The sequence below is a fragment of the Vanacampus margaritifer genome, chromosome 7, assembly GCF_051991255.1.
Source record: "Vanacampus margaritifer isolate UIUO_Vmar chromosome 7, RoL_Vmar_1.0, whole genome shotgun sequence".
NCBI classification, from domain to species: Eukaryota; Metazoa; Chordata; class Actinopteri; order Syngnathiformes; family Syngnathidae; genus Vanacampus; species Vanacampus margaritifer.
In genome coordinates, this window is record NC_135438.1 from 18,960,221 (window position 1) to 19,032,309 (window position 72,089).

Sequence of the window (72,089 nt, forward strand, 5' to 3'; positions counted from 1 at the left end):
TTCATAATATTAAAATTTTGAGTGAGTTGATTTTTGTGAAAATATGTAATATGAATTATTGCACTTAATTTTGGCCTGGTATTCAGATGTTTTTGTGATGTTTTTGAATGGTATTTTTTATGTAGAGAGCCGCTTGCACTAAAAAACAAAATACATCACTGTTTGAACCTTTTATCGTTGAAGTCTGGTTCTTTTATACATGCATTGAGCATTAATTATATGAAGATACAGTGATGTACATTCATTCAATTAAAAAAAAAAACAGACATGCAAACATATTTTGTCCATTTTTAAAATGCGGTTGTTGTCATATATCTGGTTAAGGCATGTGTGGTCCTCAATGGCCCCCCAGCAGCGCTGATATATATATATAAACATATATATATATAAACAAATTTAAAAAACAGTTAGGTAATAAATTAAAAAGTCAATGAGTTCTCATCGTTGTGGGGTAGCCAGTGGTCCTCGAATAGATCATCCGCCCCTGAGCTGAGCTGCAGCAAAATCACATCTCACCATTTAGAATCATAACAGCATTTGGTACTAAACTGACTTTAGGTCAGGTCTTAGTGAATGATGTGTCATTGGTAGAAAACAAGTGAGAGATTACAACAAACTTCTCTTCTCCTGCCTTGCCACCCAGTGTAGAAAGTAGGCACTGTACAATATAAACAATGGTGTGTGCCAAATGTTCATTTTAGTCTATGCTGCTGCTAAAAGTGAATGACCATACATTTAAACCATGCAAACTTTTTTTTTTACCCTGCCCCCAAAAATAATTTGAATTGCTAATCATTTGGAACTGGAATTGACACGAGTAGTTTGCTCAACGTGGATTCTGAAATATTATACATGTGAACAAAATGCCAGAAAAATATGCAAAATTTTCTGTCTTGGAAATTAAGTGAAAGGTTTTTGAATAGTCAAGGAAAACTATTAACTAAAAAAGTGGACAAAGTCTGGGGCTTCTTGCCAAAAGACAGTTAGGATAGGCTTGGGCACACTCGTGACACTGTTTGGGAGGATAAGATGTACTGAGAATAGATGGTTAGGTAGACCATACGGTATAAATGCATTTTTGATTAATCACCCAGTAAAGCAAAAAACAAGACATGCTTCATGACACTGTCACTTTCAACATTTCCCCATATAAAAAAAAAACATGTCATGTATTATTATTTATTTATTTCACTACAGCAAACTCCCCCAAAATGTCACCCTGTGCAGCTGCATGTATTGCACATACCAGAAATTTCAACTGGATTTTAGAATGGAATATAAAATAACATGCAACAAATCAATTTTGCTAGAAAATAAAGTGGACACATTTAAGTTGCCTTAGTGAGCCACCAAAAAATTATATAGATATAGATAGATAGATAGATAGATAGATAGATAGATAGATAGATAGATAGATCTTTAGATAGATAGATAGATAGATAGATAGATAGATAGATAGATAGATAGATAGATAGATAGATAGATAGATAGATAGATAGATAGATAGATAGATAGATAGATAGATAGATAGATGAAACTCCAATAATAGTGGAACAAGGAATTCAGGTTCTCGCTCATGCAATATGTGGGCAATGGGCTCCACCTGCTGGCTCTTCATCTTTTTTACAAGCTCGTCACAAAAGCTAATTACACCATCAGCTCAGTAAACATGCTCGAGTTGTATTTCCTTGACATAGACAGATGCGACGCCATTAGTTGGTGTGTCATATTTTCTTCTCCGCACACACACAATAATCTGCAAAGACGTAGTGTGTGCGTCCAGTCTGTTTCTTCCTCTCTTCCTTCCTGATCTATAAATACTCTCTCATCAGCAGAGGCTGGCTGTGCGAGGCATTGACCCCCGTCCTCTCTCCGTCCAGCTCAAACAGTGATTGATGACAGCCTCTGCTGCTGGCGCTAACCTTGCACTTGGGCCCTGGCAGTATAAATGATGGCAGGTCAGTGGCAGCAAACGTGGATGGAGGCCGGAAACTAACACGCTCTCTCTCTCTCTCTCTCTCTCTCTCTCTCTCTCTCTCTCTCTCTCTCTCTCTCTCTCTCATGATGCAGACATCATCATCATCTCCACAGAGTATAAATAATAGTGGATCAGGTGACAGCGCCTGCTCTGGCAACTTTAATTTCATGCCTAATTTCTCCAGGCACAGAAAGGATCAATGCCGCCCTGCTCATGCTCTTCATTCCTTTTGCTGCATAGAAAAGCGAATGCTAATTTATGGACCCTCGCGTAGACATTTAGCTTACCTGTAAACACGTACGCTACAGCGCTTTGTTTGGCATTCGTCACAGGGTACAAGAATTGCACGAAGGGACGCGTCCCAGCACCCAGGATTGCCGAAACGATCGATACAGCTGGAACAGATAGCTTTGGAAATAAGAGCAACAAGCAAAATATGAGCACACAGCTCTCCACCTGTGTGTTAAAGTGTGTTAAGCATCGCCATGGTGATAAATATCAAGCCTCGGTCCCTGCTTGCAGCCCCGTCGGGAGACGTTCAACGCCAGCCCCTCCGTAATGACTTTGTCTACCTATCGATCCGGCTATGATCCATGTACTGTAATTCTTATACCATCAGGCCGAGCCCCAGCAATAACTCCAAGTCATGTTTCGGCCCGCCCATCCGCATGACACCTTATTAGTTTGAGTTTGGAATTTTACCTTGCTTCCTTTTCTCATGCTCCTTCCCTGCAGCCTTGTATTTTTTTTTCTCTCTCTCCTTGTTCTTCCAAACTAATATCATCAGCAGTGGGCTCTTCTCTCTGAAGACGTCTCACTCCGAGCCACATATCTTCCTCTCCTCACTGCGTAGCTCGCAGTATGATGCGGGTTAGTGTCTGCAACGGCGCCTCATCTGTCTTTGATTTGGAGCACAGCCCCTGCGGGCTCCCGAGGAGACTCCACCATCCTTTTTAGACTCTGTCCTTTTCCCCCCTTTGAGCCACAACTATATTTCACTTCATTTCAAGCCTTTCTTTTTTAGCCTGGATGTAATAGCCGCAGATATATGGCTTTCCTTCTGTAGCCTTTTGAGCTTCCTTTGCCTTTTATAAAACATTGTCAGAGTGACAAAACAGCCGCCGTTGGGCGTCCTGGAACAGGTGCACCTTCATCCTACGGCTGTTTCTCAAAATCCCAAGCGGATCCTTTTAGAAAGCGATAACATGTGGGTGCTTGGACAGGAATTCCAACAGGCTGGACAGAATCGTAGCTCATCTCTTTTTTGGCCTGTCTGCCATGAGCCAACGATTGTCTGTCACCTCGTTTTTTTTTTTTACGAGCGCTGATTTAAAGAGCAGCACTTGCGATCGGAGTTAAACGTGTTCTTTTTGCTGACACGGCTAATAAATGCTAATCAAGGAGCTGGAGATGAGCAGTTGAACCTGTCTGGCGAGTGAAGTATTTCACCGTGTGAGGGTAAAGGCATAGAGGTGTGGGGGTTTGTTCATTACTGTCGCTGTTTGAGAGACTCTAATGATGTTCCTCCTGGCCACTGAGACACATAACAACCTACTACCTCTGAGGCATGACTGTGATTGAGATGTGAGTAAAAGCGGGGAAAGAAAGGAGGGAGCAGATGGGCCCTGCAGAAAATTAAAGCTGCGTGTTCGCTACCTCCACTTTATCTCAACCCTGCGGCCCGGTTCTTCCTAACGTGCAAGCGTTTCTTAAACGATTGGAAAGGTTCACTCAGTCTCATTACTGCTACCAAAGAATTGACTTTTGAATGAATGCCTATTTATTTGTTTTGGTTAAGTACAACTTCATGTCATGGTTCAATCTTTTGTGATTTAAACAGATTTCTGGTGTATATGCAAGGTGAGCAGTTCCAAGCACATCAGATCCAGATGGAGACGCCACATGACAAGATGTTTATCACTTTAAAAGATCGTCACATGTTCTGACACTGTTTAATCATAATGGATTTGAACCAATCCATATGTACACTATGTTGACTTAGATGTTATAACATCAAACCAGGTTCCAAATTTTGATTGAACTTGTCCAACCACAGATTTGATCCGGATCAAAATTCAAATACAGTTAAATGCTCATAACTCAAAAAAAGTTAGATCATTGTTCCCAGTTGAAATGAATGGTCGTTGCCATTAATCATTTCCAGCATCCCCTCAAAAACAAAAATGTTTTGTATTGGATTTTTTAAAAATAAAATAAAAATAGACCTCTGTAATAATATACCAAACACAAAACACACAACAATAATTCGAGGTGTGCCAAAAAAATCGATTCACATACGAATCCTGATTCTCGTTTACTACGATTCAGAATCAATATAAAATGTTCCAAAATTTATTTTATTTATTTATTTTATACTTTATTACCCTTGTTTGTGCCTTTACGCGATTTGGCCACTTAAGGGCAGTGTGGTTTTGCGTGTTCAGATACACTCTTGTAGCCTGTAGCCACATTAAAGAGTAGAAGAAGAAAAGTTACGATCAAGTTATGTCATTACAAGTTGTTGGTTATTTTTGCAACGTAGAAAGTGCACATGCCTGTGAGTAATGTTAAGATGCTTCTCTGTATACTTTATATTCCTGCAGCTTGTTGACTGAAAATGACATTGCGTGCTCGGGTAAAGACCAATCATGGCTCAGCTTGCGAACATCACATGACCAATTTTTTTTTTTTTTTTTACTCACACAAACATGCACACAGACAAACATGGTCTCCCAGGCGGGGAAGCGAACCCACACCAAACTGCATCAAAAGTAAGTGACGGTTCCACTCCGCCACCTGGAACCCAACTGCGAAAACAGGTGAGCCGTGACTGGTCGTTACAGGTGATGTCATCTTCAGTCGACGGCAAGTGGAAAATCTGTTTTTAAAAGTATTAATTGTACATGAAAAATAAATTTACAGTAGTTATCAAATTAATTATAGACAAAATATTAACTTTTTATTGCTAAAATTGCTAGATGAGTCAAGTATCCCTTTAAAATGTGAAAGACGCACACAAAGTGTAGTCTTACTGCTCTTAATATGTAATGTGGTGGAGATAACCAACGCAAAAAAAAATACACACAATCATATCCCCAGCAAAACCAGATATTGGTCATATGCAGTACCAAGACTCACCTGTGACAGGCAGCATGTTGCTACAGGACATTAAGACTACTGGAGAATACAAAGAATAAAGAGTACTAGTTGAAGACCAAATAGAAGATTCAGGCTGTTTCTTAATATGAAGAACACAGAGTACAGTCTTGTGAACTCTATAAGAACATCCACAAAAAAGTTCACACCAGGCCGTTCGTCTACACGATGGCGCCGTTTCGGAGCTTGAAACCGCTCACTTTTGAAACCGGAGTGGAAAGATTTCAAAACGCGCCCCGTACGTGTCCGTCTGGACACCATATGCAGGATGCTCCTTCAGCGATGACGTAATGGCCGCAGCTCGATGACGACGCATTGTCGCACATTGATGATATATGCGCCAATTCTCGCGTGAATGCGCGCGAACCGTCAGTCTGTCAACAACAATGGCGGATAGCCGTATCATAGTCGTTTTGCGCCGCCTCCTTAGCTTGCTTATGCTTTTGCAGCAAAATATTTTGCTTCTTTATTCGCACGTTCAACAAGCGGTGTTGTACTTGAATCACCACCATTGTCACTTTTCTGTGTTCGTCTTTTTCATGTTGGTTTGATACATGCAGCCATATTTGTTCTGTAGATTGCAATAAAGTTTTTTTTAAAAAGTGCTTGTCTTGTTTGCTGATTCTTCTTCTACGCTTTCCGTTAACTCCCTGTGGCTGCGCTACAGCGCCACTCCAGACTTGACATATCTATTACAGCTGTTAAACGTCCTCAGCGTCTTCTTTTGGACACACGCAAGTCTTGAAATGCTTCTGTGTGTACAAGATTTGTTTGAGGAACAAAGCCCGCTTTGCAGCCGTCTGGAGCGGGCCTTAATACTGTACACCAACATTAATGAGACACACCTGGGGAACACAGTCTGAGGGCACCGATTGGTCAGACACACTGGGAAGGGAAGAAACACAGGTGGACATGATCAGACATAACGAGACAAGGGGAGAAAGCAGGAACACATGACAACCACAAACCACAGACAAAAACAACAAACACACCCATAATAAACAAAACCTAACCCCTAAAAAAACGAAACATAACCTTCAGCGCATAAAAGAGTACAGATAGGACTGATGTGTTGTAGATTCGGAGTTTTGTTGCGAGAGATATTGAGCGGTGGCTTCAGAGTGGTTTCCAGAGGGACTTTATCAAAGTGGCGGCGAGTCCACGGTGCCGGTCGATCTTGCGCTTGACGTTGACGGTGGAGCACAGGTAGACAAACGAATGGCCAAATTTGGCGTTATCTGAGCCGATGGAGATGGGCTGTGGGTCCGGGCTGTCGCCGACATGCATGAGCTTGGTCTTAGGGCAGCTCACCTTAAGACCAAGCTTGGCTGCGTCTAATGAAAATTATCATAGATTTTGGTGTAGACCTTCAAACAACTACTACTTTAACGCATACGAAGCAACAAGAACGCATACAAGCAGAGGGTTTACTCAGATGCGCGTGCTTACAGTAGTTGGGGCCCTTCTCTGGCTCTTCTTCTTGCTCTTAATTATGATGCATCTCATCCAGCGGAGCTCAGTGCTGCTGCGCAACCTGGCACTACACTAAATGTTCTATACCGTAGAAACCCATAGAATTATTGCTTCAAAATCCGCAATATAGTAACACTACGCTACTTTAGCCTTGGCGGAGGCATGTGTTGCGTTTTTCCCATGCCTCATGTTTCTCCATCTTGTCCATCCTGAGCCACTCTCATCCACAAGACACACAGTCTATCTCCTCTCTCGACACCCCCCAGCCTTAATTGGGAGTCAGGGAGAGCAGTGGAAATCGCATTAACGCGAGCCCTGTCTGGGCGTGCCATCCATCTTCTTTTTTATTACACCGCGCTGGGGCTGCCTGGGCGCTGCCGTTCGATTTGTCACCGGCCTCGTTCGCTGATAACAGGCATTTGTCATCGCCTTGCCTCCCTGTTAATGTCATCATCTCCTCCCTGACAGCAGCGGCCCTCCGCTGGGGAGCGCCGGCGACAAAGCACATCCGTCACGCGAATATTTCCACGGCTAAGGGGACCGCGCACCGCAATAAGCCACATTAAGGCACTTATGAAGGCTGCAGAGCGGGCCTGCGCACGCGCGTGCGCTTCCGTCCGACGCGCACGTGAGGAGTGTGCTCGTTAGTGCAGCATGAGGGGTGGAGGTGGGGGCAGACAGGGAGAGGAAGAGGTAATTTGTTGCAATTAATTACACAGTGAGTGTGGCTTTGTTGTGTGGGAGAGCATTTTATCTGTTGGACTTCTTCCTGCGCCAGCCTGTGATGCTATTTGGCTGATTTATCGACTGGGCCTGCCAGAGGGCTGTGCACGTCACGTGTTTCATAATGCGCTAATGTCATCCACATACTCAGACGGCGTGTAGCTTGAGTGACAAGGAGCACTTTGTCGGGCAGGACGTTTCTTTTATGTACAGCTGCACTTTGTGGTCATCTCTCATGGACTGAACCACTTTGTCATTCAGCAGCAATCCGGCAACTCCGAAGGTTGGCCCCCCTCCTTTTCTTTTCTTTTTGGCTTGCCCTCCTTTTTCATTTGTTCTTTATGTGACAGCGGACTGTAGCAGAAACTGCTCAGATAAACACAGTTATTGGACCGTATGGCCAAACGGATAAAATTAGCTGATGTTTATAGCACTAGCGTATGAAGGGCCATCAGGGACAGGATTGAGGGTGACCTCTGACACATGACTGAAACACTAACATGCACACATACTGAAATGCTCTCACATGCATTCCATTCCTGCACACTACTAAAATGCTCTCTCCCCGGTAAAGGTTCAAGACGTGGCAGGATATGAGACGATGTGACAAAGGACAGGGGTAGACGTATATGATGTATGATGGATTCACAATGCCACCTAGTCAAAGTGAAACCAATGACGGCCATCTTGTGCTGCCACTCGTTAAGTGCGCCAAACTCAAAAACACTCATTTCTCTTCAGCATTTTTACGTTATTTTCTGTCTACACGGCAAAAATGACACCATTTGAAATGCTAGTTTGTGAGAGCATTTCAGTTATACGTGCGATATTTGTGACTTATGTTGTTGACGACCCCCCCCTCCACGTCTTACTTTCAGTCCTGGACACGCAACCATGTGACAATATTTGTCGAACTCGTTTGTGTTAGTTCTGCAGGGGAACTGACAGATGGAAGGAAAGCGATCCTTCAGCATCCTGTATGACTACCAACGTCATATGACACATGGTGCGTTTGTTATCCAGGCTGCAGACGAGCACTTTTATGATAATGGCAGCTTTTACACACTGGGCGAGAGCAAGGTTGTGCAACACAATGTGAAGCAGGAGTGGACATTACGTTTTAATGTCTCATTTCCATGCTGATGATGGAATAAGATGGTTAAGTCTCATACATGTAGACCACATGCTGTCTTTTGCATGTCTGAATTTATTACATCAAATGTAACACTGCGTTAAAATTCAAATCTGTGGTAGGTTGTGGGGCTTATTGGAAATGTTTTTAACATATGGCCGTAATACTTTCAGGAATTTTTATAAATGATTTTTCTGGGTGCTTCAGGGATTATTTTTTATGGTCTGTTTTTGAGATAGCGAACGAACAGAGTAGTTAAGTCCACAGCTGATGAATAAATAAATGCGTTCTGACCAACCACTTGTAGTATTTCTTGGAATGAGATTTTAGAAGCAATAAAACCTTAAAGCTGTAGAAATGGAGCATTATTAAGCAATGATGCTGCCCCATAGGCAAGTGACACAAAGAGGAGAATGCCCAAAAAAGTTATAAAACATTTGAAACATTAATGGTTTATAAATTCTTAATTTTATTGAATAAGTATTTTAAAACATCAACAAGAGGGCTGATAAATAACTCAAGACATAAAATGACTACTACAGTAGCCACAGTATCCATCTCTCTTAAATAAAGAGACAAACATCCCATTTGGTGCATGAGAAAAGAAGAACAAAAATATTGTTTTTTTTTGTCAAGACACTCAAAGTGCGCACTGACACTACAGTGGCCACGTCCCCGCTGAGGTGTCATATTTATATACATACAATATGTTGTGAACGCTCACGAATGGTCATGGGATGCGTTCAGATATGTGCAGAAAGGGCTGGGGAACAAATATCCTGGACAAATGGCGATTAAAATGCTTGGACACTTGATTAGAGGCGCATTGCCATGTGACCTTGGAGTCACACGCTGTAAAGAAGATTCTCTTGAACCCTTGTTGCTTGTAAAACACAAGGACAGTCACATGAGTTGAGCCCATACTGCCTTCGCCTTAACAATAGCCTTCTTTTTTTTAACACCTTCTTTACCTCTGTCATAGTTACATCAGACAAACGTGATCAGGTCCACCTCTTACTTTGCATCCTAAAGGCCCAGGGTCCCATAGCCGTTCATGAGAGGCATTTTCAGGTGCCCATTAGATGTCAGCTCCTCTTCAAGGACGTTGTTCTTGGAGGCAAACATCTGACTGATTTCCATAAAGGTTTTGTTCCTGGTCTCCGGAATGATGAAGATGGTGTAGATGGCCACTCCCAGGCAGATCACACAGAAGATCAGGTAGCAGTAAGGACCAGTTGCCAGCTGTAGAGGACATATAGGAAGGGAAAAAAACTAGGGGTGTCAAAATGAGTGTGTTAATTTAAAAATTCCTTTAACCCCACTCATTTTTTAACGCGCGATTAATGACCGCCCCTTACTTGGAAAGCCTGTACTGGGGGAATTTCAGTCGCAACACAGCAGACACATCCACGCCAAAATTTAGCAGTAACATATTTAACTCATTCACTGCCATTGACGGCTATAGACGTCAAAAATGCATTTTAACTTTCTATTAGTTTTATACTTTTGTTAATAAGAGTATGAAAACCTTAAAAAAATGCTGTACATTTAGAACAGATATCAAATTTCTGATTAATCGTGAGTTAATTATTGAAGTCGTGATTAATTAGATTTTTTTTTTAAATAATCGGATGACTTTACTAGTTAACTCATGATTAATCACAATTGTTATATCTTTTCTAAATGTACAGTAAAAAATTCAAGGTTTTCACACTTGTTAACAGAAGTGGGAAAAAAAAGTTAAACTAATAGAAATAGTCCAAATGAATTTTTGACGTCTATAGCCGTCAATGGCAGTGAATGAGTTAATTATAATGCATATATTTGAGGACAGTGGGGTTAAGTTGTATTTCACAATTTTAAAAATGTGCAGAATTTCTCAAGTTACTTCATGTTAAAGATTAGATCGCTCTTAATTTGAAAAGAAAAATGCACTGAGCTGTCACCAACGTCTTACAAATGCAATTATGCCATCTAGTGGCAAAAAAATGACCTCAACACAAATCAATATCACACTAGTTTTTTTTAAAGTACTGTACATCTTTTTAATTTTAACTCAATTTTATGAGTTATTATGAAATTACTGTATCAATGACTAAGAGAAGCAGCCATATTTCTATTAGTTTACCATTTTATTTGTTTTACTTTTAACAATTTTTTAACATTAATCGTGAGTTAACAATTGAAGTCATGCAAAAATGTTAATCGCCTGGCACCCCTAAAAAAAACATCTCTTGAAGTGTGATCATGCTGTTCTGCTGGTATAACGTGAACTGTATCCAATGGATGGTTAGTGTTTGCATGCATCACTGTTTTTGATTGTCGTCATCACAGAAGATAGCTGAACACACGAGACCTCGATGATCGATATGATTACGCAAGTGTTCTGCGTTTTCTGTGAATGTTTTTGCAATACTCATTCCCAAAAGAAGGAGGCACCTTAACAAATGGTGTTATACGAAGAAAGTCAGTTAGATTAGGGTTTGTGAAGAAAGTTAACCTGGTGATCGTCACAAAAACTATTGTCACACTTGCCTTGTCCGAATATAAACAATTAATAATATTAGCTGTTTATATTCCTTCTGTAATCATCCAACGAAAACAGAAAGATGCAGACGGTAGCTTGTTTTCTTTTTGGTCGGGATTGTCCCCTGCCACCATGGGGACCCCGGTTCAAAGACCATCCACCCACAACGTCCTCAGTACTTACGGCTGTAGCATTGAGCAAGACACCGACACCCTGGATTGCTCCCCGGGCGCTTCAGTTGCCCCCTGCTCCGGTGTGTGCCACGAAAAGTGTGATGGGTCAAATGCAGAGGTCCAATTTCGTATGTGAACATGACAAATAAAGATTTGTCTTCCACTTCATTGTTCACAAAAAGTAAAAGGGTGAATGTTCATAACAACAGCATATACAGACTGCTGTCTTTATGTGTGGATTTGTCTCCCTCTCTTTCTTTCTTGGGTTAGGGTTAAAATTATTGCGTCCGAATGATCACTGAAATATGTTTTGTCTCTTGTCAAAGAATAATTCTTGTGCTGGAGCCTACACAGCGAATTCTATTGAAGACTGGAGAAGAGTGGGCGATCATGCTGACCAAGGAACACATTTGCACGCCATGTCCGCGTCATCAAGCCGCAGTTTGAATATCTTAGCTTCAGAGATCTGTCAGGAACACCCAAATGGATTTCCAAGACAGGAAGATGAAAATGAGTAGAGCAGTGTTTCCCAACCTTTATTGAGCCAAGGCATATATTTCACACTGGGAGAAAATAAAATCCCACGGCATACCACCATACATACAAAAAGTGGCTGCATGTTGAATCTTTGAATGTCTTACGATTCATTTTGATTCCGATTTTTGGGTCTGCGATTCGATTCAGAATCTATTTTCGATTAAGAATGCTTTTTGATTCAAAATGATTTGACTGACAATGATTTTTGCTTCAATCTATAGATGTGCAAGGAATTGTAATGATCTACTCCAGTTTGACTCGCTAATGCTAATTAGCGCGTTACCCGCGGCACTTTTATCACTCAAAAGAACGGCTCTACACTGCAAAAAAACAACTTTTATTAGAATAACTTGACTTGACGTGACTTTTTCCTTCTACTCTCTAATGTGGCTACAACTTAACAGTGTATGAGACCGCGTGGAATCACACTGCCCCCAAGTGGCCAAATCGGGTACAACATGAACAGCGCTCCAAATAAAGGCACACACAGACAAAGGCAAGACAGTATAAAATAATTTGAATAAAATCGATTTTGGGACATTTAAAATTTATTCTGGATCGTAACTTAATACAATTGAGTTATTTCGTGATTAAAACCTTGTTTGAAAAAAGGTAAAATTTACAACTATATAATAATAAACAACTAATAAAAATGTATGTAATGTAATATTTTATGATTTGTGTATATGTTTCATAATTTATTTTACTTTTTAATTTGTAATTTTATCTTAGCCCTGTAATTGACATTGTAAATGATAATTTGTTCTCAGTTTCCGACCTGGTTTAAATAAATTAATAACAGTTTACGTTAGATTATAAACATACAGTATGCTCATAGCAGACGGCATGGTGGCCAACTGGTTAACATGTCTGCCTCCTAGTCCAGAGGTTGCGAGATCGAATCTGGCCTTCCTGGCTGGAGGTTGCATGTTCTCTACGTTCCTGCGTGGATTTTTTCCGGGTACGCCAGTTTCCTCCCACATTCCGAAAAATATGCATGGTATGTTAATTGAACACTGAAAGTGTACCCCGCCTACTTCCGGATGACAGCTGGGATAGGCTCCAGCATTCCTGCAACCCTCGTGAGAATACCGTGTACTTATGGTTTGGACTTCTGTTAACTCAATCCAGTGGTTTTATAACATTTATAAGTTAGTAACTGAGAATACTGTAATTGAGTCGCTGTAACAGAAAGCTTCTAATTTGTTGAGCTCCCGCTTTTTATGACTCATTAAGAGTGTAAACATGAATGTGTTCTGACCTCAAGGAAGGGAAAGACGAAGCCAATGGTGAAGTTGGACAACCAGTTGAGACAACCTCCCATCGTGTAAGCTGCTGGTCTGTGCGACTGTTTGAACAGCTCCGCAGTGATCAGGAAGGGCACGCCGGCTACAAGAGATTGTGAAAAATAGCTTGAGTATTTATCTGATAACCTTGATATCCATATTAAGACAGATCAGTACAGTAGTAGCACTGCGTGCTGAATTGTCTTACTTGTGAAGACAAAGAGTGTTCTAGTACATGCAGATGGATAATTGCTCAAATGACTTTCAAAAGTATGTTTATAAATAACTGATGTGATTGCAGACACACCTGTGAAATAGTCAACTGCACAGCAGGTGCTGTAAATTTAAGCGGTAACTAGTTTTCCAGAAATCAAAACAGTAATTTTTCTTTATTGAAAATACAGAAGGCATTCTCTTTTTTTTTCTCAATATAAGCTTTATTTTGTGATGTTGGGAAAACACCAAACCATAAGAAGAATACCTTAATCAATACTTGTGCAATTCATTATTTTTTATTTTTTTTTTACTTTTAGATTGTCTGTCGGCTTTAAATACACAATTCTTCATTGTTAAAAGTGAAAGCGATGAAGGAGAAATATGCATTTTTTTCTCTCTCTCTAATGCTCCAACGTTAAGTATTACAAATGCTTTCCTCGTTATCTGCGCATGATAATTGCGCAGATGAAGGTTTAATATTGTCAGGCTAATAACGAGGCCATAATTTGTCAACATCTGTGGTATGTATGGGAGGCGTCATGGCGCGTGCAGGCTTTAGTCTGACGGAAGCTGCATTCATCACGCCGAGCCGATGAACAATGAGCCATTAAAAGTCTAATTGCGGCAACACAAACCCTCGTCTGTGCGCTGAAGTATAGATTTTTGCCTGCTTGACGAATGACGTTACGTATGCCGGATTCTCCCCAATTCATCATCCTCGCAGGTCCACTCAACATGGCTCCCAATGTTGTAAATGATTGCCTCTTAATTCACTTCACTCAACTCTTTCTCTTGTATAAATGACTGTGGGAATGGATGTAGTGTGGCACTTAAGACTTCCTAATTTACAAGACTAATGAAATACAATATCTGTGTGCAGGCGAGATAGAGAGAAAGAAGAAGAAGGAGGAGAGAGGGAGGCTATGGCGCTAGGGTGCATCATCAGCCTGTTTGTCCAGGAGGAGGCAGTGTTACCTTACGCACAGGACAAGACCCCATTGTGGGCCGAAAATTGTGTAGACAAGGTTTGAATCCGGAGTCATTCGACGTTATTGCATGATTGTTGAATAGGTGTTTAAACCACATTATAATGCAGTACAACTGTGGGATTGTCCCACAAAAATAAACAAGTTTACATAATAATTGGTTACTTTATTAATATGCAATTAGAATTATTACAAAAATAAATAACACCTTTTAAAGTAAAATGTATTATTATTATTTTTAACTTTTATTACAAAAATAAATGATACATTTTAAAGTAAAATGTAATTTTTTATTTTTTATTTTTTTAACTTTTAGATTCCATAGTGTGCCGAAAATTGTGTAGACAAGGTTTGAATCCGGAGTCATTCTACGTTATTGCATGATTGTTGAATAGGTGTTTAAACCACATTATAATGCAGTACAACTGTGGGATTGTCCCACAAAAATAAACATGTTTACATAATAATTGGTTACTTTATTAATATGCAATTAGAATTATTACAAAAATAAATAACACCTTTTAAAGTAAAATGTATTATTATTATTTTTTACTTTTATTACAAAAATAAATGACACATTTTAAAGTAAAATGTATTTTTTTATTTTTATTTTTTAAATTTACTTTTAGATTCCATAGTGTGCCGAAAATTGTGTAGAAAAGGTTTGAAACCGGAGTCATTCGACGTTATTGCATGATTGTCGAATAGGTGTTTAAACCACATTATAATGCAGTACAACTGTGGGATTGTCCCACAAAAATAAACATGTTTACATAATAATTGGTTACTTTATTAATATGCAATTAGAATTATTACAAAAATAAATAACACCTTTTGTTGCCAAAGTAAAATGTAATGTAATTTTCAAGGGCTAAAATGTATGTTATTTTGATTTATCTTCAAGAAAAATAACTTCAAAGCGGTACTGTTTGTGTGCGGTGTTTGCATCGACTTTGCTACACAATAAAATTCATTTAAAAACATATAAGTTAGCATTGAACCTGAATTTATTTCAAGCCACTGACCAAAGTGTTAAAAGTAAAGCTCTGCTACATAAATATATGGGGAGCCGGTAAGCAAGAAAATAAAAACAGCAAAAACTGGAAATAAACAACAGTGACTAAATGGTGCTCTAATTGAAGTATTTACCTGGACCAATGCAGAAGCCAGCAATAATTCCAACCACGCAACCCACACTGACGTAGCCCAGGAAGGGCAGCTGGTCCTGTGATTGGCCCCAAAAATTCAAATCAGTCATTTAAATGTTCATTCAATGTAAATGACTATAAAGTACAATAAGGCAGGAAACAAACTTCACATAAACTCATAATAATAATAATAATAATAATAATAATAATAATAGATTCACATAGTGTCCGTCAAGGGACCAAAAGACACTCAACAACAGTCATACAAGTCATTGCATTGTATGTAGTTATTATGGACTCTAAAGAACCATAACCCAAAAAATATATAGTACATAAATCCTCTTAAAGTTAAAAACTTAAGTGGACAAGTAGGATGGCGGTGTACCTGGAAGAGGACAGACACAGTGATCCCAGCACAGCAGAGGCTCATGAAGATGTAACCACCAATCATCAGAGGTCTTCGACCTACACGCTCGATTGTAAAACACTGCAAGGTTGGAAGCAAGGTGCTGTCAGTTCATGTGTCTGCATGTAACTACAGTTGACGTCATATATTCATGAATTCATTTTCTATAACAATCACACTTTTCAATATTACATTTGCCTTTAATTGTCAATTATATGTGGCAGGTTGTGAATCACGCTGACAGTTTTCTTAGCGTGTGTGCACTCACACCCAGCATTCCAGAGATGACCTCAATAGCTCCAGTTCCCACGGTAGTATACTGGATATGGGGCTCTGGAATTCCAGCATTCTTAAATATATCATTTGTGTAGAACCAAATCTGAAATTGAGAATAAGTGAAAATGAAGACCATCAACATGTTAGAACTCATCATCGTCCCATCAAACGTCGCTCGCATTCATTTGAGCTGCAGCGCATTATCTGGACAACATGTGGCAAGGGCTGACTTTGAAATTCATTTGTATATTGTCATTAATCATATTTTGCGGATGCAACATCTATCGCTGAGGCAGTGTGGACAAACTTGTGATGGGTGTGATTAAATGTCCCTGTTTTGATGAGGTAACCAAGTCAAGCGGCCATGCATGCATGTACACACTTAAATGAAATAGAGAATGAAAACAAGGAAGGATTAAATGAAACCGATGATTTAATAATTAATAATTGTCAATAAAATACGATTTTTAGACTCGTCCAATTGTGGCAGCAGGATGAAAAGAGCAGCCAGTGGGCACTACAAACAGCTCCTGGGCCGATGTCATCCCTCAAGATGCAGTACAAGGGAGGCACCTTGAAGGCTCTTGCCTGCAACCACTCAACTGAATCTTCTAAACTTAAAACCCAACTGTCCTCTAAGCTCCACTTGGAACCTGTTAATAATATTTCTGTCAGGGAAAAGGTGAGCTGAGTGCTGCTGTGAATATCATGAAACTGAAGGTCATAATCCAGAGTTTAACATCCAAAGTGAAGGGTATATACACATTTTATTTATTTTATTATTTTATTTTTATACACATATGTCCTGCTTTGGTTGGTAACACGTCCAATTAAACGGCAAAGTGGTCTGTAAAATGGCAGATGGAGTCTCATATAAGGAGCTCCACTTTGCTGACAGCAAAATGTTTCTGGGATCAACATGGTCTGGTCGTTTTTGTGTTTTGTGTCTTTGGAATGGTTCTGAGGTCCATTTCACAGCATGTTTTTGAAGTTCTGTAGCGCTTATGTGAGTTACACTGGACTGGTCATCAGCCATTCACAAAATGTGAAATACTTCTCGAAGATGACTAAATAGTAGGGCTTATCGGGCGGGCCAATTATTACTATTATTATTATTATTATTATTTTACGAACCTGAAGGCCGATAAAGCTGGTATTTCACTGAGTGGTGAATGCTTGCGAAAGTAGCGAATTTGGGGTTTTCACCAGGATTTATAAGATGTTCATAGACAGTTTTGACTTTTCACTTCAATTTTTCACTGTCTGCAAAGATCTTTTGAAAATGTTTACGAACCCTGACGAAAACCCCAAATTAGCTACATCCATATGTTTTTGTCGCTCAGTAAGATATACAGGGTACTTCTCATTTATTATTATTTATTATATATTTCCGTTATAATTTTTAAACAAAACTGTCTTTATATGTTTAAAATAAAAAAATAAAAAACTTTTTTTTTTTCATGCTAATATTTTCTCTTTTACTGCAAATGAATATCGGTTTGAAATATTGGTTATAGGCTCCTACTAATAATCGGTATTGGCCCTGAAAAAAACATATCGGTCTATCACTACTAAATACATACAGTATATACATTCTTCTCATTCCGCTGATTTTTCTGCTCTGTTTTTTCCTTTTGTGCCATCAGATACCCAGCTGATGTAATAAGATGGTCAAAGAAGGAGATAAAAGTCAGTGACATCAAGACAAGGAAATTCCTCACTATGAATGTCAGGTGTGATCCTGTCCTGCATCCTCAAACTGTACACTAAGCAGAAGGGGGACGTCTTGATGACATGTATCAAGAAGATGGTCCCCATTGATGAGCTGCAAAGTGAATGCCTCAGGAAAGAGAAACCCCACGACGACAATACAATGAACAGGAACCATTGTGGCGGGGAAAGCCCTGCACTGCATGTACCACTGACAGTTAAAAGAAAAGGCTGATACGGAGATATAGATATGTTCAGGTTCTGCCTTTCAAGTAAGCTGTTATGGCCTTTAACTCATTCATTGCCATAAATTCATAAAAGAAAACAACAATTACTAAAAATTAGGGGTGACAGGTAATTCCATTTTTTAATTGTAATTAATCGCATGACTTCACTAGTTAACTCACGGTTAATCACAAATTTTATATCTGTTCAAATGTACAATAAATAAAAAATCTAGGTTTTCATACTCTTGTTAACAAAAGTGGAGTTTTTTTTTAACTAATAGAAATAATTCAAATTATTTTTTGACGTTTATAGCCGTCAATGGCAGTGAATGAATAAAAAAATAAAAAAAGATTATTAAAAATTTGAGGCGACAGGCAAAGAGAGTTAATTATTGAAGTCATGTGATTAATTAGAATTTTTTTTTTAAATAATCGCATGACTTCACTAGTTAACTCACGATTAATCACAAATTTTATATCTGTTCTAAATGTACAATAAAAAAATCTAGGTTTTCATACTCTTGTTAACAAAAGTGGGGAAAAAATGTTAAACTAGTAGAAATACAGGGTGTCCATAAAGTCTCTTTACCATTTAAAACATTTATTAAAAATGCAATTGATTAGATATTTTATTCAGATTTGTTCTATTGTATTCAGTGTTTAAAAAAACACAGTGTTTATCATTACTGACCTTAAGCAAAGGATTACTGATGCCATTGCCACAATTGATGAGGCTATGCTACAGCGAACATGGCAAGAAATCGAGTACCGTCTTGATGTGCTTCATGCAACTAATGGTGCCCATGTAGAAGTGTATTAAAAGAGGTAAACAAAAACTTTAATAAACGCTGAATACAATAGAACAAATCGAAATAAAATATCTAATCAATTGCATTTTTAATAAATTTTTGAAATGGTAAAGAGACTTTATGGACACCCTGTAGTTTAGATGAGTTTTTGACGTTTATAGCCGTCAATGGCAGTGAATGAGTTCAACATGATTAGTTGTCGAGACAATAAACGGGTAGAAGTCACATGTGTTCATTGTGAATGCTTGAAAATGTAGAACACACTCTATATGTTCACGTTCCGCTGCTGCAGTCAGCAACATCTGGGACTGGCAGACCCAGCGGGGTGCACCCCTGCTGGGATTTTCTTCTCGCACGTGAACCAGCATGCCAGCAGATTCCACTGGCACATTGCAGTGAGTACCGGAGTGTGTTGCCTGTATGTAGATGGGTCAACCCTCCAATGGGCTGCGAGAGGAGACCTGAAGATAATGAGGCGTGGTTGTTTGCCCCCCTGCTTAGTGGGACTGTGATGTATGGACAGGAAGGTGTACAGATGGTGATGCGGGGGGGGGGGGGGGCACAGCGGGGTGCTGCCATAACAATTGCACAGCCTTTGCACAAACATGAGCGAGTCAATCCAAGTTTCCCCGACTCACCGCATCAATGCCAGACAGCTGCATGCCGATGTTGACCACAACAATGGTGATGACTTGCCAGCGAACGCATCGGTCCATGAGGAGCCCGCACACGGATACAGTCTGGATGGAGGACAAAGAGCGCTGTTCCTCCTGCATCTCCTCCACCTCCAACTGGATGTTGCCTTTCGCTCGGAACCACTTGAGAGCTGGAGGACAGAAGATATGGCATTTTCAATCTGGTGGTTGAAGGAACAATGCCATTAAGAATATACTGCAATTTCAAACCTGCAATGGTGGCATGAACATTTCCCTTTTCTATCAACAGGTACCGTGGACTCTCAGGAAACCATGGCAACAGCATCAGCTGGACCAAAGTTGGAAATACTATCAGGGACATGAGCAGAGGCCAGTGCTCTTCCTGGAAAGAAAACATACAGCTCAAACTTGACTGCCCGCATGCTTTATACTCCAGTTGAACACCACAATGTCAATACCTTTCCCATGAGCTCTTGGAGGCCCAGAACCTGAGCAATGAAGACCCCGAGGCAAATGTGGATGCTTGGAATAAGAGTCAGGAAGCCTCGAAGATTCTTGGGGGCAATCTCACCAAGGTACATTGGCACCACACTGAGAGAGATACCTATACCCAAGACAGAGAAAAAATACGGTACACGGGCTTTTTATTTTATTTTATTTTTTTTACTTTTTAACAAGCAAAACATGATCAACCAATTTACTGAATGAACTATTTGAATGATTTTGACTACTTTTTTTGGACATTTAGGCCTACCAGAGTGTACTCCAACAATGAAGCGCCCGATGACGACCATGGAAGGCTCCCTCCATGCTCTGCTGAGCCCCATAAGACCTCCCCCAATAAACACGAGCAAAGTTGTTCTCACCAATGTCCCCTTCCTATTTAGACACACATTTTCACTCAATTAAAAAAAAAAAAGAAGGCGTTTTTACCCATCAATACAGCCTGTAGCCATTGAATATGACACAAAAACACTAACCTTCCATACTTGGTTACAAGTCTCCCCACTAGCAGGGCTCCAATCATTCCACCGATTGCAAAGATGGACACAGTGAGGGAATACAAGATTGTGAGGTGCTTCTCATCTGGAATCCAGCCATACGTTTCTTGAAGGGACTCATTGTAGAAATTTTTGATGTACTAATGGAGGGAAAGAAGTGAATGCTATTACTGTAGTCAACACACCAAGCATTAAAGGTTTTATGGATGGAATTCAGTTAGTAAATGCACCAAGTTCAACTTTTAAACTCATCTGAACTATTTTTCAACAACATGTTGTTGAAAACCTGCAAACATACATACATGAATAATTTAATTGTATTGAATACAGAAAAATCATACTGAATTGTTGTGCATACTATATATCTCCAGCGTCAGGCCAAAAAGCTTGTACTTCCAAAATCGTCACTTTTACTTTGCATCATCAAAGAGAGCAAACTATTTTCAACACTTTTGATTGGTCAATAATTCACAACACCAAAAGTGACCAAAAGTATAGATTTTTGAAAAAATATTAAATTTGCCAAATTGTGGCTTATGAGGTTTTGGGCCGACGCCAGCGATATGCTCTTACTACATCTCAAAATGTGAGATGACAGACTGCATATATTCGTGCTCCCGAAATGAAATAAAATAACCACACCACACATAACAGTATTTCATAAAATAAAACCAGTAGTTTGAAAACTAACATTTATAAATTAGTAACTGAGAATAATTGAGGTGCTGTAACAAAAAGCTTCTGTATCAAAAAAAAATTATAATTCGGGTGGCATCAAACCATTCGTTCTGTAAAATTATAACGTGAGTTAATCAACTCGAAAAAGTGAGGCAACAACTCAAAGAAGTTGAGGTAACATTTTATCTCACTTTTTTTTTTTTTAGTTCCGCTAACTTATTCGAGTTAACAAAACAGTGTGTAATTGGCTAACCAACTAACAAACCCTCCCTGCACTTGAGCCTAATCAGTCACACTATGACAAAATCATTTTTGTTTGCCATCTATTGTCTGCTGTATGATTGTGATGCTCTGTTGATAATTTGTTGACCTTTGACTTTTTATTTTATTTTTTACAAATATTCTGTCATTTTGAATTTGATGCCTAACACATTCCCACCAAAAAAAGGGGCTCCAGGTGGCGGAGTGGTACCGTCACATGCCTACGATGCAGGTTGGCGTGAGTTCGCTTCCCCGCCATCGGAGACCATGTTGTATGTGTGAGGGAGTGAGATTAAAAAAATAATAAATAAATAAATAAATAAAAAATAAATAAAAGGTGTTACAGGCAACAAAAGACTAGAAAAGTTGAGAATACTAAAATAAAATACCTGTTTTGTATTGTATTTTTAATTACATTTGATTTTAAACACATCCCAACTAAATTGGAATTAGGGTTTGTAAGTAGGATAGTTTTCAGTCTTAAACATTGTCAGAGTTAACAAGAAAGTTGTCTCACATCTTGTGGAAGACGGTTCCAGATTGTAGCAGGATAAAACTGAAACGCATCCTCACTGTGTTTGCAGCCGAATCCTGACTCTGGATTGAACAGTGTGTATTTGCACCGTTTGTTGTAACATGGCCCTTTGACACAAATGTTTGGCTCACAAAGGACTACCGGTAAACTATATTTGATGCAATATCCTCAGTGAAATGACTTTATACACCCGATATAACATCTTAGTTTATGCATGAAGACACACAATCCATTCATTCTCACAAAGAAACATTAGCAAACCGGAATAATGATTCACTTTAACGCCATCTTCCGCAACAAAACTGCTTGTTCATTATTCGTCCAAAAGCAAATGGGCAAATCCGCATTATGGACTTAATCGATCTGAATGGGGCAATTAGACATGAAGGACGTGGACCCGCTGTATGTTTGTGAAAAAGAGAAGGGCCTCAACCTTGACTTGCATGATGACATCTGAACAGGAAGCATGGGTTGAGTTCCCATTCAGTGATGGTGTCTGTCTCTATACCTGCTGATTGGCGACCAGTCAATTAGCAAAATCAGCTGGGAAAGGTTTCAGCTCCCCAAAAGCCTGAACAGTATATCAAAAACTCATGAATGGATGGATGAAGATTTATTTTCTCTTGTCTGTCACTCAACCAAATTTATTTAAACCTTTGGAGATGTCTTTTTTTTTTTTTAAGTAGAAAAAATATATATATATACATAAATAAATACATTTGTATTTAATTTTTGAGTTATATTTTTCAGTTATCTGTTTTTATTTTCACTTGTAGTCATTTATGTATTTAGTTATTTATTTATTTAGAATTTTGGCAGGACAAAATGTTATTCAAATGAGGGGGCGGTCCTAAGCGTGTCTCGGGTTGTACTCTGTTGTTGCAAACTGCCTTTCATTTTCATTTCATCACCTCGACTTGTTGTCGAGCAACTCAAGTCGCAAGTTGTGGTGACGGTGGACAAGATAGTCGTCCATTGTTGGAGTTCTCCAAAGCAAGCCGGCGAGACTTCCTTTCTCGCCAACCCGCTCACTCGACCATTGAAAGGCAGTTTGCAACGACTGAGTCCAACCCAAGACACACATAGGACCGCCCCCTCATTTGAATAACATTTCGACCTGGCCGTATGGACCAAAAGTGCCAGGGACCTTGGACATTTCTCAGAAATTAAAAAAATCTACATTCATTCGTCCTGTAGACATAATGAATGGAGGTCAATGGGGCATGCCTGTGTGGACTTAGCCTGATATTTTGAAGTAGTGATGGAAATTAGACACATGATTGGTCACCCTGCTCACCAAGTCAAGGCAAATCCATTTCAGAATAATGAATTGATGCAGAGTGAGTAGCTAGTAAACACAATTCGATAGGCTGAGTGGTGCTATTGAGCTCAATAGGTGCGTTACCATTAGACTCAGATTTACGCTCTCATGAGGTGCTTTTTGAGACGTGTTGAAATATAAGTCACTTTTTTCGCATTTTCTGTAGTCATGTGACCCCGTCCGGTAAAAGGAAGAAAAGGAAGGTGGAAGTACATGGCCACTCACTTATTGTCTTATTGAGCCAAGGCTGCCGCGGCTCCATACACGAATACTATTTATTCTCGTGACGTTCACGAGGAGCCGTTAGCGTGACGTGACCGACACAAGAACAAGAACTGCAAGATTTCGTGATAGTCGAGGCGGGACAGTACGAGAACTACGCCTCAGAACCAAATCACTCTTCAATGAAAACACCCACAAGTCAAACTGTACTTTAGCGAATTAGTAGAAATATCGCTTTTATTTTGATATTGGTTTTGCACATTAACAAGCCTCGATCACTCTATATCAGCAAAAACAATCCATCACCGTAGCCGCCATGTTTCAGGCGGAAGCAGTCGTTTAGACAAGATTTGAGTGAATCAGCCCCGCCCACTAATTTGACGGGTGAGTTTGACAGATAAAATAAATTCATGAAACGCTACAACACAGGAACATGAAATAAATACATACAGAAATACTGTAATTATATATATATATATATATATATATATATATATATATATATATATATGTGTGTGTGTGTGTGTGTGTGTGTGTGTGTGTATATGTAGGTAATTTAATTAATGACACATTTATTTAATAATTAGTTTATTTAATTCCATATTTAATTAATTGATGACACATTTAATTATTTCATGACACATTTATTTAATTATTTAATGGTGTATTCATTTATTTAATTTGGGCACTTTTGGTCCTCCATAGGCCGTAGCCGACGCCGGAAAAATAGAATACAACCCACGAGAGGCTAGCAACAAAGTCAAGATTGACATTTGTATTTTAAAAAATTTTGACGCCAATATTTCCCCCCCTCCTTTTTACTGAAAATGAATATCGGCTTCAAATATCGGTTATCAGCCTCCTTGGCTACTAATAATCGGCATCTGTATCGGCCCTTAACATATCGGTTTATCTCCATAATGGCTGCGGTAACAAGTGTCTAAACAATAAGTAAAATACTGTAAATTATAGTACAATATAATAAAGTGTTACATTTAGCACTGCACACTAACCATGAAGCGCACATGCTTGGGGTGAAACGGATTGTTTCTCTCCTCTCTCCGGTTGAGCACTGTTTCAAATCCAGCATTGAAGGCTTGATCAAGGCACATGATGGAAGCACTCTTCAATTTAACATGCAAAGCCACATGACCCCCACATGATAATCAGATACATCACCTCGACACGTTTGCTTCAGATGACAACATGCAGCTTTGGTTCATAACAGAGACATTTGAAATGTTCCCAGAGATTTTTAAACAAATGTAAACATCTGTAACAGTGAAACAAACCTGCGCAGGCGAGTTGACCACAGCAAGATTGAATCCATACAGCATGGAGCTGCCAAACGACGCCAGAAATGCCACTGCCAGCAGTGACTTTGTCAGGTTCTGAGAAGAGGACAGACAGACATATAGACAGATAGATTCTTTATTTGCACACTTGTTTGTAGAGGAACCTTGAAGTGTGTGTGCTGAAGCACGAAGTGTCTTAAAAACCCATGTAGTCAAGTTGCCAACGTAAAAGCTTTGTCATGCAAAGTATTGCAAACACGTTTTGTTTACATAAAAGCAGAGCCAGTAATCAACAACAGTGGGAAAACAAGTACTTCATTTTAGGTTACAAATGATTAAAAGGTGGTAAACTAATTTTCCACTTTATTTCCACGAAAATAAACAAATGTTAGTTTCACACATTTTAATCATGCGAAACCCATGTACAACGTTGTTCCCAGTATAAGCGTTATGTACATTCATTATGTACTTAAAACTAATTTTTTACTTAAAAGTACTTCTAAAAAAGTTTTGCGTGTGTGTGAGCACTTTTGCAACCTCTGGTGTTGTGTGCAAATTGTGAATTGGGCACAACATACTGTACAAGAAATTTTACCAGGTTTGCGAAGAGAAGTGTGTACAGCATTTTGTCACTTATGGACCAAAAATGCCCCCCAAAAAATAAAAATAAATTAAATTAAAAAGTGAAAATAAAAACGGATATAAAAAAATATAATCAAAATGTAAATACAAAATAAATAAATATACATGGAAATAAAAACAACTATATATATATATATAAATAAAATACCAAAAATAAAAAACGAGATTCAAAAAATAAATGTGAAAATACAAAAATAAATATATAAATAGAATAAAATGTCAATCAATGAATAAAAAGGCTTTGCTCTCATATTTAGTTATTTCATGCAGATGCTGTCAGCATGAAATCCGTCATGAAATGTCAAATGAGGGAGCGGTCCCATGTGTGTCTTGGGTTGAACTATTCGCCTATTGGTTGATCCACATGTCAGTCCATGTCGGACTCTGGCCATTCCAGAGCAAAGGGAGAATTCACACACCAAAGAAACAATGGACCTTGTTGTTTACAGAAACTTGTGTGAAGTTGTCAAGCAGCTCAAATTGTGGTGATGCTGGAGCTCTCTGTGCAAGCTGGTGAGACTTCCAAGCTGCTTTCCCAGTAGGGTTACTATTTTGGCTGACATGCTGAAGTCCAGCACCAATTGGGAAGTCAAATTCCCCTATTGATATCATTATACGGTTAGGCTTGAACGTTTACATACCCTCGGGGTATGTATGAAAACAACTGCAAATGTACAACAACGCTAAATGCCACTTGATGACGTAAAAATGCTATTTTTCGTTCTCTATTAAGTAAACTTCAACCTTGAAAATATCAAAACAATTGCCCAAGTATTTAGCATTTTTTGGGCATTCAGCTTTTGGGTCACCATACAGTACCCTTATAAGTACATACCCCCAAGGTATGTAAACTTTCAAGCACAACTGTAAAAATTGAAGCTATATTTTCATCAGGCTCCGTGTGTACTAATAAGTTGGTTCTCAGATAAATAGATGTGGAACAGACAAAAAGCTGAGAGCATCTGTTCATACAATACATGCATAGACACTTAAACAAACTTGCGTGCCGGAGCATCACAACACGTAAAAATAGCGGCTAGGGGACAATGCTGCCCAGTCAACATTTAATTTAGCCTCATTACCAACAAGATGAGTAAAGTACATTTTATTTCTAGAGGCCAGACATCCACGGTGAACTATACATATGTTGGTTACTGTTTTCAGTCTTTGATCTATGGGGAGAGATATTTCCGATTTTCACCTGTTTTTGAAATCCACAAACACATTCGTAATTTTCACATTTGTCTTTGTTTGTGGAAAACAAAATCTAAAAATGACGTGAAAATAACAAATATATTTGTGGATCTGAAAATCATGACGTACGTATTTGTGGTTCTCAAAAACAGGTGAAATCACAAATTTATTGGTGTGAATAATTTTGAGACAAATGTGTTTGCCCATTTGGGTTTGTTTCTAAAAAGGTAATATTCTTCTGAGCACAAATAAAGCCATGTTCTATGTTGACAAAAGTAATTCGTTCAAAAACTGTGATGTTAAAGTTGTAAATAGAATCAGTTTAGTGATATTTCAGTACTCACAGAGTTGAATTTAGCCTCGTTCAACACCAACAGCTCCTCCACCATTTCGACAGTTAAAAGAAAGTCTCCCCGTAAGAAATGAGGAGAATGCTCATGTGTAAATCTTTATAAACTTAGTTAGTACACGCTCATTTGTACTTTCCCCGCCGCTGTGACTCAGCTGGGGGCGTGTTGAGGGCGGAAGCTTGTTCTACTAATCGACTCCAAACTGCCCGGCACACGCTCATGTCACGTGACACAACAGGATGTCACTGGCATAGACAGATGACAAAATATATATTATTAAATGAATGATTTTTTGTAGACCAGTTAAGTGAAATTTAACAATTTCCTGTGGCACGGTGGCTGGCTGGGAATCACTGGACTTAAGATCATCAAAATTGAGCACCAGAAAATTATTGCAGTACATTGCAAGGCTCATTGTATGAACAATCTTCTCAGTTGTTCGCTGCTGGCCTCACTATTATCAGATCAGCACTGACGTACAATTGCTTTTACTTATATTTGTTCCATGAAATTATTTTCACAAAAGTCTCTTCTCATTTCTTATCATCTCTTTTGGCTGCACTGCTCGGGGTGGCGCTACATGGTGGCTCTCTGAACTCCCACCACTCCACGTCAAGGAGAAAATTCCTGCTATTTTCACATGGATGCAGTCGTAATGCCCTTGAGATTTTGTCACTAGCAATTCCATTACAGTGGTACTTTGGAGTTTGAACATAATTCAAAAGTGTTCAAAGTCCGAATCATTTTTCCCCATAGGAAATAATGTAAATGCAATTAATCCGTTCCCAAGCTCCAAAAACAGAAAATTCAGATTTTAATTTCTACTGATGTTTTTTTTACATTTACATCCAAACAATAAAAAATACCTTACCTTTTTTGTTGTGGTGTGAGGGCATCAGTAGATGATAAATGCTATGTTAATGCTTGCTTTAGTTCAGTGCTGAGTTTGTGTATTTTACATTGGGCATATTGTTAGACTACTAAGCGGTCCTTGCGTGCGTTGTTTAACGTCAGGCACATTGTTGAACAGCTAAGGGGGGGTCCTCGTGCCAGTATTTACAAAAGTAGTCACAGTAGTTACAACGGCGCGATAATCTCCTTCCTAATTCCACTATGGTTCGTAGTTTGTACGAGTTCCGAGACGTTCAAACTCCGAGGTTGTACTGTATATTAACTGGAGGCATATTTAAAAATATACATATTTAAAAAAAAATCACAAATTGTCAGAATGGGAAGTGAATAGCTGATCATTAGATCCAGCTGTCCTGCAGGAGGGAAACATGGAAAACAGGCTGGATAGGGGCTCTTGAGGACCGAACTTGAGCACCCCTGATGTAAACACTCTCTGTACTTATGTATGTGGCGCGTCTTTGTTGTTTGTTACTGCAATACTAGTGTAGCTCATATTACCAAAGACAAATTCCTTGTGTATTTATGCACCAATACAGATTACTATAGATTTCTGATTCTCTTTTGGGTTTTTTTGTCGTTGTGCTTTTTAAGATATGATTTGAAGGAACGGGCCATGAATCGGGGAAAGCAAAAATGGCCCATCTGAAAAAAGCCTATAATATTTATATATGACAAGCATCATATATTCCTTACATGAAGTGAGTAGAATTATCCTTATAAGGACTGTATATGTCATATAAGATATATGTGCAATTATGGCCACTTTCATACCAAAAAGAAGCCATAAATCATATTTGGGATTTTCAAACTCGTATGTGAATATTATAAGTTCTACCTACAGTATGTTTTATATATGCAATCTAAAATGTTTTATATATGATACAAGTAAATAACAAAATGTATGTATGAATTTTAGAATGCATTTTTTAATTTATGTATTAAACTTTATATCAAATTCTAGTAAATTATTTCTAAGTATATTAGGCAATTTATATCTGTTTTTAATATCTTAGTAACACTCTTAAAAGTTGACTCTCATAAAATATGATTACCTTGACAGGGATTCGATCCAGAGTACCTTGATTTGAAGTGTGAGAACCTAACCACATGTGGTGTGACTGTTGTAAAGAGAAGGACCGTCTGCTCGATCCTTTCATTTTGTCCAGGCTAATAATAACTGAAATGTTTACCCAAACTTTAGCAGTCCAGTTTTTGCAGGGAAGTCTCTTCTGTGAGTGAAAAGGACTTCATGTGCCCAAATTACTTTGTTTTCAAATGTCAATGTTTCCTGTGACGTGCGAGGAGAAAGAAAATGTCGCCTGGAGAAGTGCCCGTGCTAAGGCGGAGCTTAATTACATCTCTGCAGTGTTAATCTATAACTGTGAAATAACACCAACATTGGACACCATTTAACACTGAAAATATTAAAATTACACTTCAGGAGTTAAAATCAACTCCCAAAAATTTAACTCTTCTGTGTAACTGCTTCAAATTCTTTGCAAGGATTAAATACTATTACTCATATGCATATTATATTATATTATTACTGTATTTGACCTTTTATCCACATTATGTGCATTATACAAAGAATATGTCGTCGCTGTCCTGTCTTTTTTTTTTTTTTGCCCTCCAAACATCTGCCAAAACAATCAGCCGATTATTTTCCCCCTAAAACGTTATCATAGAAGAAAAGTGACATTTCCGACGCTGTGAAAGTACGCTGAATACACAATTTTGCTTACGTAGCATTAGCAACTAGCAAGTGTGCAGCGTATGTTATTCTGGTTATTCTGGTTATTCTGTTGTCCCCCAAGTGTCCTTTAAGCTGTTTAATGACATCTCAGTTGGAGTTAACTGTAAAACTAAACACACAACAACAAGAATAACATCCACTGTATGTTTAAATACAAAAAATGCTTTGTTTTTGCGACATCGCTAGCCTAGCGCTAATGTTAAAAGCGAAGGGAGGATCCCATTCTAACGCTAACAGGAAGTTAGCATCGACTTCGGAAGTGTTTTTCCTTTACATAACGAATATTCACACACAAACTCAGTGGGAACACATTCACACAGGTAAGATAACACTAAGGCAAAAGCACAAGCTCTTCCCAATGTGTGAAAAAATGAGCTATTTTAATAGAACAATACTGCCCCCAAGAGGCCAAAACGCACATGAACAGCCAGTATTTGTTTTTACCGTTTTTCCAGTTGCTATTATTTGATTATATTCTGTTCTTAGTTCACGTTCTTATTTTTATTTTGTCATTGTCCTTTCAAGTTGATATTTCAAGGATTCAAAGAATTTCTTTTCTCAGAATTCAAGGATGCAAACATCCAAGGATTTTGTTTGTTTTAACACACATTTCCACATTATATTTTTCCAACCCAATTATGTACTCTAAACATATACAGTATAGCAGTTGTAAACAAGTAAGAAGGGTTTTATTATTGACACATAAATCTATACAATAACCTTGTATACTTCATGAAATTTGTTGATACGGTCATACTATGGACTTGTCATTTGAAGCACAGTGAATCTTAATAGCAAAAGTTAGGAATGGAACGGGGGGATAATTTTATGTATTATATATAAAAAAAGAAGAAGAAATAATCGGCTGATTAATCGGTGATCTGTATTTTTTTCTGCCAAAAATCGGTATTGGCATCGGCCTAAAAAAATGCATATCGGTCGGGCCCTAATAAATACATAACATTTTAGAATGGCCTGAGCAAAACTTGTAACAGGCAACATGGAGAAATAAAACACGTCCGTAGAATTTTGCACACGAGACATAAATACATTGTACGATAGAATGATGTATCTTATTTTAATGCTTCCTGTTTTTGTCATGTTATTATATAAGCACTGATTGATGACAACTGCTCGTTCATTACTTTCTTCTTTTAAGTAAACATTCAACCAATTATTGATGACAGATCTCGAATAATAAGTAATCGGGCTGCATCAAGCTCTCATGGACCCCAAAGCACCAGCAATTATATAGACTTATAAACTCACATTTGTTTTATGCACATGACTGTCTTGCGTGAGGTGGCATGTGGAGACCTCCCAATGGCCTCCTTTAGTTCTGCTCACAACTTACCATATGACTCGCACTCTGCAATCGATTTCAGTCAGATTCAGTCTTGTGCCTTTAGAAAGTTCTGTTTTTATATACAAAATACCTCTGCAGGAGAAAGTATGCTTGCAGTGACATTGTTTATCAGTTTCAAGAAGCCTGCTGTGTGTTTTTTCCGTTATTCTACAAGGAGAAATGTAACATAGTTGCTGTAGGAATCCATCTTTAACATTGCAACTATAGGCCCCAAGTGATGGATGTATAAGTCTGAGGTAGTCCCAGGTGCTCACACAATCTTCGGAATTTCTTGTCATCCATCAGACTTTGTAGCCCCAGCCCGCCATCTTGAGCCTTCCACGTTTGTAAAAATGCTTTGTGTCTTCTAACGCGCCTCATTGTGAAATGTTTGCCGTGTCATGCTGCTTTGGAGTGCAAAATCGCGTTTGCTACAAGCTCACAGGACAATCAACAAAGAGCTGTCAAGGTGTGCGGGTGATAGTGGAGCCAAACCCAGGAAGGCAGAGTGAGGCTTTAACAGAATTTTATTTAAAGAAAAACAAAAAAACAAACAACGTTCAAAACAAGATACAAAGTACAAACCAAAACTGGGGACAAAACTCACTAGTATCAAACTAAAACAGGCAGGACACACAAAGACAATAACTCGACAAGGACTGAATGAAAGCAGGGAACTAACTACACACAGTAACGAGACAACGAGAGACACCTGGACAAGACACACATGCCTGGGGGCACTAATTGACTGACACAAGAGGGAGAGTAGACAAGCACAAGAGGACATGATAAAACTTGACAAGACATTGCTGGCTCTGATAGTGACACATTTTGTCTACTTTGATGATACAGGAGAAATATTCAGCATCACTTTGACATGCGTGAATAAAAAAAAAAAAAAACATATGGATTTTACTGTAGTTAGTAAGAGATGTAAAAGACAATCCCCCCCACTCCATTATTTATAACGATTTGGCTTGGACCTTGTCATTTACATCATTTTAATCAAAACCAATTTTCCGATTCAAGTATTTTTTTAAATTTCACCCTTGTTGTTCCCTATGTTGAGTGCATCATCAAAATGTGTTTATGTCACTCAAAGAGCAACCTCAAACTGAAATAGGTCTAATTGCTAAAAATAAATCAAATGACTTAAACACATCGTTAGTGCCTTCAGTGTGTAGAGATTAAATTCTTCATATCAATAATTCATGAGTGACCTTTTGAAAAAAAAATGCCTTCCTTCAGAAGATCATGTTAAGCAATGTGAAAATGTTGACTCAAGCATACTGTAATTTTGGTTGCATCAAACAGGAGTTTAAAGCCCCATCCAGACGGAAGCAAAGTCGGCTTCGTTCCTCAAACAAATCTCGTACACACAGAAGCCTTTCAAGACTTGCGTGTGTCCAAAAGAAGACGCCGAGGACGTTTAACGGCTGTGATGTATATGCCAAGTCTGGAGTGGCGCTGTAGCGCAGCCACAGGGAGTTAACGGAAAGCGTAGAAGAAGAATCAGCAAAGAAGACGGAGACTTTTTAAAAAAAACTTTATTGCAGTCTACAGAACAAACATGGCTTTGCATGTATCAAAACAACATGAAAAAGACGAACACAGGAAAAGTGACAATGGCGGGTGATTCAAGTTCAACACCGCTTGTTGAAAGTGGGAATAAAGAAGTAAAATATTTTGCTGCAAAAGCATAAGCAAGCTAAGGAGGCTGCGCAAAACGACTACGATACAGCTATCCGCCATTGTTGTTGACAGACTGACGGTTCGCACGGTCACGCGAGAATTGCCGCATGCGTCATCAATGTGCGACAATGCGTCGTCATCGAGCTGTGACCATTACGTCATCACTGGAGGAGTATCCTGCATCTGGTGTCCAGACGGCTGCGTACGGGGCGCATATTAAAATCTTTCCACTCTGGAGCCCGGTTTCAAACGTGAGCGGTTTCAAGCTCCGAAACCGCGCCATCGTGTGGACGAACAGCCTAAACGGTAAGAAACGTGTGAGGATACATTGAAACTGGCTTTCGTGTGGACGGGGCCTGATGTCTCAAATGCATAAACAGATTTTGAAGTGTCCCTTATAAGCTAATGAATGCCTTTAAATATATTTAATTGTCATTATGAGATCAGCATTCAGCATTACGCTGACAATAAGTAAACTTGACAAGGTGAGAACACACACGCGGAGTTTAAACACCTTCACTTATATTACCGGTAATAAGAAACATTAGGGGCAGCTGTGCTGAGGAATGATGGGGGAAAAAGATGTTTATGTTAATAAAACTGACATCTTCTTTCGCAACCACAATGCACACAAGCATGCTGGAAGTGCACTTTAACAGCCCATTATTTCAATAAACCTCTACTTGAATACCACTGACAGATCATCTGCTCAGGAAAGTAGATATTGAGGCCTTTAATCAGCCAGCCCCCTCCGAGCCTCTGTTGTCTCTTGTGCAGTATTTAAATTCCTCATTTGCTCAGACAGGATGGGCTTGTCCCCCATTGTTCGCTCGAGCAAACTGGGGAGCTGATCGTGTTAAGTGCACCCTTGATTGATGACTGCTGATGAAATCTAATATAGTCACGGCGTGTCATCGTTTAGCAGAAACAGAATTAGAGAGAAAGACTACCACGCTCGCTGATAAAAGTATGCAAATGTACTTAATGTTGCCGAGTTGGATTTGCTACAATATGTGAGGTATGAGCCGTGGAAAGACAGTGGATGCGTGATCGAGCGTGTGACTTCCTTTAGCGGATTTGACACATTTAAAAACCATAAAGTGGAGTGACCTGGCTCCAAAGTTCTCCCAAGGGTAACGGGATCTTATAACCTCAACGCAAAAGACTTGAAGGCTAATGCTATCCATGGCCAACCTGCAATCTTGAATTGATGCTGTGAGAGAAATAGCTCATTGAGTTGATGAATAATTGAAAAGCTCTGCTGAGCTGAAAGCAAATGAGACTATAAAGACGCCATGATTGCTAGATGGCTCTTGTCTTTATGCAACCTGTGACGTGGCAACGTTCCACTCAATCCGCAGAGTAGCAAAAAAAAACTTAAAAAACAAAACATCTATAAGAGCCAACTATACAACACCAGTTTTAACTGATGGGCTTTGAGCTTTAAAATTACAAACCCATTCAAAGAGAACGCCCGAACATGTCTAAACGCCCCAAAACGCAGTACAACTACCCAACCACAATGGCGGACTTGTACTGGATTTATGTAACTCGTGACCTTATCTTTATTACAACACCATTTCCAATCAAGTTAAGATGTTGTGAAAAGGACAAATTAAAACAGAATACAATGATTTACAATACAAATCATTTCCCATCTTTATTAAATTTAATACACTACAAATACAGCATATTTCATATCCAAACTGATAAACGTTCTGATTTTTTTCCAGATATTCACTCATTTTGCATTTGTTCCCTACAGTAGGGTTGGGGCAACCAAAGACTGGGAAAGTTGAGGAATACACACCCACAAAAAAACACATTCCACGGGTGTACAGGTTAAGTGGAAACAGGTGACTAAACGATTGGGTAGAAAGGCTACGTTTTTCATAAGCAAGGAAAGCGTGACGTTCACTACTATGAACAACTGCGAGAGCAAATATCCCAACAGTTTAAGAGCAATGTTCAATTGCAAGAAAATGAAGGCTTTCTTCAACTATCGTCCATAATATCATCAACGAGATTTGGACAATCTGGAGGAATCTACATTATGTATTTAAGGGACAAAGCTGAAAAGTTACCACAGCTCTTTGCGACATCTACAAATGCAAGTTAAAACTCTTCCATGCAAAGCGAAAGCCATACACCAGCAACATCCAGACTCGCTGCTGGTTTCTCTGGGCCCGACAAGCTCATCTGAGATGAACTGACACAAAGTGGAAAATTGTGCTGTGGTCTGACGAGTCCACATTTCAAAGTGTTTGGAAATCATGGACGTTGTGTTCTCCAGTGTGAAGATGAAATGGACCAACTGTATTATCAGCGCAAAGTTCAAAAGCCAGTATGGTGATGGTATCGGGGTGTGTTAGTGCCTATGGTGAGACGAAAATGACACAGTGCTAAACATGCCCCTGTCCCAGGTTTTTGGAACGTGTTGCAGGCTTCAAATTAAAAATGAGTGAATGTTCGCAAAAAAAAAAGTTATCAGTTCGAACATTAAATCTGGTCTTTGTAGTGTATTCAAGGATTTGCCGGACTTGCCTCCACACACAGCTTGGGTTCTGGTACCAATCCTCTCCAGAGGGGCTGGACACTCTTCCACTCTGGAGTTGCCCACGGTCAGAGGCGCAGAGCAGGTGTGGGCATACTTATTGCCCCCCGGCTAGGCGCCTGTACGTTGGAGTTTACACAGGTGGACGAAAGGGTAGCCTCCCTCCACCTTCGGGTGGGGGGACGGGTCCTGACTGTTGTTTGTGCTGAAGCACCGAACAGCAGCTCAGAGTACCCACCCTTTCTGGAGTCCTTGGAGGGTGTGCTGGAGAGCGCTCCCTCTGGGGCCTTCAATTGCTCACGTGGGCAATGACAGTGAGACCTGGAGGGCGTGATTGGGAGGAACGAAGCAGTGTGGTTTTCGTCCCGGCCATGGAACAGTGTACTAACTCTAGACCCTCGGCAGGATCCTCGAGGGTGCGTGGAAGTTTGCCCAACTTGTCCACATGTGCTTTGCAGACTTAGAGAAGGCGTTTGACTGTGTCCCTTGGGGAGTCCTGTGGGGGGTGCTTTGGGAGTACGGGGTACCGAGCCCCCTGATATTGGCTGTTCGGTCCCTGTACGATCGATGTCAGAGTTTGGTCCACATTGCCAGCAGTTAGTCGAATTTGTTTCCAGTGAGGGTTGGACTCTGCCAAGGTTGCCCTTTGTCACCGATTCTGTTCATAACTTTTATGGACAGGCGTTAAGGGGTTCTGGTTTGGTGGCCTCAACATTGCATCTCTGGCTTTTTGCAGATGATGTGGTGCTGTTGGCTTCTTCAAGCTGTGATCTTCAACTCTCACTGGAGCGGTTCGCAGCCAACTGTGAAGCGGTTGGGTTGAAAATCAGCACCTCCAAATCCGAGACCTTGTTCTTCAGTCAGAAAAGGGTGGAGTGCCCCAAGTGAAGGAGTTCAAGTATCTTGGGGTCTTGTTCACGAGTGAGGGTAGGTTGGAGCGGGAGATCGACAGGCGGATCGGTGCAGCGTCTGCGGTGATGCTGATTCTGTATCGGTCCATTATGGTGAAGAAGGAGCTGAGTCAAAAGGCAAAGCTCTTGATTTACCGATCGATCTACGTTCCCGCCCTCACCTATGGTCACGAGCTGTGGGTCGTGACCGAAAGAACAAGATCCCGGATACAAGCGGCCGAAATGAGTTTCCTCAGCAGGGTGTCCGTTCTCTCCCTTAGATATAGGGTGAGAAGCTCGGTCATCCGGAAGGGACTCCAATTCGAGCCACTACTCCTCCGCGTTGAGAGGAACTAGTTGAGGTGGCACGGGCATCTGGTTCAGATGCCTCCAGGGCGCCTCCCTGGAGAGGTGTTCCGGACATGTCCTACTGCCCCAGGGACGACCCAGGAGACTATGTCTCTCGGCTGGCCAGGGAACGCTTTGGGATCCCGTCGGAGGAGCTGGTTGAAGTGTCTGGGCAGAGGGAAGTCTGAGCTTCCCTGCTAAAGCTGCTGCCCCCGCAACCCGACCCCGAATAAGTGGTAGATGATGGATGAATGGATAGATGCCATGTCTCAGTTAATCTCTGTATAATCAAAGAACCAATCAAATTTTAAATTCGTCCTCACAAGCCCATGATGATGACATCATCAATTTTCTGTCCTCTTATTGGTTGGACAGAGCAAAACTTGTTCTCAACTGTTCCAGACGCTGTAGGCTAAATGGCACAGCTGCATGCTGCTATATTGCATTTCTGTATAATATTGATGTGTTCTATAATTGTGATGTGATTGTGTTTGTATTAAGAGGTGTCTTAAATTGAAGAAGGCCGTAGACCAAGTAAATTTTTCGGAGTAAATTTGACTCTATTTAGAGTGGGACCAAACAGACTCAGTTTTAGAGTAGGCTAATGTTTACACTTGGAAGAGAGTAAAATAATACATTTGAAAAAAATTATAATAATAAAGTCACTCAAGGTTTGAGGAACGAAGTCACAACCTTCAGCATGGGAGATTGACACACTACCACCTGAACTGATGCCCCTATACCGTTTGCTTATCTCCAAGAGGAGACCAAAAACCATCTGTTGGAGTTGGGAAGATTGCAGCTGACACAAGCGATATACTAACACACAAGCAAGAGCTGCGTGGTTCAGGGTGCAGATAAGCAGTCTCCCAAGCTGAAGGTCGTGAGGTTGTTCATCTTTCCTTGAGTGAATTCTTTTACTCTCTAAGATTATTTAGTCGCACTCTAAATAGAGTAAAGTTTACTCTACAAAATCTACTGTGCGGGTACTAACTTCACTGTCCACCACTGATTAAATGGGATTTTTCATGTAGATAAATGTATCACTTTTGGATTGTACATTTGAATGAAGAAAATAGGAAGTTCTCCAGCAAAAACTTTCTAGTGTGTACCAGATTGTTGTGGCGTAGATTTAGAGCCTTGTCAAAGCAGTCATAAGTCTCAGCGACAGTCTGTCATCCTCTCTCGTCCCTTCCCTCCCCTGCACGGGGCTTTATTCACTTCCCAACTACATTAGCAGTTGATTTGGGTGTAATGGATCTCCCTCCTCCCATCCCTGCCCATTCCCATTGGCTGCGACTGGCCCTCAGCCCAGCCCACCTGCTCCGCGGCGCTCTGCTTAATGTGACTGGCCGAGGATGATGGATCACCTCCTGTCACTTCCACCTCCTCCCCCAATCAACAACCACCCATGGAAATTGATTGTTCTAATTTGCTCTCATTATTATTATGATATTAAGCACAATATACAGACACAGCTCACTGTCAGATCTGGGCAGTGGCGTCATTAGTTACGGGGGCTGGAGAATATGCCTCGGCGGGATTTCTCCTTGCAGACGGCGAGATGTAAAGGAATCAGCGAGCACAAGAGAAACACATTGCTTTTCTTAATAAGATTTGCCACGCAGACCCTCGCTGAGGTGATGTAGCATCTAATTAAGTTCAAATACGAGCATCTGGGAAAGAGACTAAGGAAGATATGATTAAGTTCCTCCATGTTAAGTGTCGCGAGCATGTGCTGGATTGCTTGGAGTGGGAGGTGCAAAAAAGAGAGAATTCTTGTTTTAACATCGGCAAATGATGCAAATATGCTGGGGGATTTATATTAGGGACAAGTGGGGCAGTGCCCTACCAGATCCAGCAGATGGTGCTTGGTGATTAAATTGGAAAATGATTGCGTTCAAAAAATGTTCTCTCATAATCTACGTTGTTTTGGAGTGATTTACTGTTCACTTACTGTTTAAATTTGATCATGTTCGTGTTCGATCTCCTCCTCCTTTATTTGCTGTGTGGGGCAGTAAACTAAAATTAGGAGGCGACGCTGGTGTACTTAAGTAGTAGTGCAGATGCTTGTGAAAAAGAGACTGCATACAGTATGTATTACATTCTACTTGATCACCTCTTTAGTTTAAAAAAAAGAGTAAGTTTTTAACATTAATTGACAATAATATATGTGACCTCAGTAGTCTAAACATGATATTCTGATTAATATTACATTTTATTTTGTGGAATATGAGTTATGAAACAAAATCCAGCCGTTTTTAGCCATCTCAGGGGCAGCCATTTTGTCACTTGCTGAAACCTGAACAGTTGCTCAGGCAACGACTCATCACAGCTCACCTGTTTTCTGAAGCTGGGCTGTGATTGGTTGTTACCTGAGACCTGATCAACTGTGATGTCATTGTCACTCGATAGAAATCAATCTAGTTGTCATTTGTGTTTGACTGTTGCCTCTGTAGGTTTTTCATCATCTGTAGAATTAATGAATTCATTAAAATGAATTCATTTAACTTATTCACTGCCATTGACGGCTATAGACGTCAAAAATTCATTTGAAGTATTTCTATTAGTTTCACATTTTTTTCCATTTTTGTTAACAAGAGTATGAAAACCTAGAAAAAAATGTATTGTACATTTAGAACAGATGTAAAATTTTTGATTAATCTTAAGTTAACTAGTAAGTCATGTGATTAATTACAATTTTAAGAAATTAATCGCCTGATGCCCCTAGTAAAAAAAAAGAACAATTCAAAATGGACGATTACATTTTTTAATTGTAATTAATCGATTAATCACAAATTTTATATCTGTTATAAATGTACAATTAAAAAAAAAAAATCTAGGTTTTCATACTCTTGTTAACAAAAGTGGAAAAAAATGTGAAACTAATAGAAATACTTCAAATGAATTTTTGACGTCTGTGGCTGTCAATGGCAGTGAATGAGTTAAAAATAGCATAAATGTTTTGCAAATTTAGGGAGTGGAAAGTACTGATATTTGTTTTCACATGTAGAGCGCAGAATTGGAAAGTTGCTATAAATACTCAATTACCTGAAATACAACAATGTATTTGTACTTGTACTTTGTCCCTCCACACCACTACACGAATGGGAAAATCAAAAAAAGAAAAGAAAAAAAAAGTCACTTTTCATGAGAACCTGGCATATTTGTTCAACCAATAGGATTGCATCATCAAAGAGCGCAAGTCATTTTCAACACTTTAGATTGGTCAGTAATTGACACCAGTAAAAGAGGTCCCGGGTTCATCTTCCCTGAGGCCCCTGTTGTGTTAAGTTTGCGTTGCTCTCCCCATGCTTACATATCAGGTTCTTTTAAGACTTTTACAAGTCCATAGGTCAGTGTGAATTTGTCTACTGTATAGATTTTGACCTGCAACCCTAATGATAACAAGCGGTACAAAAACAATTCATGGTTGTTTTCAGTTTTAGTGTTACGGTGAATCACATAGCACTGTACTATGCCGCTAGAAGAGAAAGTGAAGTGAAAAAAAGCAAGTGGAGAGTAGTTTTCCCTGTATGTGGCCTCCTTAAGTGGATGCTGCCCCATTTTCAATATAAAAATGCCACTGTGCAAATATACAGATATTAAATGCTTAAGTGCAATTAAGCTCCCTCGGGTTACTTCACAGAGGGGGTGACGTTTTAAACATTTTGGATGGTTTGGATTGTGTACAAGAATAACAATACACATTATACAGTACAATGGTGTTAGGCACAACCTGCCCAGATTTGTTCTTTGACTTTGCGCACAACCTTTCTCATTCCTCCTTTAAGATAACATTTGCCTTGGTCATCAGATCTGGTAAGGAACATCCAAGGTCAGCAGTATTATTATTCAGAGTGCAATTCCCCCCACCTTTACCCCCTGCTGAATTCACAAGCCTGGTTTGAGATGGTACAAATGAGACTCCAAAAGGCCAAAGCAAATACCATGGAAATCTGCTGATCCAGATATTACCGCGGCAGCGCCTCCAGCTGTATACTACTTCGATGTTCCATGGACCAAAGTGTATCCCCAGCCATGCTGTTACCAGCCCAGGGTATATTGGATGGTGCTTACATTAACACACAGTGTCTAACAAACCGCTTACGCTCCTTTAATTGGATTACAAGGAGAGCTGCATTCCCATTGGTGAGATTAGGAGGGTCCGGGCACAGAGCCGACACCAGCATCCCCCACCCTCCCCTCGCAAGAGCGAGCCATCTGATTCGTTGTCCTCCTTAACGACCTGCAGATGCCAGATGTTTGATTGGTGGACTGGCTCTGGCCTGGGAGTTTATTGGTCCGTGACGGTGTAATAAGGGGGGATGCCAAGTCAACTGCCAGAGTGTTTAAGTGTCTGCTCTGATCTTGAGTTGATTAATGATGCTATCTATTTATTTACTGGTCTTAACTACACTTACAAATATACTGTACTTGTTTATACTAGATGTGAACAGCAGAAGAACACGTAAACTCTTAGGATATATTTGGGTTCTAAATTAAAGATATGTTAATTTCCTGGTTTGGCCAGTGAATGTAGTGGAATGTTTTTGTTCTGCTACTTTGATTTGGAGCACTCTCATTTAGTAATTGTAAAATATATGTTGTAAATGAATAAATGAGAAAAACTGTTGGCCATCAATACATTCTGTGTTTGGGTAACAAAATCTAAAATATGCAGAACAAAAGTCTAAATGTCGCTTATTTAAAGACATTCCAGAATTCAACATGCATATTAAATCATAATTTGTAAATCACTGTATTTTTTCTTAAATAACTTTGTGCATTTTTTTTTTACTTCAACACTGCAAATTGTGAAATGCCTAACTAACTTTCATTGTTCCTGTGACAGTGATTTCTATTATATTCTATTCTATTCTTAGTGTAAATTGTTTGAAAGAAAAAAGTTCTCAGACAAATATTTTATTTGGTATATTTCCTGATGAAAACTTAATCCAGGAATAATTAGAAGGGGGATGGAAAGATAATACAGTTATTAAAACTATTTTATTTATTTATTTTTAAATGGAACCCGGAAAAAAAAACGGAAATTTCTCTTTACGGCAGTAACACTCTGTGAATAATAATAATAATAATAATAATAATAATAATAATAATAATAATAATAATAATAATAATAATAATAATGTAATTTCAGAATGGAAGAAAGTATATTATTGTTGTATAATTATTTATAATTCTACAATTAAATTAAACTTAACAAAAATAATCTTAAAAGTATTGTATCTTTTAAAAATATTGCTATGGGGATATGATTTTTGAAAAATCAATTGAATGACAGATAATCAAACGGCATACACTTGTAGATAGATTTTTCTACTTTTGTCTTTATTTTATTTATTTTAATTTTTTTGTAGATAGATTTTTCTACATTTGTCTTGAAAAAAAATGCCACAAATAATAACTTAGTAAAGTCACATTTTCAGCCAGTAGTGGTCAGGTTGAAAATGCAGATGTGCGTTTTCATCTTGGAGATGTAACTCTGTTTAGATAAGTGTTTATGTGTATTTATGTGTGTGCACGAGAGAGAAGTTGCACCTTCTGACCTTCCACACTTCGACCTCTCACCTTTGGCCCGCGTTGTAAATCTTCTGTTTTCTCTCCTTTTTCTTTATACATTAGCCAAACCTCTGACCACTAACTTATGTGATGGCCTGGACACAAGCTGCTGAAAAGCTGGCAGCTGCTGGCCTCCTGCGAAGGCAGACCCTCTCCATCATGGCGCTGACACCTTAACTGTCGTGCTCGCTCTCAATGAGGAAGGCCCCCCGCTACCACACACACACGCGCACGCTCTCTCATGTGCTGGTGAAAGGACAAGCACAATGACAAATCCTAGATGTCCTTATTTTACACAGGTGCAACTGTAAAGTCATCGTTGCCCCAAACACGCAATCTGAATCCCGTTTGATGTTAATCTATGCTAAACCCTCAGTCAGGCTGTTCTCACTCATCTATTGAGTCAAAATATGTCGGTGATAGAATGTCACATTGCATGCTTTACACAAGCCACATAAACAGTTCCTCTTTTGATTCGTTTTGCACCCATGAATGAATACACACACACACTGGAACCAGAACAATGTATTTTAACGTACCCCAGATTGTCCCTGCAGGTGACGTGACCTTTACTGTCTTAAGTAAGCCAGATGGCAGCAGAGCCGAATAGACCTGAACAACAGGCTGAGTTAATATGTAGCTTCAACAATTGTGTCCGCTTGCTGACAATGGCGCGAGTTGGGAGGGAGGAGCACTCGCTTTGAGCTGCGGCTGAAGATGGACTCCGTGCGCATTCTTGGTGGAGTTCATAAAAATGAAACTTAAACCCACTTGATTCATCACTGTCTCATTTGGACAGGAAAGCAAATGGACATGTAGTAAAGAAAGGAGGGGTGAGGTGCTATGTGTTCTGAATGAAGACTGCAACAAAGTATCATTGCCAGCGACAATAACACTGTGACTACGTTTACATGCAGGCAATAACCCTTTTAAAACACAAATTCTGTAAGGCCATGTAAACATGCGCTATAACCCCTAATATGCTCTTATTCGGGTTTTTAAAAACCTGAATAAGACCCCTGGGTTACTCCTTTCATAACCGGAATTCTTGCTCATATGAACGCATTCCGAATACCTCGATTGATTGGGGCAATGTTTTTCGCTGTGCGCATGCTCGCTATTTTCTTCTTCATCTTCTTTTCTTCTTCTATACAAAATACAAGTATATAAGTCCTTGCTTCTGGCGTGTAACCTACCGGAAATACTCAAGCCGATGTCAACAAACATGATGCTTGCACCAAAAACACTTCTGGAGCAAGGAGGAAACCGACTACTTTATTTAGCATGGTGAGTGACATAAATATAATGTTAATACGTTAAAAGCGGAACTTATGTTATTTACGTAATTACGTTGTCAGCACGTCGCGGTCCGAACGGGGTATTCGAACGAGAGTAACCCTGTCCGCCACGCATGTAAACGTGTTACCTCCATTGTTTCAGAAACCGGAATTCTGACCTTAAACCGAATATTGATTGCATGTAAACATAGTCTGTGTTACAAATTATTAGGAATGCCTACACTGTATTTGTACATTTTCCTAAAACGTCGATGTCATTTACATTGACATTTTTGAAAAATTGCAATTATTTTAGCTTCTACAATAAAAAGTAATCTGTATTTCATTTAACAAAAACACAATAACAACAATAGTATTTATAAAAAATAAACAGAAAAAGACCTCTTCAAGGTCTGTTGAATTTTTTACATCACAGTTGTTTTTTCCACCAACCATTATCTTTAATGGTTTCTTTCACTCTCACATTTGAGGCCGCAACAATTTTCTCCTTTCAGGTCTGTTTGGTGACCATCCAACCTTATTAACCTATTGAGAACCTTGCTTCACAGGTTCGCAATAAAGTTGAGGTCAGGGCTAAAAGTTGCTACACCAAACATTTTACTTCCTTCATAACATAACAGCTACAGTTAGTTAGTTAGTTAGTTAGTTAGTTAGTTAGTTAGTTAGTTAGTTAGTTAGTTAGTTAGTTCTGAGCCCTCTACAAACATTACTCCCTGTGACCACTGATGATGAGTGGTCGAAAAACAGTTATTATTATTATACATTTGCAGCATTACCAAACTTCTGATTTGATTGACCTCAGACAGATGTTTATTATTGTAATTATACTGAATGTACTGCATCACCCACAAGGCTGCTCCAAATAGTTTTGACCGACTTAATAATAACTACTTTAGGTAACCAAAGTATTTGGAACAGCACTCAGTATTGCAAAATTCATCCACAATAATAATAATAATATTATTATTATTATTATTATTATTATTATTATTATTATTATTATTATTATTATTATTATTGTGGATGTATTTTGCAATGTAATATTATGTTATTATTATCTAGTAATAATAATAATAACTAATTATATTATTATTATTATTATTATTGTGAAATGTTTTGCAATGCAATGTAATATTATGTTATTATTATCTAGTAATAATAATAATAACAAATTATATTATTATTATTATTATTATTATTATTATTATTATATCGTAATAATATTAGAATATTACATTGCATTATTATTATTATTATTGTTGCTATATCGTAACAAATTATATTATGATTATTATTATATCATAAAATTAATATAATATTACATTGCATTATTATTATTATTATTATTGTGGTTGTATTTTGTAATACTGAGTGCTGTTCCAAATACTTTGGTTACTTAAATTAGATATACAAGTAGGTCAAACCTATTTGGAGCAGCCTTGTGGGTGATGCAGTACATTCAGTATAATTACAATAATAGACATCTGTCTGACAGAGTCAATCAAATCTGAAGTTTGGTAATGCTACAATGGGAGAATATTGGCTACAGCTCTTGTACTGGATGACATTAAATGGTGCAAGTCTCCATAACAAAGTGGCTGGTCATTGTATATAGGCAAGTAATCATTTATTGATAAAAGTATTATATGCATTTGGTAATTGTCAAAATGGGCACAATTCAAGTAATTACTCCAGCCCAATTAACAATGTTATGAACATAATGAAAAAATCCCTAAATAAATACAATGATAAGCATATATAGTACCATATACAGTTAATGTACTTTTTTTTATTTTTAATAAAAAAAATAAAAATAAAATAAAAACAGTATTTCAGTGAATGCCCCAAAAAAGTGAATACTTCATAATTTGGTCACTTATTGTGAATGTGTGTACCATATAAATTGTTTTCAAGCGAATCATTTGAATAAATAATTTGTATAATGACATAATAAAGTTCAGTTAAAAGTCTAATAATCTTACAATGTATACTGTAAATCTTTCGTTATCGTTAGAGAGGACCAGTAAAAATAAGTTATTTGCACTTGAGGGTAAATATCATGTAATGTATTTCAATTATTTGATGTGATGACACTCCCGCAGTCACAAAAAGCGGGTCGGAACCGTCTCTTTCATGAATAATACGAGTGACAATATCACTAACATCTCCATTGTGGGCCTCTAGTCCAAAGCACAATCACTTTCCTTGAGATCAGGGTAATTTTCTATGCAAATGGACCCGCCGTCATTGTTCCTGCCTCGTTAATCTGGGCGTGGGCTCCTTTGACAAACCCCTCGGTGATTGATGAAGCCCTGACAGCTCCAATGTGTGCATGCATTTTCACAGATTGACATCATCATTAAGGTGCCGAGCAAGCCGAGCTTGAATCACTGCAGATTTACTCCCCCCGCCGGCTCATGCGCATACGCCACACAGGCACCTCACTTTAACAACTACACACGGCTTGATGCTTGTGTGCATGCGTCTCTCTCTCTCTCTCACTCTCTCACTGTCACACACACACAAAAGATCGAAGCAGTCCAACAGCTGAGCTCTCCCTTCTGTGCCCACAGAGTGGTGCAGGCGGCAGCACTGGCTGCTTGGATCCGTCATGTTGAAGTTAATTGGTGGAGGCTTTAAGCAAATTTCCAGCAGCCTCCCCATCACTGCGCCACTTGATGGGTGAGCCTCTGTCACATGGCACCTATTGATTCACCCAGGGGTGGAGATGACTCCCAAGGTGCTCCCTATGTCAGTGTCACCCTGTCAGGGACCACCAGATAGGTCCTCTCGCAAGAAAATGCTGTACACCTTTTCAGGAAGGGTATGAAAGGTTGCTAAGGATTTTTTTTTAATGTATATTAAATTAGTCAAATGATAAAATTCAGTGTCACAGATTGCCTAATAGTGAAACAGAATTTGTTTTGCTTTTCCCCTATAAATGGTTTTACAATTTCCAACGATTAAGTTGAGTCTTTGTGCTCTTGTGCAGTTGGTTGAACAATGCTAATATCAAGATCACACATATTGAAAATTAATTATAAGTATTGTTTATGCATTTATAATGCTTGAGCACTAATTGCTAATTTCAACTAAAGTTGAAATGGACACCAAACTATACACTATGGGCCCAATTTTCGTGCCTAGCAAAAGGCTTGCGCAAAGCATGGTCTAACTGAGCAAATGGATGGAGTTTACTTTCTTTTGGTATTTTCATAGACTACATTTACATGTAGTCAATTTTCGGGTTACGGTCAGAATTCCGGTTTCTGAAACTTTCAAGATAACCCGTTTGCATTCATGGCGGACATACTGTACGGAGTTACTCCCGTATACATGGTCATTGTGTTCGATTGGAATACCACATTTGTAAGTAAGGACCACGTCATTTACTCTTTTAACTTCTAAAGATATTATATTCATGTCACTCACCACGCTAAATAAAGTAGATGGTTTCCTCCCCCCCTCCCTCCAGAAATGTGGCGTCGTCATATTTGTTTAACCCGGCTAGAGTATTTCCGGTAGGGTTACATGTCAGAAGCATGGACTTATATACTTGTTTTTACTTTATGTGTATATAGGCACAAACTGTGGCGTTTTCGCCATAGAGAAGCAAAATAACATGAAAACGCCGCGGAAAATTTATTGTATTCAAGCAAGGCTTGTGTAGCTGTTCATGTTCATGTACAAAGACCAAAATTCCCTGTGAATACAAAAAAGAAGAAAAATAGAGCATGCGTACAATGCAAATCAATGCCCCGTTGTGTTATATTATCTAATTCTGAAAATAATTTAGAGGGTTTGAGGCATACTTTTGCCTCAAATGAAATACAGTGCAGAATCTGTTACAAAATCACGTTACATTAACTGTGCCACAACTTAGACATGGTTTCACCATGTTTAGAATCTAGTCTGCTTTTCAGGCACAAATTGTTAAGTGCATCATGGGTGGGATGAATAAATTGCAGAAATGCCCAGCATGGAGCAACGTGGTCTGCCAAATTCCCAATCTAGACAAAAATGAAGATAGACCAGTTATTAAAAAATATGAAAATAGGGCCCTGTATTGTAGAAGCATGTGTAGATAGCAGAAAGTAAGGATAATAATGCAACTGTTTGAAATAAATGACTAAGATGGGAATAATAAGCAAATTTGAGCAATTTACAGGAAATAAGTAATTAAAATAAAATGTGCTTTAAAGTATGTTGACGAGAGTCCTTTTATGAAAAATAAAAACAACAATGAAAGGCTTAAATTTCTCCAAATTAATCGCAAAAAGGACAAATGAGCCACAGAGTTGAATATTTCATTCATCTTAAGTCGATCTTTGAGATCATTTAGAAATGGGAAAGTGCTTTTTAGTTCCCCCCCTGGCTAGCATAAGAAACATGGTGCACGCTGGATGAGCAGGAAGGGAAAAAGACAAAACGCTGCCTGAGTGCAGGCAGCTGCAGATGAGCAAATAAAGCATTCAATATTTATGACCGAAATTAAAATCAGATAAAGATGTCACATATTACTGCGTCGCCGCCCTCCTCTCCTCACTCCCAGGCCTCTGGTCCTGACTCTCTGGTAGTCACAACTCTGAACGCGCTCAGTGAAAGAGAAGCATTATTCCTTCCCAGGCCAATGTCTTCAAAGACAGTAATGAATGCAATGCAGTGACCCAGAAAATGGACTTTAGAGAAGGAGAGGGGGGGAAAGCAATCTTGCGTTAGTGGCGGAGCATTATCACTTTTACTCTCCTCCCCTCGTCCTCTCCCCTCCTGGGCTGGTGTGTGCGACTGTGCATGTGTGTACGTGTTTGTGTGTGCACCTGCTATAATGTGTGCGCCTCAAAGGCCTTATGTGCCTGAGTGCATTCATGTGAGTTTGTATGCACACTTGCTTCTGATTTTGTGTGTGCGTGCGAGCAAAGCAGTGGGTGAGCTGAAGTCTCAATCAAGAGAGAATGGGCGCAGCCTGACAGGCAGGCCCATTGTGGGGTTAATTAAACACTTCAGGTTTAACACCCCATCCCTGTCGTTAACCCAAACACTGGCTCATCACTCATCCCTGCCACACTTCAGTTAGAGAGCAGCACGGGAGGCGGGCAAAGGAGGGCCACAATGGAGACGTCACTGTGGATGAACGTGCTGTGGTTGCTGGATGTCAGATGGCAGAAGCAGTTGTGTTTTTTCTCGAGGAAAATTAGGGTTGCAAAATTCCAGGGATCTTCAAAACTGGACACTTTCCGTGGGAATTTTTCAGTTTCCTGAAAAGAATTGAGAAATTAAGTAATGCAGAAAGTAAGCAAGTAATGCCCTCGCATGTGGGCAAGGAGAGCTATGATGCCACCACGGAAGGGTACCAGTGATGGTTTACAGGAGAGCAGGAGCGTGATCATCTAATCTTTCAACTTTGACTGACGCAAGCAATTCATTTAGGGCAACCTGAATTTTTTTTATTTCTTGTCAATTAATTTCATAAAGTGAAGCAAACCAATTATTTAAAGAGGTTGGAAATTGAAATTCTCTAATTAAATTTCCTTTACTACTTAATCCCAAAAATCCTTCCAGATTAACCTGAAAATTTGTACTTAATGCAAACTATTTTTGATTATTGGAACCAGCAAAAAAAAAAAATTATTAGTTTGTTCAGTTGTCTCAAAGATTTAGGTCTCCATTTTCATGGTGTTGACTCAGGCATAATTTAGGCTGCATTAAACAACAGTTTAAGTCTTAAAGGAGTAAATTGAGTTTGAAGTCTACCTACTAAGAAAATGAGTACTTTTAAGGGCTCTGTTATCAAAGCCCATTGCAAGTCTTGCACAAGGAGCAGTCTAAATCTGCACAGGGGCAGGCTAGACTGGGTTTTGATATTGACACAGACACACATGGTGCAGTTAAAAATTGACATTTTATGAATTTATGCCATTCTTGGCATGAACACAACCGACTTCACTGCCAATCGAAGCAGCTCTTCTAATTCTTTTTAAAATTGGCGTGCATGAGGTGCAATCTTTGACATGGCAGAGGCACAAACATTTACACTCCAATTCACACTTTGATAATAATTGAAATTTCTTTAATAAAGCAAGCTAGCATGTCGGTTTGTGGAATGTGGGAGGAAACCGGACAGCCCTGAGTGAATTCCGACAGGCACAAGGGAGAATATTCATAGTCCACAAAGAATGGTTGGAGATTCAAACACACAACCTCTGACTGTGGCCAAGACGTGCTCACAACTATGCTGGATTTGGAAAGATTTGTTTCTAATGAGAAATAATGGAAATACAAATACCATAAACACTATAAAACCTTTATTTTTATCAGAGGAGTGGCAATGTTTTAAGTAACATTTTAATATTCTCGACACTCCTAGAAGTATAAACGTGCGTTTAGCAGTGTCAGAATAAATATGAGAAATTATTCTCAAGATGAACATGAACGAAGTGTGTAGCCGATATTTATATTGTTTAGCAAAGTCAACTAAAGAAGACTACATCCATTTAATATTTTAGCAATATTCAGTTTTCATAATACAAAAACAAAGACACATCTAGATTTTTTTTTTTGTACAACTAAAACCTTCATTGATTTGATAAAAACTGATTATTCAGTGACAAATGTGCAGAGGGAGATCACATCTGAGTCAATTTCCTGTTAACTCATTGCATCATTAATTGTACTCCTTAGAAAAAGCCAGACAAAAAAATGATGACTTGATGGCTGTGATGCGGTTTAGAATAGTGGGGATTCGATTTATTGATCATTGTAAACATCAGAGCATTTTCCCCTCAAAATATTGATAGAATTCTGAATTGTATACTGCATTTAGTCCTCCATTCAGAATATACATATTTTTTAGGGTCTGATTAGCTACAATAGCACTAGAAAGATGTCAGTAGACAGTTCTTATTTACCCTGTCACAATTACAAAGTATTATTATGTTATTTATGTTTATATATTGCTGTTAATATTATGTAATCGTCATTTTCTAATATTAAGTTATTTCACTTCTGGTGGTGACAAAAGTCTTTGATTTATCAGAAAAGGAAGTAACTTTAGAGTAAGTGAATGAGAAATGTTCAAGCACTGGTCATTTGTGGGAGTGCACGTCTGCAGTGTAATGGATCATTGAACCACTAGATAGCAGTAGTTTACACCAATGACATCTTAAGCAGTCCATACTTCCTGGGTGGTTGGTTTGAAACAATTTAAGACGTCTCATTTTGTATCTCTAGATATAGAAATAGAAATAGATACAGCTGGTGCTACATGCATTATACTACAGTATATGTACTATACAGTGCATTATTGTGCTCTTGACCAATTTTGGGGTTTCAATGCCTTGCTCAAGGGATTCTCAACAGTGCTCAGGAAGTAAAACGGGATCTTGCCAAACTTAAGCCCAAACTGCCATATTTATTTTTCATCTGCATCTCGATGTGTGTGCTGAGCTATTGCAAACTCAATAACATGTAGATAAATATAAAATAGTTCTGTTCCTAGCAGTTTTCTATCTGTTTCAAATAAGAGACTTAGCATAATAAAAAGGTTGGCTGTGGATCAGTAAAAGTAGTAACCACAAGCAATTAATATAATCTACAATCAACTTTGGCTTCAGTCTTGTTTTTTTAATCATCATTAGTGTACATCATTTTATGATTGATATAGTTGATTTTTCAATACATTCATTGATGTAATAAACGTTTACTAGAAAGCACCCTATGCCTAAATGCTATAAATCCATTTTGGTTTAATTGTGAGAATTTTTTTAAATTATTTTTCCTGTCAAAAAAAATAGTTGGCTTAGTCTGAACATGTTAAATAAAAGTTAAAATCCTGTACACAATGAATTGCAAATGTATTTTATTTTTTATATTGGTTTGAAATAGGAGCCATTCTTATTGTGTTAACTAAAGTATTATTTGATGTGCATGTATGGATGTCAGTACATAGGTTATTCATTCCTTATTTCCAAAGTGTATGAAAGTGATTGCTTTTAGTCATCAGAAATTTAGTAGAGATGTTAGTCCAAGTTGAATAACGTGCTGTGACTCACACTGTGTTAGACAATATCAAGTCCTAATTAAGCTCGTTCAGAGTAATCAATTGATAGATGTGATATGACCTGACATTTGAATCCAGAAGTCTGAGTGTTCCAGTAAAGGCATTAATATTAATACAAATCATCACAATTTATAAATGAATCTCCTCTCCCGCACTGGACCGGTGTTTTTACAAGGTGTTCTTCCAACTAGAGAACAATTAAATCAGTGAGAGAGTGTAAACAAGAACATAGCTCAAGCGTGCAGGATTACATTGCTTTTGATGGACAAAATTAGCAGTGCAGATGTGAACTAAATTTGGTTATATGTGTGCAGATGAAATGATGACCGGTCAGGTTGTGTTTCTGGGTCGTTGTGTTCCTGTTGTTCTCGTGTGTTATTGGTGAGACGCAGCCATGAAGCAGTCTTTTCATTAGCCATTAGCCCATTAGCCCGTTAGCACTCAGGCTGTTGGAACAGCTTGAATGTGTGATGCTAATGCTTCAGGGATGTAACCCAAAGTGGAGCCTTGGAAAAGGGCCAAATAGGAGCAGCAGTACAACGGCCCACTTCCTCTCCACCCCACTCATATTAGCACCTCGCGCGCTCTCATTGTTTCTGCCTTTACTCTTAATTCCAGTAAGATCTTTAAGATACATGAGTAGATCTGTTCCATCCTGGCGCCATATGTTAGCAAGCAAGACTAATGAACACGTCTTTTCGAATGTAGCTGAGCCATCTTTCTCCTTCAATTCTCTCGCTGTTGCCCACTGCAGTTTATCCCCGGTTTGTTTTCCAAGCATTTCTCATAAAAGTGATTTATCAAAAACACTTAATAGCAAACTACCGATGTTTCATCCTGAATGATTCCAAAGGCTGCCGAAGCTGCTGGTTTTTATGGCTCTCGCTGAAAAGGGTACCTCTCGGGGCCATGTTGTGTTAGCTTCTTGTAAAGTACTAACGCACGCACAAACACACACACTATCCACACTGGTGTCGACCGGGGATGGGCGGCGAGGAAATGTCAGGAGGGATAGAGGTCATTGCCTTCCAAAGGGATAAAAACACTCTCCGCACAGCTCCCGACTGCGTTATCATTTTTCTACCCTATCGGACACGTCTCTGATTGTATTTATATGTATAAACATATTCTTTATTTATATTCTCTGAGGCCACTGCACCGAGGAAATGATATTGATATCTAACATTTGGAGCGCCATCGTGACTGCCAGGATGCAATTTGTGTTCCCTCTCCGTGCAAAAAAGGGGGCCGTGATGCCCAGGGGCGGCCATTTCCTTCCCTGCAGTGACATTTTTAACAGGGTGCCTGCAGGACAGCGGGTCGCAGCCTGAGCCGCACTCCCCCCCCCGTCATGGTAGACGGGGCGAGCGGCGCACCGTGGACGTTGTCTTTGCGTGGCTTCGAACGGCTCGCAGTGTGATCCTGACTCCATTTGCGGGACAAGATTGTGAATGCAGACGAGAATTTTGATAGTTTGAAGGGCGGTCACTTTTGCGCAAAGGTGTTTTGTCGATGTCATGAGTTTGGAAAGGTTGTTTGTTGTAAGATGGTTTGTTTACTCTACAAAAGTTTCACGTACAGACGACAACATTGGGTGGGGGTTCTCATGCACAGCCCACTACATCATGCAACCGAGCGAGTCAATTTGTTTCCATGTCAAACACGGCGCATGCTCTGGACTGTCCTGATTTCAACGCAAATGAAGGAGGCCGCTACGATTGGCCGGGTCTTGGCTATATTCCGTCCTTTAACGCAAAATGACGCAAACGCCTCTTTATAGCTGTGCGCATCTACGAAAATAACAAAAGAAAGAAAACTCCTTCCACAAAACTACAAAAAAGTAAATTTTTGTGTACATGCCCAGATGGAATAATTAATTACCCTTCATTTCAACTTTTACTTCCTCTTATTCAAATGTTTCGGTTTACTGTACTCTAGTTTTACGGTTACGGTTAATTTAATTTAGTTTGAAATTTGATGTAATTAAGTCATATGACACTGCTGGACGCATTGGTTGTGCAGAAAATGTACACTTTGCTAGAGTGTTAAAAGTGCAAATGCTAGAAAAGCCATTTTGGCAACCACATGCATTCGAATGACCTTCATTTTGAACAGCACCTTGTTTGTCATTTCAGATGTAGCTTAAAAGACACTACAGTACAAGTCCCCCAATTAACTGTTAATTAGAGTTACGAGGCTACATTTCACTTTGTGCTATGGCTCATAAATCTCGAGTTACGAGCAAGCTTTAATATGCTGCTGTGTGAGTGAAGTTTTTAAAAAGTAGCAATTAAAATACTGTAATAAGTTGAATTGAGATGCTCACGTTGAACTATAACAGACCACATCAACACCAGCCACTGACGTGGCTCAGCAGGCCTCGCCTTTTAAAGGCACCCATCACCCATCAAATGAATACTACTGTATAGGCCTATGTACATTAAGAAAACTTTGAGAATCAATTAATTTTTTTACATGTTATACAGCTTTTATTTTCTTATACGATACTTTGCTTGTTTTCTTTATCAAAAACAGTTGTGGCGTTTTTGGGGGCGTTGAAACGGAGTAATGGCAAATCAATTTATTTCAATGGGGAAAATGTACTTGATATATGAATGTTATTCACGGAACAAACTCGTAAGTCATCATTGTATCACTTTATTTCAAACAATGAATCCCGCGCCTACCCACAAAAACTTGTTATTGGTAAGTGCAAAACAACAATCTAGTAAAATAAATTAAAAAAGGGAATGTAAAGCTGCTCTACGTAGGAATTTGAATTTTTAATAGCTACTGCCACATGTAAATTAAACTGTGCATTCCCTTCTTCACATGCACACCCATGCGCACCCACTCTACATAATAGCGTTCACATTCCACTAGCATGCTGTAGCTACAATAAGCTATCGTCACAGAGGAAAATAAGGTGACATTTAGCTTGAATGGAATGCCACGGAATGAAATGTCTTCAAAACATCATACTTTTCAATTTTATCCATTCTTGGCGTTCTTTTTATGCTCAATCTCACCGTCCACTTCACTTTCACCCTTGATTACGACGAAAAAGTCGGTAAGCTCGAGGTAACTGCTAATTGAAAATCACACAACTCATTTCTTTCTAAATGCCAATACTGTATCATCACGTCTTACCTTTGGAGTATAAAGAAAGACATTTGTGCATTACTTTCAAGCCCAAGTTAGATCTCTTCTCACTCCTCCGCTCAAATGAGAAACCGATGTTTGACCCAAATTTACCCGGCATCGTCACTATCACTTTTGAATCTTGTTGGTTCTTCTTTGTTTAGCCTTCCGCTGAGTAACTGTGGATGTCAGGGGCGTGCTAGATGGCGATCTCTTTTGAGCAAATGTAAAATCCATAATGGTCGTGGCTCTGTGACACAATCAGCTAACACAAGAACGCGCATGATGTCACATCAGAAGACAGAGGGCGGGAAATTCAAACCTGAATCCAGTCTAAAAACTATTGGCCAGAGGCTTGCAAGGGGTGCCTATTGTGAACAACTAAGGTGTTAATCTACTAATTAGAAAATGTTTGAGTCATAAATAGTCAAATAAAAAGGCTATTGTAAAGATATTTTTGGGCAAAATCCTACATATATATATATATATATATATATATATATATATATATATATATATATATATATATATATATATATATATATATATATATATATATATATATATATATATTAGGGGTGTTAGAAAAAATCGATTCGACAATATATCGCGATATTACAGCAAGCAATTCTCGAATCGATTCGATATGCGGTAGAATCGATTTTAAACATCAATTTTTTTATGGGAATATTCAACAAAACGTCTTACTTAGGGTTAGGATTCACACAGTAAGCATGGAAGAATGTTATATTAATGGAACATTAAGCCTTAATATTTTATTTCAGTGCTGTTCAAACATGAAACAGACTACAATCTGTTTGTTAAATGCAGTGGCTCAGTTATAAGCCTGAATTTTCAGATAAATAAATTTTCTTACAAATCTTACAGTGTACATGTACAAGTTTACTGATTAGTATTTTCTAAATTTGAGTAAAAAAAAATTGCAATGATCAATTTATAGATTTGTATCGGGATTAATCGGTATCCAATCGTGACCTATGAATCGCCAGGTACTAGGCAATTCACACCCCTACCCTGAAATTCAGAGGTGGCCTCTTAAAATGAAGCACGAGACTTTCAAAGCCACAGACACTTCTTTTCATTAACAGTGATATATACAGATTCAGGTGCATTCCCTCTTCCTGCCTGTATTTATCAAAGCAACATTAGTAGTGTATCAACATCAATTTGCCATCATGAAGCATGGCGCTGCATTCCACTCATGTGTGACCATTATACTAATGAGGTTAATGGTTCAGCTGTGCTTACCATAAGATGGATGCCCCCAGTGGAACCTGTCCCTTTTTTTGTGCATGTGTGTCTGACTGTGTGTGTGTGATTTTACTTACTAGCAACATAACAGTATGTAACAAGTTAAACTTGATCATCCCCTACCGTCCATCCATCATTGTGTTTGTGATGGTGTGCTCATTTACAATAAGAAAACAACATCTCCTTGCTATGGTGACCCTCGCTCACGCGCATTGAACGCCTGGCAGCATGAATGAACCAGCTGCTAACATCTGGGCTAACCCAAGGTCAGACAGCCAGAACAACTTCATCAAACCACATGGAAGATCGTATAAAGCCTCATAGCCGCCAAAATGAGTCTGCATATGGATCAATACATGAGCAACATGCATGTTAGGTCATTTGAAGTCTCTAAATTGTCTTTAGATGTGAATGTGAAATGTTGCTTGTTCATCTGTGTCCTGCGACTCACCTTTCACCCGAAGTTAGGTGGGTTAAGCTTCACCTCACGGAAACGTTTTCAGGCCTGCAATTATTTATCTCTGTTATCAATCCATTGTTGTAAGACCGCAGACATGAAGTCACTGGCAAGTTACACAGATTTCTCTCTAGTTACATAGCTATAGAGCGCGTGTTGCTAGCCTACACAATCCCAGTGCAAATGTTAGCACGAAACAAAGCTAGCGCTAAACTAACGTGTAAGCGTTCGACTTTTGTTGCAGGACGGCGTCAGAAGGCGTTGATGCACTACCTTGCTGAGCTTTATTGAATGATTGCTTAACAGTTTAATTTAAAGCTCATTAGCCAGTTAAACACTCCCATACAAATGCAATCACTTCCTGTGACGTATCTACTACATACGTCAGACGCGTGGCCATTCAAACATTCCTGTAATATACGCAACAATGTGACATTTCTAATCTCAACATTTAAGTCATAACACTCCTGGTCTCAAGTGAATTTGCTTAGCCATTCTCGTAAAAGGGATAAATGCATATTTGGCAAGCCACACCCACTTTCTTGAAAGACAGAAAGTGGGTCCGGAAAGGTTGCCATTGACTGCTGTTTGGCCACGTTCAAAACAAATTTGCTGTGACGTATTCTTCGTGAGGAACGTCACTCTTCGGCAGACGATAGTTTGCTCCCTTAGCATAAAACTCAACATAGCCATTAAAAAGCCGAGCAGTTGACGTCACTGGAAGCATTTATTTCAAAAGAAGAATTGTGTCAAGCTCACTCACATACAGTATATGAATGGACTAACAATGCCGCTCTCTCATCGTTGCGAGAAGTAAAGCTACCTGTGGTCATCTAACGTTGACACTGCCGCCTAACTTGAATACTGTACATTGATTTCTCCTCAGCGTTTTAATGTTATTTTCTGTCTTTATAGCAAAAATGCCACAGACAAGACTGGGAGAAGTGCCACATGCACATTTAATCGGTATGAATGCAAATACATGATCCGAGGCAGGCGTGCACAGGAGGTCAGCTAAATTTCTTCACTAAGTACGGCAACCACACTAACATACATTAATAATAAATACATTACATGTTGGCGCGTTCACTCACATTGATTAGCTAATGCATGTCGAGATGTGTCTACTTGCACAAAAAGGGGCCCTACATGGATGATGGGGGGGCCCCTCCACAGTGGCTGGGGCCTTGTTCACATTAAGGTTACCTATTCATTTGTCAAAAATTGTCACATTATCAACATGTAACAATTATTTGGTTATCAAGAAAATGGATGGATGGATGGTTCGCAGTCCTGAGGTTGTGGGCGCTCCAGCTTCCTCCCACATACAATATTGTATAATAAACATTATAAGACATTTTTTTTTTAAAAGAGAGAGAGAAATACAATATATAAAATGATATAAATGAAAGTAGTAATTGTATTATGATTAGGGGTGTCAGGCGATCAAAATTTGTCATTTTAATTAATCGCATGACTTCAATAGCTAACTATATCTGTTCTAAATGTACAATAAAATATTGTTTTTTCATACTCTTGCTAACATAAAAGTGGAAAAAATGTTAACCTATGGCACACGCTAGGAATATGGCTGCATCTTTTGGTCAATGATACAATAATTTCATAATAATTAATAAAATTGAGTTAAAATTAAAAAGAACTAGTACTGTACTGTAAAGAACGACTGTGATATTGATTTGTGTTTAGGTTATTTTTCTGCCACTAGATGGCATAATTGCCTTTGTAAGACATTGGTGACAGCTCAGTGCATTTTCTTTTTCATATTAAGAGCTATCTAATCTTTAACATTAATTAACTTGTGAAATTCTGCACATTTCTTTAAATTGTAGAGTACAACTTGACCCCACTCTCCACAAATATATGCATTATTATTACATTTATTACTGTTCAATTTTGACGTGGACGTGTCTTCTGCGTTGTGACTCGAATTCCCCCAGTACAGGCTTTCCAAGTAAGGGGCGGTCATTAATTGCACGTTAAAAAAATTTGTGCTTTAAATTAACTCACGCACTAATTTTGACACCCCTAATTGTGATACTGATTTTTTGTTACAACAGATAACAGAATACGTTTGTAAAGTAACACTCCCAACCGTGATACAACACTTAAAGTACACATTACTGTACGGGAGAACGGAATAGCACACACACCTATTAGCCCTTAGAGGCGGTTTAATGGAATCAGGAACAAACAAATCTAATCTATAATTTAGGAAAAAAAAAACAAAAGAAGAGAAAAGCTTGTCACTCGGAGTTATATGTTCCCAGCTTGCCATTGTCCAGAGTTATCTTTGAACTTTACAAACTAATGTGATGAACTAATGACTTCTTGTAGGCTATTACGAGAGGGCAGATTACTGGTGTCTATTTTTTGCTAATTACAAATGGTAAAACCAGTGAAGCCTTTTATAAGCTAGGATACCGTTTATGCCCTGCCACATGCTATTCAGTTTAAAAGTGAAATAACCCTCAGGAATGAGATCGCACCATTTCTTTAACAGATGGGACACAACAGCCATCTGTATTGTTTTAGATGCATTTAGGTGGAAAAATTGTTTGTCTCTGTACCTGTTCAGCCACTTTAAAACAACACACAGAACGTTAAGAGATATGAGCCCCGCCGTTCAAACAAAGTGAGCGGAGAGCTAATAAACACTCCTGTTATTGATTTTAACATCTTGACATAAACAGTTACGAGGCCTCAGATTTGTTTGCTTTTGTTGGGTTTTATTTTTATTTTTTTCGAATTTCAATTTCAACATCCGCATTGGTACTGTGTGCCAATGCTTGTTTGCACACAAGCCCAAAACCACAGTATTGCTTCTTAATTAGATTTACAGGATATTAAAAACACAGTAGGTGCTCCTAAACGATGATCATTGGAGACAGTGCTGAAATAGCAGGCTATCATACGTCTTTTTTATATCGCCACTTCAACTGTAACAGTATCTGTTTTTGTTTTTATAAATGTATTCAATTACTCCCACCAATCTCCGAAAACATGAAAAATGTCAAATTAGGAGTGCAAATTTGCAAATGCATGGTGGTGACTCTTATCAATTTTACCATCTTCAGAATGGCGCTTTAATGAACAAAACAAAGTTGGGCTCATTTGCGCTTAATGCAGTCAAATGCTTTTTCTCAGTGGGTGCTGCCCAATAATCTGAGGAGAGGAAGGGCACCGGGTCTCTGGAGGGTTACAACTTTAATTGGATGATCTCAAACTCCTTTTTCCCAATTCCAAATGTAAACAAGGCGTGTCATGGCACATCTAATGACAAATGAACAGAGCTCATAAAAAATGCCTCTCAGATGTTTCCCATTTATTTCCTTTTTGACTTCATCCCAGAAGGCCCATCATAACATATTGTGCTGCTTTATCATACATACGATAATAAGAACGAACGGTTAACAGACTTGACTGAAAGGCAGAATCCCCTTAAGACCCATCTTCTAAATTTAGAGACAGGAAATGGCAAAAACTAGAGATGAATTGTTATTAATAAGGGTTAATTGAACTAATATTGAGTGAGTGGTTGTAAAAAATACTAGTAGTGTAGAGGATCATCATTGATCTGTGGTCGGTTCGGATCAGGCCCCACGGTTCGCAGACTGGTTGGTGGGGGAAAAAACAAAACAAAGTGCGCATTCACAGTCGACACATTCAGACATGGAAGCTGAAACATACTCAATGTAGGATGCCGCCTACGCTAAGACTAATTTCAAAATAAAGTTTACCAAATAACACATCAACGCAAGTAGCCTTAGTAGACTTTTACTTTGGCCCACGTCGTGGCGTGATGGCTAGCTTTTAGACGTTTAGGATTTCTTTATCCTAGTTTTTGATTGACATTAAAGTTGCAACCAACATCAACACAACGCTATCTCAAACTCATATTCAATTGCTAATTTGGGACGCTAAGAAACCACTAATTAATTACGCCGTCATTGTATGATACGGCAGAAGTCTCCGACGTAAGTGGCTAGCAGCTAGCTGTTAGCATTACCAACAAGTGTCTGGCTGATAGCTGTAAATGAGTTTGACAGCTGTTACCTGGTTTACTTTAAATCTTTTTCAATATTCTGGACCAGGGCTACTTTGCGATTCACTTTCCATGTTTAAAGGAAGGGAATGTGCCTTAAATTGTACGTTGAGGTCTTTTCATCATTAAAAAGAAAGATAAATAGAACTTTGTCTTTATTTTAAAAAAGAAAAACATTCAACTTAAAATGTCAACCAGAGCATATTTTACACATGGACCACGTAAAAATAAGAATGTGTCTGCCTCATATTGCACCTAAAGTTGTGTTCCTAAATCCTCAACAGCTATTTTAGACATTTTGAATATATATATTTTTTTGGGGGGGGTTACAAAATAAATGAAGACAAAGTTTTTTGTTTTTTTTTGTTATTTTGCTTATCTGAAAAACGATTCGATCCATGAATCAAATTTGTTATCTGATCCGAACCGTGACTTTTGTGATCCGTAGCAACGCTACTAATCATATATAAAGACATCCACTAGTAAAATGCCCCTTAAAATTTCCGCGGGAATTTTTCTAGATGTTCTTATTCTTGGTATTACGTTATTACTTGCTGGGTATTATTTATGTAGTATTAGAAATTAGAAATTCATCAGTGAATGGATAATCGATTAGTAAATGTTCAAGCAATAAATTTATATATTTTCATGTTTGGGCAATTACTCTATATTAATGCATTTACTTAGATTTGAGTAGCTTTAGTAATAACTCGTTTCAATTTTTCACTTAGCCTTAAATGCCTCGTGTTCTTGTTTGCTTCTCCCAGTCTACATATGGGCGATTATATCGGGCCTTTAAATTTCTTTCCTTGTACCTCAGCGAATGTGTTGAGTAGCTGAGCTAAAGACTGCTGAGCTAGTGAGTTAGCTTAGCCGACCCTTGGGCCTTTAAAGCTGCTGAGCGCAGCACACACACGCACACAGGCGTACACACACACGCACGCACGTTGGGCCCTGAAAACACATAAAAAGTTTTCAACCCCCGGACACCCGTGTGTACGAAGGGCTCTCTCTCAGCTGAGTAGTTTAACAAGACTTGTATCAACGTCTCAAGGCTGTGAAATACGCAACTGACACGCAACCACTTGCTCAGAAATGAAGAAAAAAACAAAAAGGTGCTCCATAAAGTTCACGCTGGTGCTGATTTTATTGGCTCTGGTAGGATCAAAAACGCGAGGCCAATGGGAGCACCAGCACACAGACGGCATATTAAATCACCGCTATTTATTCGAACCTCCGCATGTGCTAAAGATGGTAATCCGAAGTCATTTGTTAGTGCTGCATCGGCACTTTGACTTTTTCCAAAGCTCCTTGACAGCAAGGTTAGCCCCCGTCTCGGAATAAAAATAAAAAACACGACATACACAGCTCCAATTTGCAATTCATACACATTTGGGGAAATGTTTAATTCCATGGCTGTTATTCAACTCAGTTCATTAATTAAAGAAAAAACCCGAGCATTTCTTTATCTGCATTCCCGCCATCTTTTTGATGAGCTTTCTTCAGGAGTAATTGAGTCCGTTAATTAGACAGAATTAGGCTCTAATTATTCCAAAGGCACAATGCCTGGGGGGTGCAGCAAGGAACCAAATGCGCCATATTTCACTGCCTTGCCACCCCAACAGCTTTCACTAAATCCCCTCTAACTCTCTTTGATGTCCTCTACACCGCCACTTTCACAGGAAATGGATTGGATATCAGGCAGCCTCATTCTGCCACTCTTTTGACATTTGCGCCGCCTGATTTCCAGACACTAAATGCATTTCATTACAATGAGGTGTTTTATTTTCTGCTGCTCGGTCTTTGTGTTATATTCAAGGGGATGGACATCTGTCTTGTTTATGTCCGCTCACTCAGTGGCAGTCCTCGGCTATATCACGTTTTTATTACTTTGGTTTTAGCTGGTGCTTTGTCACGCTAGGGCGTCGGATTTAAAAGATACCACATTCTTTCTTTATTGCAATATTTAAAAGAATACACTTTCAGTTCCCTTACAAAGCACTTTTATCAATTGTTTATAAATCAATCATTTGTGTGAATATAAGCGATTTGTAAATCCCTCAGAAGCTATTGTCATTAAACAATAAGTGGAGCCTCATAAATTGGAAGATTCAAGCACACTTTATAGTTCAAATCTCTAATCCGGTGGGCACCATTAGTTGTAAACTTTTGTTGGGCGAACGGGAATGCGATTGCAAAATATAATTGAGTACAATTATTCATTAAAAAATGCTGCTGCTACAAGTATTTACTATCATTAGCATATGTTATATACATGAGGGCTAGCTATCGATTTCTTCAATCGATTCAATTTCGATTCACAAGAGTTTGATTCGATTTTTATTTGATTTTTATATGATTCAATGATGATGATCCAATCTGATATCGATCAATGTTGGAACATAAATTATTCTTGAATATCAAGGACATGATAAAAACTCCACAAACATTAAATTCCAATTTAGCAGAGGCAGTAACTGATAAAATGGTTTAGATGATTAATTCAAGCAACACATGTTATAATCACTTAAGTGTTATGCAAACATTGACATCAGCAAGGATGGGGTATTGAAAATATTTTCATAATTCTAATTCAATAATTGTAAATATAAATTAAAAAGATTCTGAATTGTCTTCAAGCGCAATAAGTCAGGTCTTGCATGTATTTAGGAAAATACTTTTAAATTCATGTGAACAATACATTTCAAGAAAACAGTAAGATAAAAAGGCCTGTAAAATAAAATTTCCTTATGAATTTATGCGGAATAGAGATTCATGGTTTTATGAATCGATATCAGGCTCTAAAAGGAAAATCAATTTGATATTGATTATTCGACGTTTTTAAACTCAGCCCTATATATATATATATATATATATATATATATATATATATATATATATATATATATTTATTTATTTATTTATTTATTTTATTTGGGGGATATTGAATATGTTATCTTTACCAGTTGTTGCTGGATGTTTACATGATTTTGTAGCGAGAGGCAGGAAATCTTCAAATCCGTGCAAACAAGATTTAAAGTCATAAAACATTTGTGCTAATATACACACGCACGCACATCCAGCTGCTCCAGTCAAAGTCTCACATGCAGATGTTGAATTGGACAGACCACCCCGAAGCAACGTGGCATTCAGAACCACAAGGCTCAGTGCCGCCAAACACACCATGATGAATCGGCCATGAGCTCATGCCAGCTAAGACGATTGAGAGACTGATGGCTCCCATTGGTTCAGCTCCAAGTGTTAATGGTTGTTCCCAGATTGTAGCATGAAAAGGCCCTTTAGCTGCTCCTAATACGGTAAGACGAGGGAAAACACAAGCCTGATCCGTCTCAAGTCGCAAGACACACGCTCGAAATATACTGGTGCAACAATAAAAGGCACCAAAAGCATGATTTTATTAATAATTTACATATTCATATTTTCCAATTTGTAGAACAAATGAGAATCAACACCGACGCTTGCGTCTGCTTTTTCCCCTCCTTTGGTGCTGTGATTCAAGCATTCCCTCATGTTCAAGGGTAAAACTGTCGCCCCTTATGAAAAGCGCCATAAACTAAACGTTGTTCAGAGGTGTTTTCCTTTATTTTCTGATGCCAGACGCAGCATGTTATATGAAATGCCCCCGTCATATTTTTCATGGCGACAGCGTCACGGCTTTCTCTAAGGGGGCACTGCGGTTAGTTTATCCTCAACCGTTGTATTACCCTTTGAATGTCTCTAAGTTAAACTGCCGCTGACAGCTTATCAGTCAATGTAATGCACAATGCCTCGATGTGCGCAAGCAGGGGAGTAATTCAATATCCCAATGATTCAAGGCAAAAAGGGCAAAACAGAGATTTATTCCGCTGAATGGTGGTGAAGAGGGACATTAACGTTGGTGGAGTGGGAAGAAAAATCTATTGCAAGCGTCAGGCTTCCATTTGGAATTTATACTTATATTAAATTATGTTTACCAGCAGACAAATGGAAGGCTCAAACAAAATGATGTAAATCTTGAGAATGGTAGTGACAGGCAGTAAATATGTCTGCATATTTATTTTGTTCACTGCCAGACGGTTTTTGATTGCTGTATTCTTGAATTACAGTAAGAAAACATCCATTATCTGACCCGCTTATCCTAAAACATAATTTCTCTAACCTGTGTAGCTACATTTTTTCCATTTTCAATTACGAATTGAAAACGACTGATTATTTTGTTATTTGCTTTTTAATCCAACGCACACCCAAAAATAAAAAAATAAATTATATAGTAAAAGAACAACAGGAATGATTTAGATTTTAGTATTTTATGTGGTGTAAATTTGGTAAGTATCAATAAAGATACGTTAGCATGTTAGCTGTCACCATCAGTCAGCGTCAAATAACACAAACTAGTTTAACAAAATGTGTGACAGTATTTTCATTCTTCTTTCAACCACTTTGCAATAATATGCGAGCAGTACAGCACAGTGTACTCCTTGGTAGACTGATTGTGGCGGCTAACAAGCTAACAGCTAACGTAGCTTACTAATAATGTTCTTACAAAAGTTCTGGGACACATAAATGTTACCAATTAAATATTAAAATCAGGTTACGATTAAGATTACGATTTTAAATTAATTAACTAAATAAATAATTAGTGGCTCGATTTTGATGTGAACAAATGTTTTTCTTTTTTCTCCTTGTTGTGTGCTCTTTGTTTGTCCAGTGTGAGGTTGCGTTTGTTTGCACCTCTCCGAGGGCACGCTCTCTCACAAGTGGGCCGATCTTTGTGCTGGCCATGAAATCCCAGCGCCGTGAACTCTGACCTGCTACTAAGCCCTCTCCCAAACAGGTCTGCATAATAAACATAGAGTATCAGAAAACATATTGCCGTGGAGTTATGTTCATGAGATTGCACGTTTCACATTTCTCAGCATTTTCTCTACGCTGCTGCAGCGTGTAATCCAATTCAAAACATTGCATGCGCCATCATTCCATCGCCATCCACTAAAAAGTGACAGTGGCCCCAAATAGCACACAGAAGTCAATGACACCGCATTCCAGACTTCTCCATCGCTTCCATACATGAATTTCTTACATTTTCTTTTTATCTGCGGCACCTTGGAGTTTACGAGCAGGATCAACATTTTCGGCCCGTTGGAACGACCTTGTCCCCTGTCACGATTTCGGACTCAGAGGGAGAAGATATCAGAATTGGCTGCTCTCGCACCTGTTCTACCAGATGCATTATTATCTATTTTTACATGCAACTTTTGCATCATTGCAGTCTTTGTTTAAGGCTAGTTGTGTTTCAGAACGAGCCTGGGAATGTTTTTGTGGTTTTATTTTTGTTATGAGAGTTTAATGGGAGTAATTATTATTTTTTACATAACCACTCATTTTATACCTGCTTTAATTTAATTAATATCATGGCCCAAGTTTCTAAAAGCAAAGCATGGTTAAAAGGGTCTGTGAGGTAGGAACCAATCAAAATCTGAATGGATGGATGGGATGACAAATTATGAGAAAAAAATAATAGATAGCTTGTTGTAAATATTTTTCATTCATTCTGTCTTCAGATTATTAAACTATAAATTGCACCAAATATGACTAAACACAACTCCTACTAAATACATGTGGTAAAATGTTTTATGGGCCAATGAAACCAAGGTTGAACATTTTGGTCATCGTTCTGAAAGATATGTTTGGTATTATTTCAATTTATCAAGCACACCAAAATAATTTTTTAAACTGCTACCTGAACAGCTTTCTATAATTTAATTTATTTTATTTATTTATTTTTAAGATTTAGAGGTATTGAAGACCCTGTTACCCCACCAGAAAATAGCCCCAGCAGCCCAATCCCATCTCTACACTCAGAGGAACAATCTGTCATAAGATGACGATTTCTAAGTTCATTTGCATAATTTTATATTTATAAAAGTTATACAGTACTGTCTATAAAACAAATTTATTAGTAGCAGATCTAATTTTTAGTATAAGCCGCAGGCCGCTTTAAAATGAATAGTGGGCCACAAGTGGCCCTCGGGCCATAGTTTGGTGTGTACCGATTTGGATCATACTGAACACAGCCACATCCTGCACACTTGTGTTGTTTATCTATACTTACTTACTTTTTTTTCAAATTTCAATTGAGATCTACTGTGAACGCATTACTGGTGGACAACATTTTGAAATGATTTATTTTGGTTTATTTTATTTTTTATAACACAAAACCCTGGCATTTAAACAGGGGTGTGTAGACATTACATCTATTGTATATCACATTGATTATTGGCGTTGGAATTAACATTTTGGACAAGATGACAAAGATTGCTACTGCCACTGCAATTATCAACCAAATTCAGCTATAATTACAAACACATTTTAACAAACTAATTGATTAATTATTCAGATTGCTCTTTGCAGGAGTTAAAGTGATCTGTTAGTCCGAGAAGAGAATAGTCTTAGACTTATTAAATGAGCAAAACACGATTTTGACTATACGACTACGGAATGATTACTTCCCTATACGCCACATTATTCAATGGTCGTTCCAATTCTGTTCTAAGGCTTTATGTTTGGCGTGAGGACAACAAGATAGTGTGTCTTAAGCATACGCGCACGTGCCCACACACATGAACACACTATGCAGGTGTTTCTGAGCCAAGCAACAAGCTGCGTGGCTCCTGGAGCAGCTGATGAAACATAGCCGGCTTCCAAAATTTAGTCGGTGATGATCTCCTCATAATAAGATTAGCCCCCATTCCCTTATCCAAACATCTACAAGTGTTACCCGCCTAACCTAAGACCACCTTTTAGGCTCACGAAAATCACATCCTCGCCTGGTGTTTTCTTTTCCCCTCTCCTCTCAGGTCACTTCAAATAATCACAGTTCCTACACGGTGTATCCAGAGAACTTGTTGCAGAGCACGGCTGCAGGGAAAGCAGATACTCTCTTAATCCAGCTGCCGCTGAAGCATCATTAATTCCCTTGATGAAGCTGTAATCTGAGAGCGGGTAACCTGTGAACTTGTCATCCAAAGCACACAATTTGCGATGAATCACCCCAAAACAGGCTTATCTCTTACGTGTAACGCACGAGCGGTGAAGTGGCTTTTTTTTTTTTCTTGAGGTGGGATCTGAGCGTAGTGCGGTCACGGCCGTTAGTGGAGGCATTAACTGAGTGCCCGAGTCAGTCCGTTTCCTGCCACGCAGGGTTAAGGTGTCACGACTTGAGCTCTGATTGAGTTACGGTCACGCTGCCTCGCAACACGGCTGCCACTCACATTTTGCCAAGACTCTGCAAGACCAAATAGTCCTTGTTGTGGCAATTACACACACACGCACACGCGCACGCGCACATCTTCAAGAAAACCTGAGGTCTTTTAAAACTAATGTGTTTTTAAATTGTTTCTTCGGGGCTGTTATACAGTTGGGACATGTTATGAGTGATTGTTAGGTCAGGCTTTCCAACCACAGTACACCCCATCCTCTAAATCTAACTATAAACGGCTCATAATGAAATTAAAATGTTCACATTCACTCCACACAGTTCTTATTTGACACCCAAGACGGAAACATTTATGCCATTTGGGATGCAGAGAAAGTATTATAAAAGTGTAAACAATTGCAAACATTTAACTATATGGGCCATTTTGATATAATTTGATTAATAATAATAAAGTCGTACCCTACTGAAATATTTGGATTATTCTCAGTTCTCGTTCAAAAGGTCGTGTTTTTCATGTTCAATGCCGAATGTGTCCCACGTGAAATTTCATAAATTGCAACATGTATTCTGTACTTACATTTTGGGATACAGATACTTAAGAGTTTCTTTTTTGGGTTCTTCTACGAATGGGCCTTCCATGTCACTCAGTTTGTCTTTAACGTCAATGCCAATGGAGGGAGCCTCTTTACGTTGCAATACACCAGAGGGATGTGCAATCTGAAGTGGCAGCCATTTTGTATTCACACAATAGCAGACAGCAGAATAGATGGTGTTACTTCAGAGTTATGTATGAATTTGTGAACATGTCAGTACCATTGTATGTCTTTACCGTTATTATGGATGTATAAAAACAAGAGTGTGGTCAGTTTAATGAGTAGTAGATCATAAATGCACTTTTATCTACAGAGTTTGAAGGGCAACACATGTTAACATGTTCTGCACTTTGTTTTTTTTACCGTTGAGCAAAAAGTGTGTTTGAGTGGGCCACCATAATTTTCTCTAACAACAAACAGGTGGTGGCAAAATTGAAGCCATTTTCATTGTCTATAATTGTTTTTTCCCCACCCACAAGTTTAAGAAAGCATGTTGTTCAGTTCACATTTGTATTGAACGGCCATGAAGTTACAGCACTCTATTGTCTTTACTATTACATCCTAAAAGTCTAAATCCTTATGAACATTTGAAAGTAGGATTTCAGCATTGGCCTTTTCATCAAGTGTGTCATTTACACATATGAAACATTTAAAAAAAAAAAAATAGGAAAAGCAAAAAAAGTTTGTAAGTGTCTTTACCATTATTAATCGAATTACAGTATATTAAAATGACCCATAGTTAAGCAATAATCCTGTTACTTTTCCTGTTGTGTTGCATGAAGCACTGATACTAACATCGGAACACACTAGCATGACAAAAAGTGTAACATGATCATGTAAAGTTTAGTTTTTTAGGGGTCGGGGGTGGGAATGGCAAAATTGTTATGCACCTATATACTACAATATACGGCAGTAGTTCATCAATAAAAAAATTTTAGATACATTGTACTCACCAGAGATAATGAAAATCCATGATCAGAGCTACAGTAGATTGTTGTTGTGTAATGTAGTTGTAGATGTGTTGAGTAGTCAGAACAAGCTAGTTGTTGCGCTCAAGTGCCGAATAAATCCTTTAGCAGGTTCCGGGCCGATCAATCCGTACAATGTCCAGTTTTTCTTTAAGAAAAATTTCTTGAAAATGAATTTTTAATCAAGTCCAACACTTGTCCTCCACAGTCACCCATTGTGTAGATTCAAGACTTGTTAGCTCTGATCAACCAATCAGAGGACAGAAAAATGCAGATGTTACTCAAAGCCATTGCGAAGGTGTGGTGAATATGAAATGAGATTGGTCAAAAAAAGTGCAGGCATTGTCAATGACATTGAAATGGAAACACATACAAATTCATATCAGATTAGATAAAAACAACAAAAAAAAAGGTCGAACATATACACTAATGGAATCAAGGCATCCAATACATGAAGTATGGAATGGAAATAATAGACTGCTAGAAATAGATACAATTTCATGTAATTTGTATATATAGGTCAGTGCTTTTGACTGTGTTTCGGCCAGCAGAGAAGGCCTTGCAGGCCCCGACAGTGTCACTCCACCTCCCATGGTGCAAGTCTGTCCACTCATTAGGCCGAGCTCATCCTCTTAAGTGCATGTGTTTTTGTCTTGATTTGGATTCATCTGGTTCTGTATTCCCGTGATCTTGTCGTTGCCTCAACCTGGGCTTCCCAATTCTGCTCGCCTTGTATCAACCAATCCACTCTCTCCATCCGTTCATGTCTACTCAGCAATGTCTACTCAGCCTCATTTTCTAACTTAATTAACTTCTTGTTCTCTAAGCAAACACTTTTTTGGGAAATATTTTTTATATGACAAATTCCCATTTACTTTTTTTATTTTTTATAATATTAACACAAACCTACCAAATACTCCTCCTATGATAGATATCCATTAATCTAATAAAGCCTATTTATTTGAAATGCATAATCCTCGGGTTTATGTATTAATAAAAAATAATTACTCTAAATTAATAATAATTAGATTATTTATTTAAAATACATAAAGTATATTGTTTGAATTGCATAATAATCAGGTTACCTATACACAATAAATATAATGCGTGTGAAAAACACTTATGTCCTTTTTTTTGTATTAATTTTTTTTTACATTTTTATATTTTGGGGATGAAACTGAATGCAGACGTCCCAAAAACGTACAAATAAAAGAAAGTAATTAGACTTTATCAATATTACTGCAAATGCAAGAATTATGCATTTCAAATAAATAGGCTTTATTAGACTAATGAATATGTATCATATAAACTGTATTGGGTAGGATTGTGTTAAAATTATCTTTAAATAAATAAATAAATAAATGGGAATTGGTCATGCCCCGCGACCCTTGTGAGGAAAAGCGGTCAAGAAAATGGATGGATGGATGAATTGATCATGCAAAAAAATTACATCAATCTTAAGTTAGGCTTGAAATATTTCTGTGAGTGTTTACTTTATTTGATCCTGCTGTGAAGTACCTGTTTGCTATTATGTCGTACTTTTTGAGAATACCCTTGCACTATTGCCTTGCCTGTTTCCCTGCTCTTGGGTCCACCTGCTGTCATTGCCTCCACCCTAAATGCGAAGCCCCTCCACCCCCCTCGTGACAAACATTCCAAATTTGTTGGCTAACCTTGGGAACACACCTGTACTTCTATTGGCAATGAAAAAAGTAAAGTTACCTTGGAGGACAGTAATTTGGGTACACACATTTTTGACACTTTCTCAGCTCTTCACTTCAATTTCAGTATTCCAATGGTGGAATTTTGTCAACAGCAAAGATGGAAAATGTCTTCATGGTGTTAGCGGCAAAGATGGAGGTAAACTGACCTGAGCTAAAAACGGAGCTCATATTAACAGAACACATTGAAAACATATCTTTGTTTTAATTTGGACTCCTTGTTTATGTCTCTTGATTCGGTTATTTTGGTATGGGCCGTAATGCGGCGCACCCAGCGCAACGCACCCACAGCGCTCTTCTTTTGATAAACCACCGAATCAGCACAAATACAATCATTGATTGGTGACTTAATTCCCAATTCAAATTATCATCCTGGGTCCATACTCAAGGTTGACATGAGCCTTGAGCTTTAGTGCGACTAAATTATATTCTGCTTCCTATTAGCCTGCCTCAAATCCACACACACACACACACTTCCCCCATCTTCCTCCACTGTATACTTCCCTCTCGATGCAGCTCAGGTGCTGATACAAGCAGAAATCTTGCACGCCCCATCGCTCCCAGAGCACATACGCTCATACACATTGAGCACACGCACACAAATACACCCCCTCACACACCTTCATTCACCGCACCCCTTTGGAAATGCCGAGGGTAGGCGGCATAAGTCTCCTCGCTGTTTGCTGTGTTAGCATGGAGGCGATATGAAGCACTGGGAATGCCGTGGTTTGCTAAAGGGACGATGCAGCTGCGGCACACATGCGGCGCGGGAAGCAGAAAATAAGAGATTATCATGTTGATGCATGGGCGGCCGGAGTCTTAAGTCACCCAAGGTTGTGGCCCTTCTCTCCCAATGAGGATATAGTGGCCAATAAGTACACCATGTCAGCGCAAAGACGGAGAGAGTTGAAGGAGAAGAAGAGTGAGAAGTAGTAAACAAGGACGAAAAGGCAAAAGGGGACGAGGAGGAGTGGATTGAGTCTGCTATTGTCTCTGCTTCATCAATATCCTCTTATATAAATGTCAACTGTACAATTTCCCTCATCACTGTTTCACCACCCCACTGGCTTTATCCTCTGGTACAAGGGGAGGGACATCACTCTCTCGCATCTCTTTTTATCGTTTCTCTCCCACCGCACTCCCTAAATCGCTTTACTCTTTCTCCCCTTTCCACTCGTTTCTCTTGCGTTCCCTCCTTCCCGCTCTCCGTCAGCTCTTTATCATTCTTTATCTCTCCTTCCCTCTCTCCCTCCTGCCTCTTTGCCTCTCATAGCAATGCGTCACTAGCCTGCCCCCATGAAACAAGTCA

General features: G+C 38.8%; 1 protein-coding gene across 1 annotated transcript; it reads right to left on the reverse strand.

Annotated features, from left to right (window-relative positions):
- Nucleotides 1-9,488: 9,488 nt before the first annotated feature.
- slc2a15b (solute carrier family 2 member 15b) lies at nucleotides 9,489-26,957 on the reverse strand. Its single transcript, XM_077571082.1, has 12 exons — nucleotides 26,913-26,957; nucleotides 24,730-24,828; nucleotides 20,400-20,560; nucleotides 20,174-20,298; nucleotides 19,878-20,023; nucleotides 19,669-19,801; nucleotides 19,402-19,589; nucleotides 16,010-16,120; nucleotides 15,721-15,822; nucleotides 15,337-15,412; nucleotides 12,961-13,088; nucleotides 9,489-9,704 (listed from the first exon to the last, which is right to left on the reverse strand). Exons 1-12 carry the CDS (start codon nucleotides 26,955-26,957, stop codon nucleotides 9,489-9,491), a joined length of 1,530 nt encoding a protein of 509 aa, XP_077427208.1.
- Nucleotides 26,958-72,089: the final 45,132 nt, after the last annotated feature.

Bases quoted from the DNA above. Each gene is read 5' to 3' on its own strand.
- slc2a15b (XM_077571082.1), bottom strand. From the start codon at position 26,957: ATGGTGGAGGAGCTGTTGGTGTTGAACGAGGCTAAATTCAACTCT. The intron at 20,561-24,729 runs GTTTGTTTCACT...TCCCTCCATTAG, and splicing joins TGGTCAACTCGCCTGCGCAG to TACATCAAAAATTTCTACAA. The intron at 20,024-20,173 runs GTAGGCCTAAAT...TCTTGGGTATAG, and splicing joins CATTGTTGGAGTACACTCTG to GTATCTCTCTCAGTGTGGTG.